Source organism: Aotus nancymaae, unplaced genomic scaffold (genome assembly GCF_030222135.1).
Source record: "Aotus nancymaae isolate 86718 unplaced genomic scaffold, 86718_ANA_hifiasm-v0.15.2.pri h1tg000003l, whole genome shotgun sequence".
NCBI lineage: Eukaryota > Metazoa > Chordata > Mammalia > Primates > Aotidae > Aotus > Aotus nancymaae.
The window spans coordinates 27,619,100-27,691,188 of NW_026988414.1; the positions used below are offsets into that span (position 1 = coordinate 27,619,100).

General features: G+C 36.2%; 1 protein-coding gene across 1 annotated transcript; it reads right to left on the reverse strand.

The window, feature by feature from the left end:
- Positions 1–10,470: 10,470 nt before the first annotated feature.
- SMC2 (structural maintenance of chromosomes 2) lies at positions 10,471–55,146 on the reverse strand. The gene is made up of 25 exons (XM_012439148.2): positions 54,983–55,146; positions 53,926–54,154; positions 53,158–53,307; positions 51,202–51,324; positions 50,073–50,111; positions 49,550–49,660; positions 49,318–49,362; positions 47,546–47,779; positions 47,176–47,325; positions 39,158–39,391; positions 37,509–37,668; positions 36,930–37,047; positions 36,153–36,291; positions 34,733–34,852; positions 32,683–32,887; positions 30,898–31,033; positions 27,849–27,973; positions 26,269–26,462; positions 24,605–24,748; positions 23,926–24,120; positions 21,903–22,103; positions 19,592–19,708; positions 17,223–17,383; positions 13,661–13,808; positions 10,471–12,718 (listed from the first exon to the last, which is right to left on the reverse strand). Exons 2-25 carry the CDS (start codon positions 54,091–54,093, stop codon positions 12,542–12,544), a joined length of 3,594 nt encoding a protein of 1,197 aa, XP_012294571.1. The 5' UTR covers positions 54,094–54,154; positions 54,983–55,146; the 3' UTR covers positions 10,471–12,541.
- Positions 55,147–72,089: the final 16,943 nt, after the last annotated feature.

Consider the following 72,089-nt stretch of genomic DNA (forward strand, 5'->3'; position numbering starts at 1 on the left):
GAAAAGTGGTGGGAAAAATGAGTCATTACATGGTTCATAATATATGTTATCTGCTCGGTAGCAGACAGTATCTTAGTCTCACTCTATGCAGCAACTTTATTTCCCCTTTATCTGCATAATTAGATGTTGAGCTAAATTTTGTTTTCAGGGTTGTTTGTAGTTATTGTGTATTTTTTTTGCTATTTTAGTTTAAAAGAATGGAAGGCAAAAGAGTTCATTTCAAAGTTCATGATCCTATATATTTAAGTAAATCTGTGTAGGAAGTTTTTGTTTCCTTTAAATAGTTTTTACATTATTAAATGGCATTTTAGAAATACATGTTGAAAAATCATGAACCTTGGAATTGAAGAGACATATTCAAATTCTGATTCTGCTATACCTCAGTTGAGGGGAGGTAAATTAACTTCTCTGAGCCTGTTTTCTTATCTATGAGAGTAATAATGACAACTTTGCTGAGTCATTAAAAGGAGATAATAGATGAAACTGTGTGCAGTCAATGTATCCTTGCTTTCTTTCTTTTCCCTCTTTACCCTGAACCCGCATTTTTCAATCTCAATTGTTCAGTGGCAAGGCACCGGGATAGCATGGGCCACGGAATAGCAGCACAGTGCATTTTTGCTTCATTTAGTCCTAATAGAAATTATGTGAGAGAGGCCGTGGAAGACGTGGCTTAAAACATTGGAATTATTTATAAAAGTTAATTACTCATGTTCTTACTGGTCCCACAGGGCAGAGGTAATCAGGATATGTTTAATACCTGCTTGCTTATGCTGAGCTAGAAGCAACCTCAAGATAAAAATCTTTTTCTCCTCCATTAGATTTCTTTTTCCTTTTCTTCAAATTAACATCTGCCTGGAATTTTCAATTCTAAGTAATTAGCAATATAGTAGATTTCTATAACTAAATTGCTAAAGGATTTAAAAATTTGTCTTTGATTAAAGGTAGAAGATGTGAAAATAAAAACCTTTCAACCTTGAAATACAATAGCTCAGGCAAGTTATGTACTTTTCCCACATACAAAAATAGAATAGGAAGTAATAGGTGCAATGCTGATACTGCTGATTTTTTTTTTTTTTTTTTTTTTTTTTTTTTTGATGCAGAGTCTTACCCTGTTGCTCAGGCTGGAGTGCAGTGGCATGATCTCAGCTCACTGCAAACTCTGCCCCCTGGGTTCAAGTGTTTCTCCTGCCTCAGCCTCCCAAGTAGCTGGGACTACAGGTGCCTATCACCATGTCCAGCTATTTTTTTTTTTTTTTTAGTAGAGATGATGTTTCACTATGTTGGCCAGGCTGGTCTCAAACTCTTGACCCCAGGTGATCCACCTGCCTCGTCTCCCAAAGTACTAGGATTACAGGCATGAGCCACTGCACCCAGCCACTACTGATTTAAAAAAAAAAAATCTTTAGAGAAAAAAATGTTTCCAGCATAAAATCATTGCTTACAATATTTTACTGTGAGACTTCACTACAAGCATAGTTGTATGGCAGAAATCCTAATAGTAGCTTTTTGGAGCATGAATATGGATAAAACAATCTCATACTAGTCAATCTGCTAATTCATATAGTGTGGCACATGAGCTAAATGATTACTGTGGATTATTCCATCTCTAACTTGATTTATTATACTGATTAATTAAACAAATAATCTTTGAGATTAAGGCATCAAACAGGCAATGTGGGTGCTAACAAGATGCACAGAGTTTACAAACTATTAGAAGAATTAAGTAAGACCTGTTCAGTTACCACTGTCATTAAGTCATTTCTGCTAAATACCTGATGGAAGGAAATGGGAAGAGAAAGATCCACAGAAGTGGTGATGTTTGAGCAGAACCTTGCAGGATGAGTACATTGCTGACAGAAATGGCATAGAGTGATGATTCTACATTGAGGGAAGAGCAGGAACAAAGACAGAGACAAAGAAATGAACTGTTTGGGAGGGGCAACTGTTGAGACGGGGTGGAATATAGAGTTCATAAAGTCAATTAATTTGAGACAGAGGGGAACTCTGGAAAGTAGGTAATTAGTTTAAATTTCAAACTGTTTAAATAGGGTAGTAGTGTGCTCTAGAACTACTATGTAGCATGGAAAAAGAATGATCCTCGAGGTTTGAAAGAATTTTAGAAGATTCTTTGTGCCTGTCAAGTAATATAGCCTATGCTAGAAACCACATAAGAAAAGTTGTCTTGTAAAGGATAACATGTGAGTTGCCAAGGAATATAAGAAAACTTAGGTTTTTGAGAGAGATCCAAGATGGCTGATCACTAGCAGCTCGGGCTCCTAGCTCCCAGTGAAAGCGCAGAGAACGAGAGGACGCCACACTTTCAGACGAATATTTGTTGCTCATGGACCAGGAGATTCCCAGCAGAGGAGCCCCACGTGTAGCCAGGGCGACTCTTGTGGCTGGCTACAAAACATACATTACCACCTCACACCTATTCCATAAGTGACTACATAATTGGAAGTAAATCACTCTTCAGTAATCACATAGCATTTCATAGGTTTAAATGAAATTTTGGTTGGCTGCTCGTTTGTTATTTTCTTCCCTTATTCCTTCCTGTTTACATCAAGTATAATTATTGGTATAAAAGAGGTTTTCAATACCCATTTACTAAACTGCATTCTAGCCTGGGCAAGAAAGCAATACTCCCATTCTCTCTCTCTCTTTCTCTTCCTTTTTCCTCCTCTTCTTTATTCTTTTTCTTACTTTCTTTCAAAAAAAAAAAAGAAAGAAAGAAAACTTAGGTTTTTAACTGGTAGCAAGAGAAGGGACAGTTTATGCCTACCATTCTGTCATATATTTAGGCATTAGTAGCCACATTATCTCACTAGACTGGAATAAAATGATCCAGTAACATGAGTCTCAGGACCAAACCAAAATCTTTTTCTACCATAGATTTAAATCTCTCTCTCCTCACTCCCACTCATGCATGACAAGAAACAAGAGAATATTGTATGTATGTATGTATTTGAGACAGAGTTTTGCTCTTGTCACCCAGGCTAGAGTGCAGTGGCGTGATCTCAGCTCACTGCAACCTCCGCCTCCTGCGTTCAAGCGATTCTCCTGCCTCAGCCTCACAAGCAACTGGGATTACAGGCACCTACCACCATGTCTGGCTAATTTTTTGTATTTTTAGTAGAGACAGGATTTTATCATGTTGGCCAGGCTAGTCTTGAACTCCTGACCTCAGGTGATCCACCTGCCTCAGCCTCCCAAAGTGCAGAGATTACAGGCGTAAGCCACCATACCTGGCCAGAATATTGTATTTCTATGCAAGGGGTAACCAAATGTTATCTCAGCTCCAGACATAAATTTAGTAGTATTCCCATTCATTATAGTGGTATAATAAGAGTATGGGCTTATCAACTAGACAGTCTGAATTCAAATGTTGGCTTTTCTCCTTTCTAGCTGTATAACTTTAGGCAAACTGAGTAACTCAACTAGAATTGAGAACAAAGAGGTAGTTGGGAAAGGGAGAAACATTTCTAAGAGTCTTTTCAAATAACATGAATATTTTTCCTTAATACTAATGATGTGACAATAGCTTCTTAAAATTTAGTTGCAATGTGGAATCTGAAACCATATCAATAAAGTTTTTGTACTCTGCAATATTAAAACCATTGATCATTCCTGTACACTGAATATTTACCCACATAATGATTTTGCAGTATCACACATTGGCCACTGAAAAATGCTATTCACTGAATTATGCATATTTCCAAATTTGTTAACACATTTCATCATACAGTATCAACAAAACTTCATTTATTAATATTTCCACCAGTTGTATTAGGAAAGTATTGACATAGTAAGATATGTCAAGCTAATAATGATGAATATAAGTTTGCCAAAATTCTAATTTTCATTTGAAAGCTACAATTTTATTATTGGCAACAAATATGTCAGGTTTATATGACAGGCTCACTTTGTTCAATTCTGAGAAATGGCCAGCGAATACCATAAACTAAATAACCATAGTTTGTCTGTAAGACATCTGTTCAAGTAAAAATGGTATTCCTTGAAAAAAAGCATTTATATCAGACTTCAAATAAAACAACTGCATTTCTGTAACATAACTATGTTTTGCTATGCAGTAGAAGTGCTTTATATATAATTGTCATTTCATCATACAGATTATTCAAGACGTGTAATCAGGAAGTTAAGATATTAAAAATTAGTAATCATTGGCCAGGTGCAGTGGCTCATGCCTGTAATCCCAGCATTTTGCGAGGCCGAGGTGGGTGGGTCACGAGGTCAGGAGGTAGAGACCATCCTGGCCAACACGGTGAAACCCTCTGTCTGCTAAAATGCAAAAAATCTTAGCCAGGTGTGGTGGCATGTGCCTGTATTCCCAGCTACTCAGGAGGCTGGGGCAGGGGAATCGCTTGAACCTGGGAGACAGAGGTTGCTGTGAGCCGAGATCACACCACTACACTCCAGCCTGGCAATGGAGCAAGACTCCATCTCAGAAAAAAATAAATAAAAAATAAAAAAATTGATTATTATAGCTGTATTACAGACAGAAAGTGCCATTAAAAAATTCAAATGTGTGGCAGTGAGAAATACAATCATTACAAGCCCAGTGCGTTGCACTATCTTGCATGCTAAGTTTTCAGCAGTTTTATGTCTACCACTCAGTTGACCGTTCATGCAAATGTCAACAAGTGGTTTGCAAGGAAGGGTTTTTTATACATTTTGGATACAATTCTAAGTGTATACATTGTAAATAATTTCTCATATTCTGTAGCTTGTGTTTTCATTTTGTTAAGGGTCTTTTGAAGAGATTTTTTTCAACTTAATTTTGATGAAGTTCAATTGGTCCATTTTTTTCTTGTGTCTTCTTTGTCCTAAGAAATCTTTGCATGACGTAGGGTCACTATGTTTTCTTCTGAAAGTGTTAGAACTTACTTCCGGGCCTATGACCCATTTTTATTTTTGTACATGTTGTTAAGGGTCAATGTTGACATTTTTTCATGTAAATATCAAGCTGTCAGCACCATCTGTTAAGAAAAAAACTTTGTAATGGCTAATCTTTTATAATGTCATTAGATTTAATTTGATGATAGTTTAAGAATTTTGTTCCTCTATTCATGAGGATTGCTGTCCTTTTTTGTTTTGTAATGTCTTTGTCAGGTTTTACTATTAGAAGAATACTAGTCTAGTTACAAAAAAGCTGGAAAGTGTTTGCTCCCCTTCTGTTTTCTGAAAGATTTTGCATAAGATTGGTGTTATTTCTTCCTTAAGTGGTAAAATTTATGAGGGAAACTAGAGTATTCCTTGTAGGATTGGAGTTTTCTTTGTGGAAATAATTTCAGGTTCATTAGTAGATGTGATGCTATTCAGATTTTGTCTATTCTTATGTCAATTTTGGTTTTATTTTTCAAAGAATTTTTCTATTTTGCCTGTTGTCAAATTTATTGGCATAAAAATGATCATAATTTTGTATCTTTTTAATTCCAGGTAAGCTTTTTAATCCACAGTGGCTGTTCTACTTTCATTCCTGATAGTGATTTATAATTTCTCTGGTTTACCTGATTGATAGGGATATAGAGATTTTGTTGACAGTTTGAGAACTTGATGTGGGTTTCATTGTCTCCATTGTTTTATATATTATGGATTCATATCCTTTATTATTTCCATCTTTTTACTTGGGTGGACTTTGTTCTTATCTAGAATACAGGTTAGAGTAGAACCTTAGACCATTATATTTGTGGCTTTTTGTTTTATAATAAGAGCATATGTCTATCAGTTTCTCTCTAAATTTTTAAAATTGAAATGATACCAAGTATGATCCCTGACCAAATGAGAATTAAATATTATTCTAGTTTAAGTTAAATAGAATTCAAGAAGAAAAATATACTTGGAAAATCTTAAGCAAGTTAAAAAATACACTCCTCCAAAAAACCATGAGTTTAAGAAGAAATGTTCAGGAAAGTAAATTAGAAAACATTTTGAACTTAAAGAAAATGAAAATGGAACATGACAAAATCTGTGAGATGACCCTGAAAGATTACTTAATAGGGATGTTTGTAGCATTCCATGCTTATCAGAAAATTAGTTCTCAAATTAATAATGTAAGCTTCCTCATGAGAAACTAGAAAAGGAATATCAAAGTAAGTCCAAAGCAAGCAGAAAAAAGAAAGTAACTAAGCTAAGAGCAGAAATCAATGAATTGAAATAGAAAATGGGAAGAGAAAGTTAATGAAACAAAACACTGGTTCTTTGAAAAGGTTAATAACACAGACAATAGACAGACAAACTTTTATGTACCAAGACTGACAAAAGTTAAAAAAAAAGACACAAATTATCATATTGGAAATGAAACAAGGGATAACTAGAGAACCTGAATACATCAAAAGAATAATAAGGAAATACCATGGTTAACTCCACACACAAATTTGACAGTTGAGATGCAAGACAGTAATTCCTCAAAAAGAAGAAACTAAATTGCAATTCATCCTGTATAAAACAGAAAAAAGATATAAAGTAGTCCTATAACTACTAAGGACATTTTTACTAATAATTTTACCACCCACTGCCACCCTCCAATCTCCAGGCCTAGATTATTTCACAAAATTCTCCCAAATATTTAAATAAGAATTAACACTCATTCTACATAATCTTCCAGAAAATATCGGGAACATTTCTCAATTCAATTTCATGAAGCTAATATTATCCTGAAGCAAAGCAGAAAAAAAGAATACCACGCCAATGCCTCTCATGAATATAGACATTAATATCATGACCAATGCTGGGCGCAGTGGCTCATGCCTGTAATCCCAGCACTGTGGGAGGCCGAGGCTGGCAGATCACGAGGTCAGGAGTTCAAGACCACCCTGGCCAATATGGTGAAACCCCATCTTACTGAAAAAAAAAAAAAAAAAAAAAAAACAAAAAGTAGCTGGGCATGGTGGCATGTTGCCTGTAGTCCCAGCTACTTGGGAGGCTGAGGCAGGAGAATGGCTTGAACCTGGAAGGATCTCACTCATGTAAAATCTGAAAAAGTCAAACTCATAGAACCAGGGAGTATAATGTGATTGCCAAGGGCTGGGGACCAGGGAAAGTGGGGAGATGTTTATCAAAGAATACAAAGTGATAGTTATGTATGATGAATAAGTTCTGGAGATCTATTGTACAGCATGGTGACTATAGCTAACACTTTGTTATATATTTAAGATCTGCCAGAAGAATAGATCTTAGATGTTCTCACCATACACACAAAAAGGTAACTATGGGAGATGATTTGTTGATTAGCTTGATTGTAGCAGTCATTCCACAATATATACGAATATCAAAACATCACACTGTATACTATAAACATTACCATATCCTGTGGTACAACCCTTGTTCCTTGCCCCAGATATTTTAGCTTGTCATCCAGTCCAGGAAGGGAAGTCACTTCCGAATGATGACATGTCTGACAACATTGACCAACCAAATGGAAGGATCAGATGTCCCTGCACTATTAGAATGACTCTAGCACTCTGGCATCCCTTGGTTGTTTCCACCCTTGAGGGATCCCACAGTGGGGGTACCTGATGGAAGCATTGTCTCCAGATTAGAGTTGGGGGGGCCTTTTTGGGGGTACTGTGGCAGCCTGAATTGCAAACCACCCACAGGATGTGCACTCTAAAAAAAGAAAATGGCTAGGATGACTGGAATTTTGATTTCACAGGCAGAGGCAGTCATCTGGTCCACCTCCACCTCCTCCAAGCTCAGTGCTTCTCAACATGTGCTGCAATCATGTGGTTCCCTTACCCTGGAGTGCAGTTTTCAGTGTTCCTACTGCCCTATTCAAATGAGGTGGTACCACCCTACTAGTAGGCTGTCTGATGTCCTTTCTTCACTTGTGAACTGGCTTTCCATTCAACAGCTCTATTGGCTTGAGAATGACAGGGTGCATGGAAAGCCCATTGTGTTCCATGAGTGTGCCTTCTGTCATGTTCTTTGGGGCAGTAAAGCAGGTTCCTTGTCAGAGCAAAGTTTCACAGGATATCCAAAAACATAATTTAAGTTCCCCTAAAAGGTGGCTATGGTATTCTCAGCATCCACAGGTGACAGGTATTTGTCCTTTCCAGGTAGCAACCTTTTGCCATACTCTTTGTGACCACACAGATCTTTTTACACTTGGTTGTCATTTGCCTGACCAGATAGCCAGGCTGATCTTTTTGACAAGTAGTGAGAAGTGGGGGAGAAGTGGATTGGTCCAAAGTCACCTGGAGAACCATCTTGCAGGTAGTGGTTCAAATCACAATTCAATTGTATTAGGGTAAACTGCAAACTACTTGACTGTTTCACAAAGATTCTCTGACAAAGTTCTAGCCAGGCTCCTCTGAGCCCTTTCTAGGGCTAAATAAACTTTTGCCTGTAAGGATCTGAAAAAACACTAGCAGTTCAGATTGCTGGGTCAAGTGGAATTCCTATTTCTAGGTCCTTGAGGAATTGCCACACTGTCTTCCACAATGGTTGAACTAATTTACACTCCCAATAGTGTAAAAGTGTTCCTATTTCTCCACATCCTCTCCAGCATCTGCCTCCAGATTTTTTAATGATTGCCATTCTAACTGGTGTGAAATGGTATCTGTGTGGTTTTGATTTGCATTTCCCTAATGACCAGTGATGATGAGCATTTCTTCATGTTTGTTGGCCTCATATATATCTTCTTTTGAGAAGTGTCTGTTCATAGCCTTTGCCCACTTTTGAATGGGTTTGCTTTTTTATTTTTGTAAATCTGTTTTAGTTCTTTGTAGATTCTGGATATTAGCCCTTTGTCAGATGAGTAGATTGCAAAAGTTTTTTCCCATTCTGTTGGTTGCTGGTTAATTCTAATGTTTCTTTTGCTGTGCAGAAGCTCTGGAGTTTAATTAGGTCCCATTTATCTATTTTGGCTTTTGTTGTCCTTGCCTATGCCTATGTCCTGAATCATTAAGTCCTTGCCTATGCCTGTGTTCTGAATGGTTTTGCCTAGTTTTCTTCTAGGGTTTTTATGGTGTTACATCTTACGTTTAAGTCTTTAATCCATCTGGAGTTAATTTTGGTGTAAGGTGTCAGGAAGGGGTCCAGTTTCTGCTCTGCACATGGCTAGCCAGTTTTCCCAACACCATTTATTAAACAGGGAATCCTCTCCCCATTGCTTGTTTTTGTCAGGTTTATCAAAGATCAAATGTTTGTTGATGGGTGGCATTGCCTCTGAGGCCTTTGTTCTGTTCCATTGGTCTGTATCTCTGTTTTGTTACCAGTACCATGCTGTTTTGATTACTGTAGCCTTGTAGTATAGTTTGAAGTCATGTAGCGTGATGCCTCTGGCTTTATTCTTTTTGCTTAGGATTGTCTTGGCTATGTGGGCTCTCTTTTGGTTCCATATGAAGTTTAAGGTGGTTCCAGCTAGGGGAGGGACAGCAGGGGGGTGGGGAGGGATAACATGGGGACAAACGCCAGACAGGTGACAGGGGGATGGAGGCAGCAAACCATATTGCCATGTATGTACCTATGCAACAATCCTGCATTATCTGTACATGTACCCCAGAACCTAAATTAAAAAAAAAAAAAAAATTAGCAGTTCCTAACAGCTCAAGACCACATCCATAGGTTGACTTTATCCTCCTCCTGAAAGTGCTTATCTGAGAAAACTCAAGGTTGCTAATAATTTAGTTTCTTCCAACCAGCACTTGAAGGTAGAGTTCCAGTCTCTGGGAGGCTGAGTCTAGCTTGTCATTAGAGCCAATTAACAAATCCAAATGGGTTTCACATCAGCCAACTCCCTTTCCTGTTTATATCCCTTACTCTACTAAGCCCCCACTTATCCTCCTCTCTATTCCCTCATTCTCCCTTTAAGACACCCAGTCACCTCAATACAAATCAAAGTTTAGTTTAGTTCATACTGGACTCTTCTTATGGCAAGAGTATGTTACTGATGTAAATCTATCCTTACTATTTTAACTAGTATCTGGCTTTGTCTTTGATATGTTCTGTATCTTCATAGTCCAGCAGCCAATTACTTTGGCTAACTTCATCTACCTAGATTGACTTCATCTACTCAATCTGGGGACCTCTTTCTTCATGTCCTCTTGTTATCCCTTCTGATATTATTTCTCCTTCACTCTCTGGAAGCTATGGTTATCCCAGATCTCATCCTTTAGTTCTACAGACCAGAAAGATCCCAGGCTTTCCACTGCAGCCTTAGCTTTCCTACAGCTGCATGGTGACTACAGCTGGTACTTAGGTCAAAGGTCAAAAACATGAACCTTAGCTTGTGCCTGTCTCTTCCTCTAAATTTTATTTCGTATCCAAAATCTTTCTAGTTTTTCTTCAGTTTCCTGAGTTCACAGGTAGTTGTTTCTACAGTCTATATTTACAATTTGTGGGAATGTTGGCCTTTAGATTATGCCACCATAGTGGAAGAGAAAATTACATGACTTTGCTTTGCATTTGCCGTGAGCTTACTTGAAATGCCTAGACTGTCACCACAACGAATCTTCTCTTCATGTGGTTGAGGTTCTTAAGATAACATTAATGTTGTACATATTGCTCATACAAGTATTTTTCTTAAATTTATTTTGTACAAGAAATACAAATGTTAAAGCTGTCAGTGACGTGGTATATCTTAGGTTCTGGAGACAGACAAGATCTGTACATGGGCCCTGGCACTCACTCACTGTATTATCACCCTGAGCAAGTTTCCTAACTTTTCTGCTCAACTCAATTCCTCAATTACACAGTGCTAACAACAGTATTATCTACCTGACTAGGTTACTTTGAGGATTAAATATGAAAATATATACAAATGATAACAGCAACTAATGCACAGAAAAAGCTTGGTAAATACTAGTTAATTCATGTTACTGCAGATGTGTGAAACAAATGTCCCCAATCCCCTAATGTTGTCCCTCTAATGAAAAAAAACATTATTCACAAACATTTAATACATGTTTGAGGATTTTCAAAGATCAAGGTTATACAAGACAAAAATTAGAATGCATACACGCAGAAAACTTGTAGCAGAGAAAAGGAAATTAGTACATCAGTCAAAATAGTCAATCTCCTAAATTATTTTTAAAACATTGGCTAAAACAGCAATGGAGTACCACTTAATAACTATTAAATCAAAAATATTAAAATTAACAGCAAAGTAATGACTAATTTGTATACTGTGGTATACTTTAATGTTGACAGTGTGAATTGATACAATTGTTTGGCACAGTTTGCAATACATTTGAAAGGAAACAAAAAAACTGTTTATTATATGTGACACTGGACTTTTGTCAACATTTACAGCATTATTTCCCATCCCCGCTACAGTGGACAGAACTAATTCCAGATTCAGTTCTTTCCAATGTGTCCTGTGATATCAATTACTGCATGTTTTCTGATATACATATGGAGAGTGAAAGATGAGAAATGTCAAGCCCAGGGCCAGGAAGTACAACCATGTATCAGGGAAAGCATGATAATAACACTAAGGAAATAAGACTCAAAAATCAAGAAAAGATGTGAGGCCAAAATCACACACAGAAGATCAGATTACATCACATCAGACTGGCTTTTATGATTCAATTTGGAGTCAATGTTCTAGTGATATACCTAGAGATACTAAGAACTATAGATAGTATTCTCATGATGTTTGCTGGTGTCATCTTTTAAGTACTAAAGGAATTTCATCCCTTTGAACTGGAAAGCAGAAGACACAAATAATTATCCAACTTTTGAATTATTCTGGTGAAAGAGATAGATTGATTTATTTATATTTATCAGGCTCAGGAAACAAATTTCGTTTAGTCTACTGGCTCCTACATTCTCATTTACCAATAGGTTGTTAATGATTGGATTATGAAAAGGCTGACAAAAATCTTAGAAAATATTAATAGACTTCAGATAAACATACAGGAGACAGCACCATGCCACACACCTCCTCCTCAGCTTTGATTTAAAAATACTTACAATGCTTAAAAAAACAATATTAAAGTTGTAGACCAATTATTAAGCATATAGGAACATGATACTCATATACCATTAAAATAAATCTTTCAAGACCTGTTTTCCATCTCAGTCTAAATCAGGGGTCTGGAGTTGTGTCCTTAAAGAACTAACCTCAAAGAGCTACGTGCATGCATAATTAACTTTCTATGTGTTCCCCTTAATTCTTCCTTACCTGAACGACTTCATTACAATAGAAAACACATTAATATTGTCTTAGGAATTAAATGAATTAAACACTGATAATCAGCTACATTTATCATGTAATTTAATTTGCTTCTTTGTATATTAGCTTTTACATACAGAATCAGGTATCTCAGGATCCCTAATATATAAAAGACCTGCATAAGAAAAAAACATTTGATGATACGCATAAAATCACAGCTACAATAACTAGACCATAATTAGACAAGAGATGAGGGAATATACGCTCATTTATAAATGATTATATAAAGAGAAAACATGGGTTAAGTAACATAATATTATTTTTATATAAACAAATTAGTTATCCCAAGTCCTTAAAAGTTTAAGTTTAAAAAAACAGGTCAAGGTGAAGAAATACATTTGTAGTTTAAATGTCCACATGTGCTCCTTTGGGTGCTTTTGCCTTGGATTTTGCTTCCTTTGAAATCTTTCCATTTTGACATTGAGTAAATCTGGCTACCGTAGAAACACCATCCACAAATTTGGTTTTGAAAAGAACGTTTGCATTGTTGAACATACCTTCTTTTAGTGACACCACAATGAACTTAAGGAAAAAAGAAAAAAAGCATAAAAAACTTTTTGTGATATATTTGACGTTTACTCCTTTATACTGGGGACAAGAATTGTTTGGAGATCATTTTGATTTTCTTATTTCTTTAAATAGTTATATTAGGCACCTAAATGAATGCTAGCTTTCCATATTGTTTTAGAAATCTCTTAATTTTACTTTGAATCCTTTGTTACCCAATTTTACTACTTCCTGGTGGTTGACTGCTTGTTGCTATCTTTTGTGGCTGGCATTCAGTTTTGCAGCTAACTACAGCTGCTCCAGTGAAATATTTTTTCTTGTGTATTTTAATAATGTCAAAGGTTTCAAGTTCCTATAGCACACCACTAGCCCAAATGGAACTTTTGAATACTTAGGCACCCCCTGCCACCCAGTTCAATGTTATTTGCCAAAACACTGCTATAAAAAATACTCAATCCACGGTAACTATGAGTGAAGTCCCAAGAGTTGTACACTGCATAATTTATGCAAAAATATTTGGCAGCCTCAGCTCCTAAAGCAATAGTGCAATAAAAACAAACTATTCTTAGCTTCAAGAGGCTTTCTTCTACTTTTTGGTCATGAGAAATTAAATTCTCCCATCAAGTGTCATGTGATTTTCTGATACCTGAGTTAAATATTCCTGAGACAGTTTTGATTGTACAACTTTATGGCAGCTAACTAGAAAATCAATAATATTAACTCTAAATCAATTCTGTATTATGACTAAATTGGAATCTCCCTCATGCTACAACATTTTTAATGCCTAGCTCTTTCTTTAAAAGGGATAGTGAACCTTTTTTCCTTCTATGCCTCTTTAAATAAGAGTGTATTTAAACAGATATACAATGCTTTAGTATTTATCAACCCTAAATATCTTACTAACATTGACTACTACTAAAGAATGGTTTTTAGGAGACATTCTTTTCTGGTTCTTACCTGAGAATGTGTGAAATGAGTACGCAGCATCTGTCCAATATTTTGGGTATGAGAAAGATCCAAGGCTGCATCTACCTCATCAAGGATATAAATTGGAGCAGGTTTGAAGAGGAGCATGGACAGTATTAATGACAAGGCCACCAAAGACCTAAGAAAAGGTCAGTGGAAGAAAAGCCATAAAAATTTGATTTTATCATTTATCGAAAACACTGAAGCAAATACGTGATCCTATTATTGTGAATACAGCAGATTTATCTGAAAGGTATTCATTTAAAAAAAGAATCTTGAGTTTCAAACTTTAACACTTTTGTTGTATTAAAATATTTGATTTTAGCTTTCCATTTTTCCTCTTTTCAGAAGCATGCTATTTTCATAAGACAGTTTTAATACTGTCATATTACATTTGATACCTATTCTTAAGATCATCTTAGTTTTAAAAGTGCTTTTTCTTTTCCTTCCCCATTTCGCTTATTAGAGCATAGGTAGCAGATGACTAAGGTCTATGTAATTATTTAAGACAACAGCTATTGTCTTGGTAACAGTAACTGGGTTAGATATCATTTTTCAAACTTTCATAATGTACACTTATGTAAGCATGAATATACAGACAAACACAGACACACACTCTCTATATACTTTTGGCACCACTGCAAATAAGTTGTACAGATGATGGCCCATTACTCTAAGTACATCATTGTCAAAAGAAGTTCAAACGAACTTACATAAAATTTATAGTTACACAGCATATTTTCAGTTCTCTTCTAGCTCACTGCAGTTCATTCTAATCTGGTATGAAGAATCATACTTCTATTTTTTTCTTAAAAATATATAATTCATAAAAAGTCTTAATACAAAATATTTATAAATACTTCATATTAGACTAAAAATTAGAGTAACATTTGTAATATTCTGTAACTAACTTCAAGTATCTCCTGGCATATATAGTATGAGAATAGGCAAAAAACTTGCTGCATTGTTTTCTTTTTGAGACAGAATCTTGCTCTGTCACCCAGGCTGGAGTGCAGTGGCATGATCTCGGCTCACTGCAACCTCCACTTCCTAGGTTCAAGTGATTATCTCACCTCAGCCTCCTGAATAGCTGGGATTACAAGTGCCTGCCACCACACCTGGCTAATTTTTGTAGTTATAGTAGAGACGGGGTTTTACCATGTTGGCCAGGCTGATCTTGAACTCCTGACCTCAAGTGATCCATCTACCTCAGCCTCTCAAAGTGCTGGGATTACAGGGGTGAGCCACTGTGCCCAGCCCAAGGCTTGCTGCATTGTAATAAAGGTATTTATTTAAAAATATGTAAGTAGGGAAAAAAATGTGTGCACAAATGGAGAAAAAAAGAATCCTAGCCAAAAAAAAAAAAAAAAGAATAAAACAGTATAATCAAAACCAATCACATTGAGACTGTTAATCACCTCTATAAAAGGGAGCTAAGGTCATTTAGCCAACCTAAAATTATGTTTCATTGTCTTTCTCTGTGATGAGTGTCTTAAGTATTGAATTTTAAACTTAAAATCTGCTACACTGGAGGGTTTAACTGCCATGCTGTATAGCAGTATAGCTAAAAATAACTTTATAGCATCTTAATTATGGAAGTAATTTATAGGTCCCAATAAGAAGAGAAGCATACATTTTTCATTTTCTTCAAAACATTTTCTAGGGATTGGCAAATACAGCTAAAGATATTAGGATCTAAACTATGAAATTCAATTTCGATTAACAGGCAGCAGGAGCTGTCTTTCCGATTCCTAAATTATTTACAAACCTTATCTATCGTAAAAATATAAGTAAAATATATATCTACTAATAAAAATGATAAAAGGGGTAATAAGAAAAATTAACAGGTGTCAATATTTTCTATGTACATAAAAAAGGGTTACATGATGGTATTACAGGACATGAACAATTCAAGGTTTATGGATTATATATCCTGCAGGAGCAAAAACATTACTAAATTAGATACATTTCAATTATGTGAATATTCATAACCTTCTTTCAGGAGGTTTTAATTATTTGGCTATCTGTAGGTAAGGAGTGAGGACATATGACCTTTTGGGTTTCTATCACTATGCTGATTTTCTGAATCATTGTGTAAGGCTTGGTGAAAAGTTCCCAGAACTCCAAATCCATACTATTTTCCAACACTCTTCCTTTATACAAATCCAAGGTTCCATCTGGTATCACTTTCCTTTTGCCCAAGAACTTCCTTTAACCTGTAGTAGTATGGTTCTGCTAAATTAAATCCTTTCAGCTTTTGTTTTTGTCTGAAAAGTATTCATATTGTCTTCAATCTGAAGAATATTTCTGTTAGATATGCAATTTTAAGTTGATAGGTTTTACTTTCAACACTTTACAGATGTTCCAGACTTCTGGCTTGCATAGTGTTTAACGAGAAGTCTCAAGTCATTTTTATTTTTGTTCACTGGTGTATAATAGGTCTCTTTTTCTCTAGCTACTTTTAGGATATTCCTCCTAATCACTGGTTTTCAACACTTTTGTATGTTTCTGTTTATCCTTGAGCTTAATAGAACTCAAGTGTGTGGGTTTACAGAATTCATCAAATCTGGAGCTATAATTTCTTCAAGTATTTTTCCATCCTCCCTACTCCTCTCCTTTGGAACTCCAATTACTTGTACATTAGACAGCTTCCCATAGGACACTGAAGCTGTTTTATTTTTTCCTGTTTTTTATTTCTCAATGTAGCTTGAATGGATTGTTTTATTGCTGTGTCTTGAAATTTACTCATCTTTCTTTTACAGCTGTTAATCTCATGCAATGAACCTTTCTTTTTTTAATCTCTAGAAGGTCCACTTAATTTGTTTTAGTAGCTTCTATTTCCCTCAGTATGCTCATGTTTTATTGTAATTCTTGAAAATGATTAACGTTAACTCTAACTTCCTTGTTTCCTACTTTGATCATCTGTCATTTCATAGTCTGTTTCTACTCACTGATTTTTTAATTTAATTTTTCATTACATGTTGGACATTGTGGTATGTTGTTTAGTATCTCAATTTGTTTTTTTTAAACCTTCGTGAAAGAACATTGGCCTTTATTCTGATAAATAAGTAACATGTAGATCAGTTTCTTAGGGTGTGTCTAGATTAGTCTTCAGTTCAGAGACAGTAGAGACCTAATACCAAGGTGTAGCACTCTGGGGCACTGAAAAATTCTAATCTGTCTTTTTAACTTAGACCACTGACCTCTGTTTGGGTTCCCATTCTGCATCTGAAGTCCAAAAACATAGGTGAACATAGGGCTCAGCATTTCTGTTTCATCTTGTCCTGGACTATTCATTTTCTAATATTTGAAAATAGATTTTTTTTAAAAACATATTTTGTCTAATTTTCTATGTACTTCTTATTTCTCCTTTGTTACCTGCTATTTTAATCAAATGTTACCAAAATGTTTAGTCTTATATATTAGGCTCCTTAAATTCCACATGCAAAGGTAGTTAAGCAAATTAAAACAGAAATACAATTGTGAGGTAATGAGATGAATTATAATAAAGTAAGAGAAATTAAAGTTCTAATATTGCAAAGTGATTCCTCACCTCTGACCACCACTAAGTTCAGTTAGGTTTTCTTTCCAGGTATTTCCTAAGGCAACCTTGAACTCTAGGCCATCCAAAACAGTTTGACCCTCTGGTGGTGCAAGCATAGCATTAGCACCAGGCAAAAGAGTAGAAAATATAGAGCCAAAGTCCTTGTTCACCTAGATTAAAAAAATTAAAACATCAGCATGCTTTCCAAGAAGAATCAATTGTTGATATATATACATGAAACAAAGCAGGTCTATTTTGTTGTCTGCTACTCTAACCGAGGGGCTGACAAACTATGGCCCATGTGACAAATCTGGATATGCTCACAAGCAAAAAATATTTAGTATCTGGCCCTCTGCAAAAATGAATTCCTGAAACCTGCTGTAATTTCCAGGGAAACTAGAATGTACACCTCTAACTCTACTCCAAAGTTTTGATACTTTGGTAGAACATACTGCAGGAATCATCAAGATACACACAACTGTATCCCATGAGAATAAAAGACAAAATAGAGAAGCAAACAAAAACAAAAGTCTTTTTGGAATAAAGTCTTCTCTTATAAAACTTTTCTTTTTCCTCTTGACTGATAGAAGAATAAGATGGGTCTATGGTTACTAAAGGCCTAAGCAGATTAGGGTGAGACTTAGGGTGAGACCCAGGAGAAAAAGGGGCATGAAATCAAAGGACCACATCTGTTCAAGGTGTAAAGGTTTCTTTTCTATATGCCTCATCTCCTAGATGAAGAGGTTAAGCTGGTGAGGGCCAGAAATAGGATTAGATCCCAAGAGAAAAGATAGCTGTTTGGCCTGCCCCTGTCTTGCCGCAGAAGGAGACAGAGATTTAGGACCAAAAACCTAGCTTCTAATAGGGTTAACTTATGTTCACATGTACTTGATTGATGATTTGGGAATTTGGCCATCTGTCTTCAAAGACATGACTAATATTCTTAGTTCAGCAGTCAAACTTGAAAGTGTAACACATACACAAGGACTTGACAGCCAAATTCTCTAGAGAAATCTCCAAATTCAAATGCAGGTATGCAAAATTCAAATGTAAATACACTTTTTAATGAATACTTATGGTAACAAGAAAATCTCAGACTCAAGCAGTACTACTAAATATAGATTTACTAAGGAACACACATTTTAAGAGCAATCCCACACCTGCTGAATAATATCGTACAAAGTGGAAGCAGGTTCTAAGCCAAGTTGGGAAGCAGCAGCTCAGGACCAAGAGACAGGAATGCTCCTAAACCTGAACATAACCGTGGACTCAGTGTGAAACTTCCTCTAAAAGAGAATGGACAGAGAATAATAGAGACCTATGCTATAAAGAAAATAAGTAATATTCATAGATTGGTATAAAGACGAAATAAAATAGAATTCTGCAAGTCCAACGAGGCTATGAAGGAAACAAAGAAGAAACAACAAAAAAAGCCTAGAATACTCTGGCTTTGTCACTTTGTCAATCAAGTCTGCCTGAAGCCAGAAGGAAGACTATAACGTTGATGATAACCGTACCTACTTCACTAGGTTACTGTGAAGATTAGATGAGAAAATTAATTTGAGAATAGTGACTAGAATATAATAAGCACTGAATAAATGTTACTTGCTTTGGAAGAACTGTGGATACTGGGGAAGAGCAGGTTATGCTTAGACAATAGATTCTGATTTGTACTAAGTCCAGGAACCCTGGCGGGGAAAAAAAAAAAACCTCTCAGATCTAGTGTTAAATCGACATGCTGCACAACAATAACAGGGTCAGCCTTTTGCTTCCATTTTTAAAGGAGACAAATACTACAGGGAATGGAGCACTGAAAATAAGGCTTAGAGAAGAAAAAAAACAAGGTGACTAAAAGAGATAATTGTGCTGCATTAAAGTTCCTACAGAATTACAAAGAGAAAAAGAGGCGATGCGCCCAATTAAAACCCAGAAGGCACAAGAGTCTTTTACTATGGTAAAAATGGATAAACTTCTGCATGAGAGGCTAAGGAATTATCCTATAGGAGACAGATATATGAAGTCAGGGAAAAGGAAGTAAAGAAGCCTGAGATCTGCCCAAGTTGTCATAATACAAAAATGGAATTGGGATTTTATTGAGATTTTGTTGAGTAAGCACCTTGTAAAAGAGAATACTAAACTTGCCTTGTTTATTTTCCAATTTTTAGAGGTACAAAAACGTCAGCATCGGGTAGCAGTCAAGTCGAAAAAAGAAAAAATGCATTTAAAAAGTCTGAGGTTTTAATTAAGGTGTGAACATGTGCCTCACTCAAACAAAGATCAGCCATTTCAAATTTCTCACTGAGTATAAATGCCCTGATAATATAATTTCATCCTTGCCACCTCAAATAAAACAAAACAATATTCTGGGGTTCACATACCTTTTGCCATGCAATATTTAGGGCTTGGTTTTTCTTCTGGTCAAGGTCTTCTATAGTTGTAAGAATTTTGGATTTATCATTTTCCACAATTCTCTTCTTCTTCATCAAGTCATTATACTGTGAGAAAGAAAACATAATTAACTGAAAATATAAAATCTCTATTCTGGAATTCAGTCAGAAATAAACAGGATTCATTATTTTTATATTATGATATATACATTCCTATTACCAAAAAGATATAATGCACTAAGAGTTATACATACTCTTGTAATATAAATATATACTATATATATGCTATATGATGTGTGTGTATATATACACACTCTTAAAAAATTAGGAGTAAAATCATCCATATATATATATATACACACACACACACACACACATATAACAAAATTAAATTGCTAGAACTAAGAATTTATAAGACAAGTTCTTAAAATATTTTGACTCCACTAATACTTCCTTATCTCCTTAGCAGCCAAGGTGGCAAAAAAAAAAAAAAAAAAAGTGTTATGTATGAAGTTAAGTAGCCCTGAAAGCTTTCGTCTTAACATCAGTCTTGGCAGTGACATGAACAAAATTTTGATCCTTCACCATGATGGTCCTACATAAATAGGACCTTATTATTTTTTTTATTTTAGGTTCTGGAATACATGTGCAGAATGTGCAGACTTGTTACATAGGAATACATGTGCCATGATGGTTTGCTGCACCCATCAACCAATCATCTAGGTTTTAAGCCCTGAATGCATAAGGATAAAAGGTATTGGACTTTATTTATCCCTCGACTGTATGGCATTAAACTCCTCCCCAGGTTCTGGCCATCTGGTCCTTGATAGGTCCTTTGAACATAATAAACTCACTATTGTCTTATGTCCCCTGCACTGTTCTCCCTTCCTGAATGCTCTTTCTCTATATCTGACTTAACGGTTCCCTGAAATTTCAGCTCAAATATCACCACTTTAGAGTAGTCTTCCTTTGAGCAAGGCTGTAGAGGGATAATCATACCACCAACAGCAGTGGGACTTCCTAACACATTTCTCGTCAAAGCCCTACATTTCAAGGAAGGCTTCATATTCACCTTCAACATCTCTAGCCTGCCCTGCTGTCTTCCTTGCTGTCCCTCTCCTTTATGGCCACAATCCCCAAGCCTCCTCTCAACATTTTTACCTTATTTTTGCGTGAAAATCAATGTAATTGCTTATGTAGATGGATACAAAACACAAGAAAAAATAAAAGCCCATCTGCTGATCAACAATACAGGCTTCCCCTCTGCTAAAGAGATGGGAGTTGATAAATTCTTTTGAAAAAATTACTAGACTTAGGTCTCATTAATAGAAGTAAACAAGTAAAAGCGAACAAGTTTCATCTTGCTATGCAGGTCAAATTCAGACCAAAGTTTTCCTTCCACAAATATGCCACATATTGCAAAGCTTTAATGTAGAAGTGAAAACCAGCAGGAGCATTTTATAGAGAGATCACAACACCTGCATGATTCATCTGTTTGGTATCTAACATAATCTAGACTCTTTATGCATATTCATGCCAGTAACAGTTAAAAAAATGTTACGATAAAATTCTTAAAAGTAATTGTGCTTTTATCAGTGTTGCAGATGAATTTTACTCTATGATTTGCAAATTCAAAGAGAATTTTTCAAAATTAAGGAAGGTAAGGAACATTAATATAAAATTACTAAGAGAGCTATTTCTTATGGCTATCTTAAGAGTAAGGAATGCTTCCTCTGCTGGGTCTTTCTAGTGATAGGTCCTCCCAAGTTCATCACTAGATGACAGTTAAATTCTCTTCCCAGACTCATACTTTTGTCAGGTTAGGGGAGATGAATAACATTATCAAGTAAATGAGAGCATTAAAACTGAGAAAAGGCTGCAGGATTTACAGATTAGTGAAACAGTATTTATGTATATAATGGATTTAGTCGTTAGTTATATAATAGTTTCAGTAGACAGTAGAGTCAAGAGAAAGCAGTTTTGGAATGACTGGTGACTAGGCAAACAGCAGCGGACCCTATTCAAGGCTTTTCAATGCAAGTGAAAGAAATGATAGAAAGATGAGGAATTAACAAGATTCAAAAATGTATGACAAAGAACAAAAGCCAGCGGAAAAGTCATTCCAGGTGTAACAGAATGTAAAAACAACTAATGACACAAAAGAGTAACAAGAAAAAAATGACAAAAAGAGAAAAGCAGAAAGAAAAGTATCAAGGACATCTGCAAAAGGTTAACTCTAATAATTGCTATCAATGCTAGTCATGTGCTAATGTGGCCAGATATTCATAGGAAATCGACTCACCCGCTCTTCAGCTTCTGTCAGTACATTCATAGCTCTCATATTGACATTTCTTCCTAGTTTCTCCTTCATTTCTTGCAACTTCTGAAGTCTTTGACCAGCTTCTTTAGGGTTGTTAGTTTTGAAATCATAGGCACTATTGGATTGGCCAAAGAGGTGTCTCTCTGTATTAATCCAGTCATAATCTTTCAACATTTTGGATACCTAGCCACATATAAAAATAGATGGAGATCAGATCTATGAAAGTTTACAAGGCAATATATATAAACCAGTTTCTTTAATACTTTTGAATCAAATACTGGAGAGAGAGAATCCTCAATGACTCATTTTAAAAAATGAGTTTCATTACTGACAAGAATAAAGATGAATATTTTTACCTGGAGCACAGATTACAGAAACAAGAGATTGTATAGCAAAAGATCTTCCTATTACTTTGCATTAGAAGAGCCAACTCACAGAGAAATTTTTACAAAGTATACGCAAAGCATCTCCATTAGAGTGAAACATAAGTCAGACAGAACTCCTTTAGAACTTACCAGATTCCATCTATTGCTTCAAAAACACTTGTGAGAAGTTAAAATTCTTTTAATACTTAAGTCATAGATTTGGTAAAATTAAGGAAACTAACGCTGACTGAGACCTAATAATTTTTGTCTCAGAACGATATTCTAAGAAATTGCCCTAAACATGGACTCTGTCCCTGCTCCCACCCTTCCGAAAAAGGCACAGTATAATACTTTTTCATGTAATACAACTGATTATACAGTTCAAATTATAGTGCTTTAAAGAATATTCTACTAGAATTATGATTCATTCTCACTGGCAGAATCCAATCTTTGTTAATTTGTTAACCTGCATTAATTCCATGGATATGGTCTCACCTGTAGGCCCCAAAATAAAATTATCATTTCTAATGTATTTTCCCCTTTTGACCTGTAAGCTCTCTGAAAGCATTCTGTGTAGTTGCTCATCCTTATACTGTCAGTGCCTGGCACAGTATCTGATACTAGTAGGTATGCAATAAATCTTTGATTAATTATGTTTTTCAAAGAATCATTGACTTCTTAGCAGCCCCACTTGCAAGTCCCTCCTTTTACTCTTTCAACTGTAAATAAAATCTCCTAGCAATCACCAGTACTAGCATTTTCAATTACCAAAAAACTATTAGCAGTAATATTGGCATTGGTAATATTTCAGTCAGTCCACTATCACTAAGCTAATGGGTAATCAATAGTAATAAAGTAGGAGATTATAATGTAGCCATAAAAAATGTTTTTTAAACCAAGTTCCACGGTTCTTTCAGAAAAGGGAGAGATTGTTTTGTATGGCTCTTGATCTTTCTGAAGTTAAAGTTCGTGTATTTTTTAGGATGCTAAAAAAATCCTGGACATAAGAAAACATGCTGGATGAATTATTAATACCATGTGAATGTAGCTTCTCAACGAAGCAATGAATTTCTACAAAAGCATGTGTTCTCTTTAAAGCACTAAAGTAAACGCGCTGTGATACATCAAAGAAAGCAAGCATGGGATAACCTCGAAAACATAACTGCTTGGCTAAACATCAGATTTTTTTTATAAAGTTGCAAATACTGACAGCAGTGACACTCAAAGACATCTGGAAGCCAATTCAGTCCTTTTTTAGGTTATCTGTATATACAACTCTGTGAGTTCTTTAAATTCAATTTGAAACAAGGTATAGAATCGTTACTAGCTCATTGGTAATTAGTTCTATCAACATTTGGTGGTGAAAAGTTATTTCCATGGGAGACCACCAAACATTTGGTAAATACACCTTGTAGATGGGAACAAATAATTAAAATGAAATCTAAAAATAAAACATTTGTGCCATTTGTTGAAATTTAGTGTTGTTGAAAAGCAGTTAAGAGCTGCAAGCTCAAATTTATGTCAGGCTGTAATTCTGCCATTTATATTTATAGAGTCCTCCATTAAACAGTTTTCTAAAATTTTTCAAGAGCTCAGAAATAAAAATTTGATTAAGTATAAAAAAATGAACACAAACGTACCTTTGCAGCACCATCCTCAGCCTCCCGTTTATGTTTGCTGATGTTGTGGTCTAATTCCTTAATTTTAAGCTGAGAATCATTGTTTTGCTCCTTGTGCTTTGCCACTTCCTCATATTTAGCTTTAATTACAGTGTCTTGGGCTGTTATCACCTCTTTTTGCTTGGTCACCTCTTCTTGAGCTTTATTTACTAACTCCTGAAACAAAAAGTTAAAATATGTGGTGAGGTAACATGTAAATATTTTTAATTTACTAAAACATTATCTAGCAGATCCCTAGGCAAGATGGCAATGTGATTACAGGTAGAGAGATGATCAGCTAATCCTCTATTCCTCTATGTATCACCATTAAAAGGACTAATGAATTAACAAAGAAGAAAACTTAGATTACCCCTGGAAAAAGGGGTTGGGGTACACAGTGTTTATGCTGGAAATTAGAGCATTTCTGCCAGATGTAATGTAGATAGAATTAACTGGGTGAGGAATAAGAGGGACTGCTAGAAGCTGACTGACCTATGCGACTCCAAAAGTGGCAATTCTGGATGAGTAAAAGCCAAATGTGCCTCATTCTCTCATCATGATGAGCGAAAAGATTGAGAACACTAAAGTCAAACATCTTAAGCTAACGTTTCATAAAAAGATTAGCATTTTCAAATTCTCCAATTTGATAAATAAATCCTACCTTATTTTTAGCGACCTCAGCTGCCATTACTTCAATCTGACTTTCATAGAATTTGATAGCTTCATTTACAGCTTCAAGCTGTTGCTTGTAGGAGGTATGTTCTCTCTTGAGCTCTTCCAGTTCCAGAGTGATAGCTTCAACTTCCTATAAAAAACAGTTATTTGGGTATTCACACGGGTTATTAACTACTAAAAAGCAAATATGTACAGGAAAGTTAAATTAGTAATAATCTTAAGTAAGACCCACAGCTTTGTTACTACTCTGCTACCAAAAGTACAGGTTAAGCTGCTTCCCCAGGAAGAGGAAGTTTATTTTCCTATATTGAAAAGACAAAAAGTATGTTTAATTTTTATAGGTTCAAAGAACTCTGCATAAATTATTTCCTTTATCCTTTATTCCTATAGGGAAAACAATGTAAAATTCTATGTAACAGATGAATTAGTGGAAGTAAAGCTTCTTTAAAAACAAAATTGTTCAATGTGTAAAAAGTTTTTCAATATTCTTCTTTCCCACTATAGCCTTCAGTTCATTACAACAGCAGTCCCCAACCTTTTTGGCACCAGGGACCAGATTTGTGGAAGATGATTCTTCCATATGGCAGGAGCAGGGAGAGAGTATGGTTTTGTGATAAAACCTCCCCATCTCCGATCATCAGGCATTAGATTCTCATAAGGAATGAGCAACCTAGATCCCTTGCATGCACAGTTCTCAAAAGGGTCTACACTCCTATGAGAATCTAATGTCGCTGATCTGACAGGAGGTGGAGCTCAGGTGGTAATCCTCATTCACCACACATCTCACCTGTTACTGGTCTGTGGCCTGGTGGCTGGGGACCCCTGCATTAGAAAATACTTTGTGCAGCTATTTAATGACAGGAATCTTAGAGTGGGCTAAAAAACATGAGGAAAATATATTTAGGTGAAATTGCATAAAACAGTGATTACGAGTAGCGTTTGGAGACAAAAACCTACGTTCAAATTCCAGCTTTGGCATTATCTAAAAGATATAATAAAGTATCATCAGTATACAATTGAACAACACTTTGTAAATATAACATGCTTTGTCTTACATCATGCTCTCACAGTGCACATTCACTTAGGTGCTTACCAAATAAAAATGTCAACTTGCTGAATCTCTGATATGACATCTATAACATCAAATAATCCACTCCTAAAGAAAGGCCATCCACTCTTGAAGGAAGCATTTACTAACTGTCAACTTTGCCCTTTCCTTAAAATTAGCATTCCCTACTCACAACTATGAAACACTCAACTGCAGGGTTTTCAGAGAAAAATACGGATTAAATGTCCCTTATTCAAAATGCATAGGACCGGAAGTGTTTCAGACTTCAGAGTTTTTATTTTGGAATATTTGCATTATACTGACTAGTTGAGTATTCCAAATCCAATCTGCTCCAATGAGCATTTCCTTTGAGCCTCAGGGTCAACATTCAAAAAGTTTCTAACTGCTGTATTTAGGATTTGAGATGCTCATCCTGTATATTCCTTTGACTTGTAAGAAGCATAATTTGTTTCCAAAGAACACGGCTTCCTTTTAGATTTTGAAATTAATTCTGAGGAATAAGGTCAACCAATGATGCTCTACCACCGTCAGCTCTATGTTGACTTTAAAAGGTTGGTTCAATTTCAAAAAGAAGTTATTACCTGCTGTTTTTCTTTCATTTTCTTGCTAGATGCATCTGCCTTTGTTTTGGCACAATCCAGTTTCTTCTGAGCATCCTTCAGTTCTTGCTCTCTCTCAGCTTCTGCATTTTTCATTTTATTCTCCAGTACTTCATATTTTTCTTCTGCTTTTTTTTGGATTTCTTTAGTGTTTTTCAAAGTCTCCTCACTTTCCTCTGCATCAAAAAGTAGGCAAATGTGGCTAAATTAACATTTATAGGTGAAGGTTTACAAATTCAACTTTTAATAGCAGAAAAGGTTTGGAAAATTACAGGCTAGAATTTAAGAAAATTAATGATCCCAATGATATTCTAGAAATGGTATAATGAAACACAGATCCTACCTAAAAGCCATACTTGCATATTCTAAAGATGTGTAACAGAATAATTTTGCTTTGAAATTAAACTTCACCTACAACTTTCCTTTTACAAAGGTATTGGAGCAACTTATTTAAAAAAGAAAAAAAATTACAGATCCTATTTTTAACGCATGTGTATGTTTCCTAAACCAGAACAGTCTAGCTATGGTGTTTTTCCTATAGTTACCAAGAAGAGTATAATTTCATAAACAAGCTTACTTTGTGTTTTACTTTGTGTTCTTTGCCTATTTTATTCAGGGAACTTCTCATTACAGTTGACAAATAATGTAACAGTATGTCTAGGATACAGCAAAGGAAGAATATCCACAAATTTGTGAAAGAAAAAAATAAAAGCAATACTGAAAGAACACGTTGCTGTAACAACTGATGTATATTGTGAGTGTTAGGACCCAGGTGCAAATATAACCTTGGAAGTCGTTACTGAGCAATTTCTTACACTACTTTTCGTTGCAGAAAATATTATTAAAATATTAATGGAGAAGCAGGTGTGTGGATATTGCCTTAATGAATGACAAAAATTAAAACTACTATATACAATTAAATACTAAGGAAAACATAAAAGCTGTCTTAAAATGAACAATGAACATTAAAAATTCTTGTGTAACAAAAATACTATGAACACAAACACAACTAAAAGACCAGTACATAAGTCAAAAAAGATATTAGTAGGATATTAACCTACAAGAACTAGGACTCCTAAGAATGAGAATGGGAAAAAAAATCTTGAACAACCCATGAGCAAAAGAAATAAATAGAAAGTTCACAGAAGTAGAAACCCAAAGGTCCAATGAACATACAAAAAAGATCTCAAATTTCATCAGCCATTAGAGAAATGTAAATTAAATGCTAATGCATGCTATCTTTTCACAACCAGCAGATTTGGAAAATTTTAAAAGTCTGTAGAGAAAAGAACTTGGAGAAATGAAAACTTTCATATGCCACTAATGGAAATGAGTATTGGTTAAAAAAAAATGAATACTGGTAAAAATGAACAGACCTTTGACAATATATAATAAAGATGAAAATGACTATACCTGAAGACCTAGAAATCCCATAATTGGATCTCCCCTAAAGAAACTTTATCATATGTGTCTTAAACATAACACAGTTATAGATGATACCTAAAGTAAGGTAAAAGATAGGAATAAAACCAGAGATTAAGCATCGGCTGTTTTCATCTTACCAATGGTTTTTTTAAGGGCATCTAATTCTTCTTGTTGCTTGTGATACGAGCTTTGCTGGAGCTTGGTTTGTAATAAATCTGCCTCTTCAGTTTTCATCTCCCACTGTTGTTTTAGTTGACGATACCTTACAAAAACAGAAACATGTAAGATATGACTGTAATGTTTCTGGTAATTGAGAAATACATTCAAACTTCAGACTCTTACCTAAAATAAACTCACATACATTATAAACAATATAAGATGCTACTGGTTACAGGAATAATTTTGATGACTTTCAAGTTTCTGAGGCACCAATTCAAATTTAGATATGGTCACTGAAGGTAAACAACTCTAACTGACCAAAATCCATAATAACTATTCATAGAAAACACTAAAAATTTTTAATAGCTAGGTTTCCTTAAAAATAATCCCTCTTGTTAACTAAAAAAACAAAACAAAACACATCAACTACTCGCCATGAAAAATGGATGAATTACAACAGATAAAATTTCAAAAAATTTAGTTATCTATTTATTAACCTCATTTTCTAACGTTAAAAATGACAATAATATTCCCTACTTTTAATGTAAGAAAAATAGTTTGGAACTTAGTTGTTTAAAACACACTCTCTTGAAAACTTTGTAATTCTATCCCAGTTCTGGCTGCTTAGTCACTTCTTTGAAAGGTATTTAGCAAATTCAGTTGCAGTGAAATTTCAAGTTAATATAAATTCACAAAGTACCTTGTCACTGGAAATTCATGTCTGGGGGAAAAAAGGACAAAACTTATAAAATATAAATACTACCTTGAATTTTCTTGCCTGAAGCTGTACTTGACAGTACTTAATAATTTTAACTTCAAGTTGATTTAAAAATGTGGAGTGTAGAAATATTTTTTTAAAAAGGTATTACTTTCCTGACATGATGTGAAACAATGGCTTTAGCTGATCCTTCCACCATTCTCATATTTTTCAAAATCTATTTTCCTTCCTTGACCTCAGAGTCACAATTAGCAAAGAAGCCAATTCTGCGGAATAAATGATCCAATACTACTGAACAAAATTAACAGTTCTAAGCCGAAATGTTGACTACAAACTCATCACCTTGCTAGAACTTAGTCATATAACAGAAAAATTCTGTTGTACTCTTCTCACAGTAAAATGCATTTACTCTATGGTTAATTTATATTCATGAAGGTAAAATGTGGGCCTTTACATGCATGTGATATCTAAGTAAACAGGGTGGATCACTTGAGGCCAGGAGTTTGAGACCAGCCTCGCCAACATGGCGAAACTGTCTCTACTAAAAATACAAAAATTAGCTGGGTATGGTGGCACATGCCTGCAATCCCAGCTACTTGAGTGGCTGAGGCAGGAGAATCCTTGAACCTAAGGGGCAGAGGTAGCAGTGAGCTGAGATTGGGCTACTGTACTCCAGCCTGGGTGACAGAGCGAGACTCTGTCTCAAAAAAAAAAAAAAAAAGAAAAATTCTGATTCGATTTATATCTTTGAATGGCCATCCTGACTATGAAAATCTCGTCCATAGTGTCCCCAAAAGTCTTAGTGCCATTTTAAGCTTTCATAACTACAGAAATTCAGTGCTAAAAATGTACCCAAAAATAATCATTTCAAAATTTATTTAGATTTAAATTTTATTTAGGATTGCGAATTCTGAATAAAATCTTTTTAATCAGTTCCTATTTGTCATCTTCAAAGAGACTGAAAAATAATTACAATTTTTTTTTTTTTTGAGACCGGGTCTCACTCTGTCCCCAAAGATGGAGTGCAGTGGCACAATTTCAGGTCACTGCAACCTCGAACTGCAGGGCTCCAGCAATCCATCCACCTCAGCCTCCTGAAAAGCTGAGACCACAAGCACATGCCACCACACCTGGTTAACTTTTTAATATTTTTTACAGAGACATGGTTTCTCCATGTTGCCCAGGCTGGTCTTGAACTACTGAAGCTCAAGTGATCCACCCACCTCAGCCTCCCAAAGTGCTGGGATTACAGGTATGCACCACCAGGCCTAGCGAAACTTTCAAACAATGCACTTTGTTAAGTTTGTAGCTTTTATAACTCATGAAGCTTTTAATTCAAGTGTGGACTATACTCCGAGATAACCACAGAGCCAGTCACTCACTCTTTCGTAATGTTTACTCAACAATTATGTCCTCCGTGAGGCTTTTCTTGGCCACCCAATATAAAATTTCAACATGAAATTTTGCCCTAGATAGTTCTATCTCCTTTCCTGATTTACATTTTTCTTAGAACTAGCTAACAGGTTTTACAAATTTATCTTTTTTTATTGTCTGTTTCTCCAACAATAAAAAACTAGATGAAGGCAGAGATATTTATCTGATCCCCAGCCCCTAGAAGAGTATGTGGCACACAGGAGGAACTCAATAAATGTTTACTGAGTGACGCAAAAGGGTTACATTAGCATGATCCCAATAATGAAAAAACAAAAATACGCCTATACCTCTATTATACAAAAATAGAAGTGATGTTGAAAAGTATATACATATATCTTATCCATACCTACACAGAAGAAATACTGAAAGGAAACACTAAAGTTTTAGTGCTGATATTCAACATGAACTTGTTTACCTGCTCACTAGACAACCTAGCAGATCCTTAATACACGTAGAACAGCCACAATGCTATTAAACTTACTGTGGGCACCTGATCAATACTATACTGTATCATATTAATGTCAAATCAAGAAATCAAGTATTCACTGGTATCAGACCCCAGAGTATCTAAGGGTTTCTCCACCAACCCTAGCCAAATGCTAGTATATTTCTCAGCATTTGGAATGGAATGGAATATTTCATTGATTTTTTTTTTAATTTCGCTTAAATAGATCTTGTTAATTTCATAACAAAGACATCTCTCTTAGAAAAAATAGATGAATAACTAGTAAATTATCAACTCAAAATTTAATCAAATATTTTGAAAACCAAAAATATGAGAAAAGTCAGAAGCTGTATTTCTTGAAATAAATTTCCTGTCATCATCTACTATGCAAATCTTTAACAACAACAACAAAATTATATACAGTTCTTACTTCTCAGCAGTGTTTTTAAGACCTGCTAATTCCTCCTCTAGAGCCTGCAGCTCATTCTCTTTGATTCTCAGTTCATCCTGAACATCTTTGAGTTCTTGAAACTTGGTTAAAATAGAAGCTGCCTGGGATCGAGCACCTGATAGAGGCAAATTGAAACATGTCCTGCACATTAAGTTACCAGGTATACACTAAACAATAAAAAGTCTTCTAAGAGAATTATACTCAAAATGATTCAACAGTAAATATTTCAGTGAGCTTATGAAGCCATGGAATTCATTCCATCACCTGAACCTTAGAACACAGAGAACTGATAATAGATCCAAGAAGTTGTAGTAGATATTATTTATTCAAGATAACCACTTGTCTACTGGGCCAATCCTCCACCCTACTGACAATGGAGTTGGCTATGTGATTTGCTCTGGCCAATGAAATGAGGAAATGTGTCTCTTCTGAAAGTAAGCTTTGGGAGGCAGTACATAATTCACCATTTACTTTCCGTTAGCCATGAGAGAAGTATGTTCAAGACAGGGACTACTTTTTCTTCAGACTGAGTCCCAGAATGAGAACAGCACTGAGCAGAAAGGCAACTGATCTACAGTAGATGCAGCATAAACATGGAATAACTTTGTTGTAAGCTAAGATTTGGGGGCTGTTTTTTACCATGTAATAACCTGATCTAAGTTCTGATACAGTGGAGCAAGCAAAATAAACTGACTTCACATTACGCAACTATAATTATCTGGCAGTGACAGGTGAGGTATCATGTTGACAAACGCCGCAGGTTTGATGGAAGAATGCTAAGGTCAATTAGAAATGATGTTTAAACACTCTGTAATTAAAATACGGGGTTACTTATTTCCTATCCTCTCAGTAAAAACTTCAAAAGCATCTGGAATCAACAAAATCTAAAAAGTTTCTTCTCTTGTAGATACTGAAAAACAATTAGTCTCTTTTTATCTTCCATTTGCAGATACTAGTCATTTGACTGTGTACTGGAGAACCTGATACCTGATCTTGGAATTCATTGAATTGGCTCGTTTTCTTGGCCTAAAAAAACATTTAGTCACTTGATACCTCAAGTGGCTTTATACTGTCTACTGGGTTAAAAACACAAACTCTGAAATCAGACTGCTGGGATTCAAATTCTGAGCTCTGCCATCCAGTAGTGAGTTATTGAACCACTCTGTATCTTCGTTTCTGCAACTGTATATTGGGGATGATAATATGCCTACCTCATTGTTGTTACTAAGAATTAAATTAATTCTTCTTTAAAGCCCAAAGAATAGGGCTTTATAGAATAATAGACATGTTCTATATCTACATTGTCTAATTACCCATTAACCATGTGTGGTTATGGGCTCTTGAAATGTGACTAATACAACCAAGGAAATTTATTTAACTTGATTAAATGTAAACAGTGACTAGTGGCTAGTGATTACTGTATTAGCACAACTGTAGAATACTGTTTGGTATACAGTTAAATATTATTCAGTGTTTCTTATTCTATTGTCTTGACAAAGATCTGCAAACTCAGTGTGGCAAATATTAGAAGAAGAATACGATCACTGTCTAAGAATTCCTTTAGGGCATTAAGGTATCACTTAATGGGCAGATTTAATTTTTTGTTTTTCTTTTGAGAGGAGCAATAGCAGCACTGGCAAACACACAAATGAGAAGTTAATGTGTTTCCTGAAGAAGTGGGTAGTTAGGCTAAATATGTACTTTTAAAAAGCCTCTTCCTGTTTACCACATAGAATTGTGAGGACAAAAGGATATAAAACTTACCTCCACTCAATGTCCCATGAGGATCAAACACATCACCTCCAAGAGTTACAGTTCTAGTCATTATCCTTTTATCAAAGGCCACTTTTTTGGCATTATCCATATTGTCACAAACAAATGTTGTTCCAAAGACAAACTCCATTGCTTTCTGAAGTTCTGGTTTATATTCAACCAGGGAAAGAGCCACATGAACGTTGTCAGGGCCAACCTGTGGGACAGCAACAGATATGCCACAGTACATACTACTTCTTTTCCTTTCAAATATTATCTTATAAACCAGTAAGAACTGCTGTAACAGAAACTTAATACTTACCTAGCATTAAAATTATTTCTGAACTTTCTAAAAAGCTATGTAACACTCAAAAGTTTCAGGAAAAATGCAGGTTTACATACTGAAAGATCTATTGCTAAGTAAAATATTTATTAATAGCTAGTACCAGACATTATGAAAGTTTCTGTCAGTAAGGAGCCATTACCATGTGTCTAAATCCAAAATTGACTGGACAGAACTTCCTTAATTAAAGTATAGTACAGGTTGAGTATCCTTTATCCTAAATGCTTAGAACCAGAAGTGTTTCAGTTTTCAGATTTTGGTCTATTTATATTACACTGGTTGAGCATTCTAAATCCAAAATCCAAAATGCTCCAATGAGCATTTTTTGGGTGTCATAGTTTTGAATTTTAGAAAATTTCAGAGTTCAGATTTTTGGACTTGGGGTGCTTAACCTGTAATTCCCAGATCAACACAACCATATGAAAATGTTGTTTCAATAATCAGTAATTTGGTTTCACAACAAATATATTTTCATACAAATGAAACATGCTAAAGCAGTGGTCTGCCAGTTATAGAAATAAAAACACAACTAATAATTGAGAGAGTAAAAGTAATTTAAAAAATCCCTCAACCCTCTATTTCGATCACAATGCTTCTTCTTAGCCTTTGTCTATAGAGGCTACCTCTGCCCATCATTTTAGAAAAACTAAGCATCTCTTTTAGAGCTTAGTATCAGCAGTGGCAATCACAATGAAAGCAGCTCTATGTAACACATGTTCCATATTGTTCTTTGATGTGGCAGCTACCATTAAATAGATCTGGCTCAGGGATCTGAGGCAAAGTATTTTTGCTGTTACTTGAAATCCCAATTTTCCTCTAACGCTGGGACTTGACGTATGGCTGAATTAACTTCCTGAGCCTTCTTGACTTACTTAATGGTGATTTTTCAAGTAAAGGAAATGCCAACCAAAAACACCACCTTTCAATTACAGCGCTCATCCTCCCTCTCCCGATAGTATATATATCAACACAACTGTATTTTGAAATCATTTTCATTGAAATCTTCTGAATGTCACTAAGGATATGATATTCAGTTAGTTACAAGTGTATTTCTAAGTTTCATAGAAATGTCTTCAACTCATGTACTTGGAATATCTACTCAATAAAAAATTCTCATTACAGTTGAATGTTATGACTGACTTCATGTTTTTACAATATTACACAACTACAATAACTTTCAAATGTATTTCCTTGTACTAATCTATTTTCTTACTAGCAAGCATGTCACTTCAGATCAACGTCAGCAGTTGAATGGGATCCTGGTCATGTGCTATGTACTTACACAGGCTGAACAGAAATCTAGAAGAACTCTAATAAAGAAGCATCATTGCAATACTAATGAAGGCCTTCCAAAATGGCTGTCACTGTGGGCAGTTTAAGTGTGCCTGACATCATAAAAAGAAACAAAATCCAAAAACTTAGATATTTATCTAGAAGCTCAATTCTAACTATTTAAGAAACAGAAGTGTAATTTTCACCATCACCTGATAGTCATGTGACTTAAGATTTAAAAAGGACATTCTAATATCACACTTTGAAGTATCAAAGGAAGTTCAAGTCTTTCAACATTTCTATTCTCTCGTTACCTAATTGCACAAGCCAACCCATTTTTTTTTTAATTTTGTGGTTCTTCATATGATTATGTCCCTCAAAATTAATGCCTTCTAACTTAAATAAAAAAAAAAAGATTAAACATAAACTAGACAAAATAAGACTTACAAGATTCTGAGCAACTCTCAGAGTTTCTGGTGCAATACATCTGGCTGAAATTTTATTGAGTGGAATTATAGTGTATCGGCGTTTCAGTTCCCCTCTTTCTAGTAGCTTTTTACCAGTAACCTAAGACACACATTTGAAGTTTAAAAAATACATGTTAAAGATGACAGAAAAGTAAAAGAATAAAAGTTTAGTAGTCTATAATAAATAAATGTTTAGTGCCATTTATCCCAAACCATCAAAGTTAAGATTACATATGCAATGGAATATCATTTGGCCTTGAGAAAGGAGATACTGCCATTTGTGACAACATGAATAAACCCAGAGGACATGATGCCAAGTGACATAATCAGACAAAGAAAAAAAGTACTGTATGACCTCATTTATACATGGAATCTTTAAAAAAAAAAAAAAGTCAAACAAATAAGAGTAGAATAGTGGTTATTAGGGATGGAGAAGGAAAGAAAATGGGTAGAAGTAGGTCATAGATCAAAGGGTACCTATTTGCAGTTAAGATAAATAAATCTGCCTATTTAGAGATGTAATGTATAGCATGAAGACTAATTAATAATACTGTATACTGAAAATTTGCTAAGAGTAAACTTTAGGTGCTCTCACAAAGGTGAATGGCTATGTTAATATGCTGGACTAGAGTAATCATTTTACTATGTATATGTATCAAAACATCTTGTACTTTTTTTTTTTTTTTGAGACACAGTCTTGCTCTGTTGCCCAGGCTGGAATGCAGGTCTCAGCTTACCACAACCTCCACCTCCCAGGTTCAATCAATTCTTGTGCCTCAGCCTCCAGAGCTGCTGGGTCTAAAGGTGCATGTCACCGTGCCTGGCTAACTTTTGTTATTTTCAGTAGAGATGGGGTTTTGCCATGTTGCCCAGGCTGGTCTGAAACTCCTGGGCTCAAATGATCTATCCAGTTCAGCCTCCCAAAGTGCTGGGATTACAGGTGTGACCTACCGTACCCAGGCTTGTTATACATTTTAAACATACAGAATATAAATTTTTTAAAAAGTAAATTTGGCAATGACTATATAGCACTGACAGGAAAGAGTAACAGCATTTTAAAGAAGGATAAAAAGTCAGAATTGAAATGTAGAATGTTACCTTGATGGGAAGATTGACATTAAAAAGAGGTCATTTATTCCCAGATTATTTTATAAATATATTCAACTTATACAGCAAAGAGACCCCAAAAGTCTAAGACTGTAATATGCATTCTGAGTTCCTGAGTAAGCATGAGACTTCCTATGGAATAGTTATCAAAAGGTTATGAACCAAACAGTTTTACCCTAAAAATGTGTCACCTTAGGGGAGGCCTTAAAACATCAATAGAGTAATTCTTTTAGCAGCACATGACTTTTCAAGCTAACCAAATTTTAAATGTTTAAAAATTAAAATCAACTTACTTCTGTGTCTACAACAACATTGTAGAGTCGTTCCCCAGCCACTAATTCTAAAGCTGTGGTTGCAGAAGTATCTTTCACACTAATCAGAGAAGCCACAAGTCCTTTCACACAATTTCTATTCCAATTCTTCTCTGGATCCCTGATATAGAAAAGTTGATAAAAATTAATCTTAGATAAGAAAGTAGAAAAAGTTATACTTTATTCATCAAAAGCTCTTTTGGACAATATATTAAACTGAAATGAAAGCAGAATCAGCACATGGTTTTAACAACCAAAAATTTTAAAATATCCCAAATGACTAACCAGCTGTTGTTTTTAAATCAATCAATAGATATTTCATTATGTTTCAATGTACTAAGAACAACTCTGATGTTCTAATACCTGTAATATGTGATTACTGTAAATATTCCATACAAAACCCACATACCAAAACAAATTCTAAGATGAAAACGTGGATATTTAACATTAATGACAGAATAACTTTAAAGACATTCTGAACTAAGATTCAGTTCCCCTCATTTTGATTTTACGTTTGGTGGCATCATTAGCCATTAAATTTCACAAGAATTTGTTTCAACAAATGTTTAAAGGAAAAATACCAATGACAGAAAAGCAGTTTACAACAAGTTTCATAAAAAAATCTTGGTGTCGACATTTTCAGACTGCTTCCAGCTTAACTAAAAATGTCTTGATTACAGAGTGAGACACTGTCTCAAAAAAAAAAAAAAAGAAGTCTTGATTATTACTATATTAAAATTCAAGGCTTTAATCTCTTACTTGTATGCAAATCGAAGATTGGGAAATCTGGCTAATAGAGCTTCATATGTTTCTTTCAATCTACTAATATCACGAGATAGCTGCCTGCGCTTTTCCAAAAGGCTTTCTTCTTTATTTTCTGAAAGATAAATTATAATAAATTAAAACCAAGTTTTAAAAATTCACAGTATACTGTTTTAAGGAAAATATCATCACTATTTCCAAAGCATGCAAAAAATACAAATTTCTGGTAAGTATTAAGCATGCTGAACCTTCCAATTTCTATCCAGTGTCAAAAAGACATTTTTTCCAACAGCAAATAACACAATTTTCATTCCAAAAACTAGCGTACAAATTGAATGCCTACTAATGTAGAAATACACAAAAGACATTTTTGAGCTTTCAAATGATTGAAGCAGGAAATTCTCAATACTGAGTTCTCAAAAATTCAGGAGTTGTTTTACAATTAGATTTTTTTTTACTATATTTACAAACACTTCTTATACTAATGCTCATTAATAGGGTAACAATGTTTCCTACTTGCTTGTGTTCTTTATTTAAATTAGCTTTTTATAAAAAAATATGTTTTTAAAGGCAAACCTTCATAATTTAGCTTTTTCATTTCGGCTTCCAGTTTTTCTTTAAGTCTTTTTACAGCTTCTAAAGCTTCTTGATCCTTTCTGTAGCCACTATCCATCTTCTTAACTTCAGCTTGTTTATTCTTTAATTCCTGCTGAGCATGCTTCAACTTCATCTGAGCCTGTGACAGAAAAATGGAACAGACTATAGGATGTATGACGCAGACACTGCTAGTAATTAAATAGCCAAAGATTCAGATTGGTTTACTAAGAGAACTTAGCCTTAAAAATTTAATTGTTTGGTCTCCTGGATTAGTATTTCAAAAGATTAGTCATTTCCCAGTATTTTCTCCTCAAAAACTACTCAAAGTATAAACTAATGTATGATTAATATGTTGTTAAAAAATGTGAAATTTAAGTCCATATTTTTAATATTTATAAGAAATGACATTAAAATTGAAAGATTCTATCAAATAACTGTCAGTAGCTGGTTAAATTAATAGAAAGCTAGAAATCACAACTCTAGTTCCTTTCCCTTCCACTTAGTTGTTCATATTTGTATTTGTATATATTTGTGAGTGTTGTTTAATAACAGTAAGAAAAATGAATTGGGTAATAAGATATGATTGTAGAGAAATGGAAGTTAAATTGACAGAGAAATTTAAATCCTGACAGTCTGATAATTAAATGCTACAACCCTTGATATTTAAATGCTAGAACTATTTAAATGTGTCAGACCTTCAAAAACTTATACAACTGAGCACTGCTTCTTAAAACTATGAACTAGTATTCTAAACCCTAGATGGGGGTGTCCTCCAAAACTGTATGATACATTTTTCCCAGTTCCCTTATAAAATAATAGACAGACTGAGAGTATTTTAAAGATTTTCTACCGTTGGAGTTCTTATAAATTTGTGACCACCATCTCTGTCATGTCTGAATGAAAAACTTGCAAATATATAGAGAAAAACCAGTGGATTAATGCATAATCACACACATCTGTGTGTCTATATTTTAAAATCCGTGTATTCCATTAAAAAGAAAACAATGATGTGCCTGTGTACGTGTATTTTTTTCTGTTAGCAAAATTCTTGTGTTCATAGGACTTTAAGTTGCACTACTATGTAAAATCTGAGAAACATAACAGACTGACAAGACTTTTAAGATTATAAAATCAGAGTAGGAAGATCAAAGACTAGAATGTGGATAAATGTGAGGTAGAGATACTTCCTAGAAAAATGTAAAGTTTCAGAAGCAAGGTTTTAAGAACTAGGTATGATAGGCAAAGCAATGGGAAGGACAATCCTATTTTCCTGTTAAAGCTTAAGACTTCAACATTATGATATCAATAAAAAATAAAAATAGCCAAAAAAAGACAAGAATAAATGATTAATCTCTAAAATTCCACACAGTGCTGCAAACAGAACAAAGCACTTACATACTGAATTAAGGTAATTTATGTTGTTCAGCATCTTAACAAATTAACGTCACCAATATTTAGCAATCACCATATTTGAATTTTGCTGTCTTAGGCAATAGAGTTGCAGATTAAAGTAAACAAGTTCCTTGACATTATTTTCAACATTATGTAACAACTGCCAAAGCATAATGTGAAAAGAAACTTCTTGGGGGAAAAAAAGCAATCACATAGTGCTTAATGTCTATATTTACCTGTTTGGCTTCTGTCTGAGCTTTACTTATATCATTTTTACAGGCCATCATTTGACCAGCAAGAGTTGCTTCTGCTCCATCTTCATTACTGGACAGGCCAGCGGAAACAGCATTGAAGTGCTGCTGTGCAGCAGCCAAAGCTTCAGCATCTTTATTACTTGCCTCTTGAAGGGCATGCAGTCCATCTGTTATCTTTTTAACCTCTTTTTCCTTTGCTGCTAAAGTTTTAGAGTCCTTCAGGAAGAGTTTCAAATTGAAAAACATTATATTTCACTTCCTTATACGCATATACCCTTATGTAATCAAATTCCATAGCAATTTGGAATAAGCATAATTTAACCATCATAACTTTATAAATACTGAATTATCATTTTGAAATTCACTTTGTTTTTAGAATAAATGAAACTCTTATACTACCTGAAATATTTTCATTCCATGTTACATATTAAATCCATGAGACACTGGGCTAAAAAATAATTGCAGATTTAAACAAATCACTTGAAAGAACTAAAAATGAAATTTCTAAAGCTGTAAAACAAATAACAGACATCCTACACTAAGCTCAAAAGTAGAGATTTTAGGATTAAGAGCATGTATATGAAAATATTAACTGTCAAGAGCCATAAAATTTGAGCATTAGTTTTACAAAAAGTATTACTATCATGTAACATCTTTTAAGTAATATTAACCAGATATCTGATGCTGCAAGATACCAGCACTCAAAAAAGAAAATTTAGCAATCTTATTTACAATTAAAGTGACAAGAAATCCTGGCCCACTTGATTAGTTCATGATTCATCAAATATTTATTAGGCACTTATATATAGCATGCCCTGTTCTAAGACATTAAAGACACAGACTGAGTCGCTGTCCTAAGGGAGCAGATATTCAAGAAAGACATAGTAAACAAATAAATAAAGCAAGGTAGGGGAATACAGTGATAGGAACTATTACCTTAAGAAGAATAAGAGAAGGCCTTGGAGATGCCATTTGAGCAGAAGACTGGATGAAGTGAGAGAAGTGACTGTGCAAATACATGTGGGGCAGTACACCTGACAAGTCCTGAGGAATGTGTTTGAGGAACTGGGCTAGGAGCACAGTGAGTAAATGGTTAAGGAGCCAAGAGTCGTATCATGAAGCACCTTGCAGGCCATGGTAAAGACTTTGATTTAATTATATAGTTGATTCTTAAACAACATGGGAGTTGGAATACAAACCTCCCATGCAGTCGAAAATCACATATACTTTTGATTTTCCCAAAAACTTAAGAATAGCCCACTGTTAACCAAAGCCTTACCAATAACACAATTAACCCATATTTTGTATGCTACAATAAATACTGTATTCTTACAATAAAGTAAGCTAGAGAAAAGAAACTGTTAAGAAAAGCATAAGGAAGATACAGTACTGTAGAGTATTTATTGACGTCGTCAGTTTACATCATCTGTTTACAAGATAAATCATCTGTCTGAAAAGGCAGGCAACCATAGCTGCAGACCTCAATCTATGGTACATTATCAAGCAACTCAACTTTTTCTTGTAGCATCCTGACTTCTCTCTGCTTTTTGGGAGCATTTTCAGTATCACTAGTGGCACTTCATATGGATCTCATGTTATTCAGGTTTATGGCATTTTTCATCCATGATGAAAAATACGTGAGAACCACAAGAGATCACTTTCCACTGAGCTCTGCAACTTACTGGAAACATGAACCATTAAGAAGTAAATGATTAATGTCATACTGAGCTTACTTGAGCTCACACAACAGCAATAGGAGGTAGCTACAAAATTATTACAGTAGTGCGGTATGTTCTATTAGTTTTATGCAGTTATCATTTAATACTGCATCTTGGCCAGGTGTGGTGGCTCACGCCTGTAATCCCAGCACTTTGGTAGGCTGAGGCGGGCAGATCACAAGGTCAGGAGATAAAAACCATCCTGGCTAACATGGTGAAACCCCATCTCTACTAAAAGTACAAAAAAATTAGCCAGGCGTGGTGGCATGCACCTGTAATCTCAGTTACTTGGGAGGCTTAGGCAGGAGAATCACTTGAACCCAGGAGGTGGACGTTGCAGTGAGCCAAGATTGCAACACTGCACTCCGGCCTAGGCAACAGAACGAGACTATCTCAAAAAACAAACAAACAAACAAAAAAACCCTGCATTCTTACATTTGTTTACATTTCTCTCAACTGCAAATAGTGCCAAATATGGGGTTTGTGTAAGTTTTGATAAATTTTAACTTTTAGTAACAGATTTTTGCATATTTTATGGTAGTAAATGATAAAATAAGACTAGTGCCTAAATATATTTTGTGTATTTATGACATACTTTTTATTTTTTTGATATTTCTAGGCAATGTGATATTTGTCTGCAAGTTTTTTTCAAATTGCTGCAGACCTCCAAATAATTTTCCAAAATATTTGAGAAAAATCTGCCAATAAGTCGATCCATGCAGTTCAAACCCATATTATCCAAGCATCATACAGTGTACATGTAATTCTGAAACCACCAAAGGATTTTAAGCACAGGAGTGATGTGATTCAACTTATATTTTAGCTACTGTAAAAAACAGACTATAGAGTGGCAAGAAGAAAACAGTAGGGCAACTTAGAGTAACATTATTATAGCTACCCTCATGATAAGTGATGGCATGAATGAGGTTGGCAGTAATGGAGGTAACAAAAAGTAGCAGTATGCTGATTATACTTTTAAAGTCAACAGAATTTGTTGATGGAGTGGATCTAAATATTTAGAGAAAGGCAAGAATCCAGAAGGACTCTAGGACTCTGGCCTAAATTAGGTCAGAATTTACCTAATTTACAATTAGGTAAATAGTGGTAACATTTACCGACATGAGGAAAATTCTATAACTCAGGTGGGTTTAGATAGGTGAGGAAAATTCCTAAATCTATTCTGGATATGTTAAGTTTTACACTTTTTAAAAGTCAGCCAGGTAAAAATGTTAACTGAGTAGCTGGACAAAGAAATCTAGATTTTGTTAGACAATTACTTGGGTGTCCTTAGACTAACTTTGTTTTCCCTTTCTCAGTTGTAGTTCTCAAAAACAACTGTAGAATGCGCTAGAAAATGCAACACTCTGATAGAGGGAATGGCCTGTATAATCCATATTCTATTTCAGTTCCCTCCTAGAAACATGCATGTCCTTTCATGCTTTAGCTCAGGAACTCATGTCAACCAGTCAATGATGTCTGGGTTTACAGCCAGGGGTATAAACACAGGGCAAGCTGCTTTCTGGGATCCCTCAGCTGTATGGGGAACATACAGATGAAACTCCATCCAACCCTTGTGGGTTGGCCTACCATGAAACCTAAGCTCCTACTGTCTATTACTGCCGATCTGTAAGAAGTAAATCTGCCAATATATAACTTGTGCTGTACGAATGAGTTCTATTAATACCAACAAGTTGGTAACTAGTGCATAGTGAAATTGTTTCACATCATCAGTGCAGTTAGTAGGATCTGTTCTGACAGAATCATGGCTTATTGATGAAGCTGGAATGGCTTCATGCTTTCCCTTCCCTGCATGTCACCCTGAAGGGTTGAGGGGTTTGGATATGCAGCTGGAAGTTTTATGGAGGAGGCAGCATAATAAATGGAATACAGATGACCCCCTCAATGAATGAGCTAGCTGCACGGATTGAGGCAGAGAAAAAAAAGAGAAATGGGGAAGCTCAGCACATGATTCCTGGTTACTGGACACATGTAATTGCTCATTCCCAGGGCCAGAGAGCTCAGGAAGTGGGTAGTCACATGGATCCTAAGAGAACAGACAGTCCCTGAGGCATTTGAGAGAACCAACACATACAATGCAGGCCTTCATAGAAAAGGAGGCTCACTAGCTAGAGGACAGGTATACAGAAAGGTCAGGGAAGGCTCTTCCAGCCTGGTTGAAGTGTTTCTTTTATAAAGGGACTCTGTGGATCCAAATGGCTAAGTGGCATAGTTTAGAGCGGGACCAAGGTCTCCAGGTCCCCACCAGAGATGGCCCTATACTCCTATCAAGATGAGAAAAAGAAATGAAATTATGCTTTTCTGGAGTTCTTGGATATTGGAGCCTACAGGACATATTTCGTTTTCCTAGGGAAAAATTAAGCTGATGACCATGGGAGGGCTTCAGGCAAATGTAATGACTCACTATGCTTATCTGCTTGTGAGCAGGATAATCTGTGTCACTTTGGTGACCACAGTTCCCACCAATGAGTATGGATAGGGATAGTCTGGTTGCCTGTAATGCAGAACATCATCACCACCTGAGGAGGTATGCTCCTCGCAGCTAAGAATTTGAGCTATACCAGTGGCGCATATCCACATCGGCCTGCCACCTGTTACTCAAGACCTCATATGTTACTCAATAAAAGCAGTACTGCATACCAAGTGGAGAATAAGACATTACTTTTTTAATTAAAACCCACTATAGATAAGAATGTCACAATGGCCTAGTCTGGCTGGTCAGAAAGGCCTGTGGGGCATGAAGACTAAAACTGGAAGGTCACAGGCTGAATGCCAAGGTCACATGGACACTACGCCAAAGAAGTATCCCAGATATAGTCAAACAAAAACTGTTGGTGCTGGTGGCACTCAATAATAAAAATGAAGCCCCACAACTAGTAGGTCTCTTGGGTACTAAACACAGCATGTTACCCAAGTGGGTGTCTTTTTTTGGCCCCCTTTAATCCAGGTGCCCAACAAAGCCGCCAACTTTGAACAGGGCACTTTGCAGTAGCAGGCCGTGGAAGATAATTTAAAGTGGTGGCCTTGATGCTGCTTTTGAAACATTTATACCCTGTTAGCCTGATGCAATGATACATGTCCACAATCTCTATGCATGCTGACTGAAGTCTATGGCAACAGAAAATTGTCACTGGGGAAACCTAGCCTCTCAGAAGCTGAACTTCTAAGTTGCTTGAGGCAGCCACCTGATATAACCCTTTGGAATGATAACTTCTTGCTTGCTATTGTGCACTGGTGGAGACTGTGTGTCTTAAGGCCTGAGCACTACATGCGACTCTGTGACTTAAACTGCCCATTCTTAATTGGGTGCTTATAAACCCTATCAATGAATTGGGGCAGGCTCAAAAGAGCTCGATTATCAAACGGAAATGGTACATTTGAAATCAAGCCAAGTTGGAACGACAGGGTACCAGTAGGCTTCAGGAAAAAATGGCTAGCTTATTAGAAAGGTCCAAACAACCAACAGGGGATGCTTTGGCTTCTCCTCTGGCTCCCTGGGTCCTAAGATTCTGAGATGTGCCTACCAATGGCATGGCACGGTTTACTCCAAGTTCCATCAAAACCGGGGGATCCTCTTGACTGTAACCAGCATCAGGTCAATAAATGGTCATCTTTTGACTGAGACTGAACATGGACATTATGCACAATGGGCCAAACTATATGCAGTGGTGATGTCCATTCGGGCCATCCCATCACCGTATCTTGCTACATTTTACCAACTCACAGACTACTGCAAAAAGCCTAGCCATCTGGTCAGGAGAAGGGCAAATGAGTGACTGGAATGTTAAAAAAAAATCCCCTTTGTGAAGACTCAGTATCATGAAAATGGCCATACACTATCCAAAGTAATTAATAGATTCAACGCTATCCCCATCAAGCTACCACTCACTTTCTTCATATAACTGGAAAAAAACCACCTTAAACTTCTTATGAAACCAAAAAAGAGCCCACATAGCCAAGACAATCCTAAGCAAAAAAAAACAAAGCTGGAGGCATCATGCTACCTGACTTCAAACTATACTATAAGGCTACAGTAATCAAAACAGCATGGTATTGGTACCAAAACAGAGATATAGACCAATGGAACAGAACAGAGGCCTCAGAAGTAATGCCACACATCTACAACCATCTAATCTTTGACAAACCTGATAAAAACAAGCAATGGGGAAAGGATTCCTTATTTAATAAATGGTGTCGGTATAACTAGCTAGCCTTGTGCAGAGCAGAAACTGGACCCCTTCCTTACACTTTATACAAAAATTAACTCCAGATGGATTAAAGATTTAAACATAACACCATAAAAATCCTATTAGAAAACCTAGGCAATACCATTCAGGACATAGGCATGGTCAAAGACTTCATGACTAAAACACCAAAAGCAATGACAACAAAAGCCAAAATAGACCAATGGAATCTAATTTAAACTAAGAGCTTTGCACAGCAAAAAAAAAAAAAAAAAAAAACTATCATTAGAGTGACCCGGCAACCAACAGAATGGGAAAAAACTTTTGCAATCTACCCATCTGACAAAAGGCTAATATCCAGAATCTACAAAGAACCTAAACAAATTTACAAGAAAAAAAAAAAAAACGCATCAGAAAGTGGGCAAAGGATATGAACAGACAATTTCTCAAAAGAAGACATTTATGCAGCCAGCAAACATGAAAAAAAGCTCATCATCACTGGTCATTAGAGAAATGCAAATCAAACCACATTGAGATACCATTTCATGCCAGTTAGAATGGCAATCATTAAAAAATCAGGAGACAACAGATGCTGCAGAGGATGTGGAGAAATAGGAATACAGAAACAGAATATAGAAAAGGATGAAAAAGGAGCAAGCAGCATCAGTGTGTGAAGCTTAAGGACATGACAAGACTAAGGAAAAATGAACCCAAACCAAGGCAGGTCCATATGTTTAGAGCTTGACAAACCTCACTTAAAAAAAAAGTAATGGATGAACTGGTTTCAAGTGTTGGACGCCACAACACAGACTGCTACATCATTCATACTGCTTCAAAATTTGTCTAAATTTTCCTCCAGTTTCTTAATTCAACAACTGTATTTCTCTGCAAAAATATCTAAGACAGCAAATAAAGAAATTATTTTGACAAAGTTAATTTTTTTCCAGTGAAAACGCAAATGTGTATCTTCACTGGAAGAACAGAATCACCCTCAAAAGAAGTACCATAAGCTCCAAAAACATACCTACTCATCTACGTACATGTGAGACTATATACTCAACTCTTCTGTTACTATGGATAACCTATTTCTAGTTCTTGCAAATGCGACCTCCTCTAATTATACACTAGTTCCTATCCTATTTTCGGCTACTAAGGGGCCCTATTTTAACAACTCTCCCATCACTCTCTTATGAATCATAAATGATGCCTTTTCTACTGGATCTTTTCTGCCAATGAAGAATTTATTTATCCCATGTAAAATCAAGTCAAAAAACTCTTCTGTATTACCCTCCAGTTAGCTCCCTATTTATCCTTCTTTCAGAAAACTTCTCAAAAACTTATCTATATTCACTTTTAATTTTTTCTGCCCTCATTCTGTGGGAGTATAAACACAATCCAATCAGGCACTCATGGCCACTTCTCCTTGAAACATCTTTTTTACCTGAACTCCAGAACAACTTACTGGCCTAATTTTCCTCACACTACTCAATCTCTTTTGAATGTTAAGATATTCCAACAATAACAGTGAAAATATCCCAGGGCTCCAAACCTCCTATATAAACTTACAGTCTTGATAATTTTATCTAGTCTCATGGATTTAAGTAACACCTGTACATTGATGATCCCTCCAAATCTGTATGTTTGCTGAGATTCAATATTCATATATTTAAGTACCTAATCAACATCACTTCTCAAGATGTCTAACAGGCTCCTCAAGCCTATTACATTCATACTATATTTCTTAAGCTTATGAAACCTGTTCTTCCTATTCTCCACCTTACTTCAATGGCTACCCAATTTAAAATCCCAAATTGTACCCTTTTCCCCCTACACTCTTAATCCCCTGCCCTGCTTTACTTTTTCTCCGCATTAGTTATCACTATATAACATGTTATATGTTTTATTTATTTTCTTTATTATTATTTCCCTCAATGGAATGAAGACCCACAAGGCAAGGACTTTTGACCATTGATCAAGTTGTAACCCTAGCCCAGAAAACTATACTTACCTCCAAGTAGACACTCACTAAATATTCATGGACTAGATAAATGTACACTAGAGGCATATTAAGCTCACTTACCTCAACCATATTTTTTTCCAGCTCTTTGTGTTTGCTTTCTTCACATGCCAGATTTTTCTTCTTGAGATCAAATGCACTTTGAGATTTAGTATTAACTCGCTGAGCCTCCGCAAGAGCATCTTCTAAAGATCGAAGTATACCTCCTATTTCCTGTAATAAAATGCAGCCAATTCAATCACTTATGTAAAATTTGTTCATGTTGTCATTTTCTTGTATGAGTTCTGTATCAAATAAACACTTTTTTATAAGTTATTTCACTATCTTATGGCAAGATTAACAAATCAATATGGAAGACAATGCCCAGTGAATCCTAAATAGTTACTATACTTTTTTCAGAGCATATTATCCATTCTAACACATATGTCCAGACCTTATCTTTTCTTTTTTCCAATTCTTCTATTTCATGATTAAGTGCTTTTATTTTTTTATCACTCTCACACAATTCTTCCTGAAGCTTTATAACTTTATCTTGCATTTCTTTTAACTCCTCAGCTGAGCGTGCTTTGGTATCTTCAGCCAGTAAAAACTGATAAGCAATATACAAACGACTCAAATGTTCTATTTCTCTCATTACTTTTTGGTACTCCAAGTAGGAAGATCTTTCCTGAAAAGGAAGTCACGAAAAAAGAATAACTCAAAATTGTATTAAAAAAAAAAAAAATCAATTATGCAACATGTATCAAATTTCTCATTACATAACAGATTTCATCCTGTATGAAACAATTATAGCATTTTAAAATGGAGAAAACTTTACATAATATTAGAAGTCAGGATTTTTAGATAGCATTATACCATCTCTAGTGAATCTTACTTGACTATTTCTTTTAACATGTAATTGGACAGTTGAACTTAACAAAGAAATGTGGACATAAGGTTCGTAAGCTAGTGTTAATTAGTCGATTAAAGACAACTTACACACCCACCAATGATACATTATTGAATAAATTCTGTAGTATTAGATGCCTACCCATTCTTTTAAGCACTAACTACTACAAGCATTTGCTCACATTATTACTAAACTTGATTCCCATAAGGACCTATTGGGTCAAGACAAAGTCACAACTAAAATCCTAATTTACACATAAAAAACAAATTTAGAATGATTAAATGATCTGTCCACATTGTTAGATTTAGATAGAAATTGCGCCAAATCAAGTCTAGGACCTAAGTTTAAATTCCTGATGTAGTGTTTCTACTAAATCATGCACACAAAAAGAGTACCTTCAAGATTACACTTTTTCCAGTAAAATCTACACTACTATATGGATTCACAAGACAGCTTTGAGTAGTACCAAATTTCAGTAAGCATTTAATAAATTCCTAAATGGATATCTTTAAAAACAACATTGTTTGGATGGGCACAGTGGCTCACTCCTATAATCCCAGCACTTTGAGAGGCCGAGGTGGGTGGATCACTTGAGCCCAGGAGTTCAAGACCAGCCTAAGCAACAAGGAGAAACCTGTCTCTACAAAAAAAATATAAAATTAGCAGGCAGTGGTGGCATGCATCTATAGTCCCAGCTACTCGGGAGGCTAAGGTGAGAGGATCCCTTGAGCCTGGGAGGTGGAGGCTGCAGTGAACTGTGATCATGTCACTGAACTCCAGCCTGGGCAACAGAGTGAGACTTATCTCAAGAAAAAAAAAAAATGCAGTTTATAAATGCATTCTTTCACAAAATAGCGCCATAGTTTTTGATGTTAGGAGCTGCAAAGATTACAAAGCAAACTCAATTCTCTGTTTTTATACCTTCCACTTACAAAATACCTTGACAGCAATAATTATACTGACAGTCCCTCTTACCCTGGAAATTTCCACTCTATCAATGAGGGTTTCTAAGAGTGCCATTATCTTTAACAACTGTTGTTCCAGTCAATCCTAATTAATACTTCTATGAAGTATTAAAATTTGACATACCATTTTCTGAAACTATAAAAATTACTCTCCAATATCTTATGACTTAGTAGATAAGTACGTATCTTCTGCAAGCAAAAGGCTGAGCCTATAGAGTGCCAACTCTAATTATTTAACTCATTGCAGAAAAAAATCCCTGAGAAATAGTATCACTATGTGTATAACTTTGGATACATCACTGACTTTCGAAAGACATTCTAATTGATTATCCTCACATATACAGAATATACCTCTTTTAATTTTTGAATGGTTGGAGTGATCTCTTCTTCAAGTATCTGGAAAATAAAGGAAAATCAGTATTTTCAGTATATAAAGTACCATTAAAATTTATTTGGAAGAGAAGTAGCATGGATGACTATGGAAAACTGAACCAAGAAAAAAAAATTCTTCCCTCTTTACAGCAAAAACTCTTAACCCAAATTTACATTCTTCTCCAAAAATGTTTTATATGAATTCAATTACCGTCTTAATTTCTTTCAGCTTTGCCTCCTTTTTTTCTATAGTTTTCTGTGCAGCTATTTTTTTGTATTCATACATCCTGGTTCCAGCTGCTTCTTCTATCATGGATAAAATCTGGAATGACAATTTTATTAATGTTTAGTATCCAAGAGAGTGTCCCACTGGAATTTACATTAAGTATATCATTTTTGCCCTGACCTCACTAAACATCTTAGCAAAATTTGGCCCAAAGGAATCATAAAAATACAGTAATTTCACACAAATCTTATCCTGTAGGCTTTTTCTGTAGGAATGAATTCTGACAAACACCAGTTGAGTAAGACTCCTTTATACAATCAAAATCGATTTTAATATTTGGGCATAGTGCCAAATATTACACAAACATACAACTGTCTTTACTAATCATTCCTAAATAAACAATGTTTCCAAAAATGTTAATAGAAAATATATTTTTAAATGGACTCTCTGGAAGATTAAAATAACATCTATACCTACTATTTTTAATGTCCATAAATAGTACTCTTACCTCTGGAGGTTTCATATTCAATACTTTCGTAATTCGGCCCTGAAAATAAAATGGCAAACTTGCTAAGATAACAAATTACAGAAAATGTTTATCTGTACTGGCATTCATGTTTATCTAGATTGTACTGGCATTCATGTTTATCTAGATTGAAACTACTGTGTCTCAATATACCAATCTTTGGGGGTCTTTCTTCTACAATTCTAGAATTTTGGAACTTTGCTATTCACTTTCTCACTCAACAGTGATACAAATTAGGCAAGTTAGGAAATGATACTAATAAAATAATCCATTAAATGATACAAAGTTAACAAGGACCATGTTTCTGAAACAGTTAACATTAATAGGTAGAAATATTCAATTTTAAAACACATAAATATAAGAAGAAATTTTAGCATAATTGATAAACTTTTAAAATTTGTTTGAATGATAACCCTCCAGGATAATTTCACAAAACAGATAACATACTTCTAGGTCTCAAATAGAATAAAATTTTTCCTATCAATGCCAGAAAACCATTAAATTCATTCATTATCAAAAACAAGTAAAACACCTGCACACTTAAGTCTCAGAGAATCTATTACTAGAATGTAGATTCACTTAAAGTAAATTTTCAGCTTTGAAGCTCTGATGTAGTAGAAATATTTTTATTTTGGTCCCACTGACATGCTCCCATTGACTTTACTGTAATTCTCTCAAAGGATAGCTGGATGAGTCAAATGAAATAATGTAAATGTAAGATAAAATCAGCCTTTACCCCTCATTTGTGTAAGTCTCTAAATAAGAAAATTATGCAAACTTTTATACTTGTAATATTAAGAGGCATTAATCCAATAATTTAAAATGATATATTATGACAATTTTTGTACAGTTAACATGTATTGTTCTTTGAGTGACAAAATAAAAAGTCAAGGAAATCTAATTCTAAAGATTCTAGAGAATTCAAAGGCCCATAATATAGAATATATCAGTGCAAGTAAGTAAACCACATTTCTTAACAGATGGCCAGACACAGCACAATAGTAAATAGAAAGTATAAAATCCAAAAATAAGGTCCTTCTATTGTAATTACTTTAAAGTAAAAAATGTCAAAACTATTATGAAAGAGATATAAAGACCTCAAACAGAATACCTGCATGATGAGAAAGTGAGGGTTGTTAACATTAAGGCCAACAGAACAGAAGAGATCCTGTACTCTGGTGTTGTTGGCATTTACTCCATTGATTAAATATTTATTTCTACCACCAATAACCACCTAAAAAAGAAAGCAATATTTTAAGTATTAGTGTACATGCACACCTTGGGCTGTGATAAATTACTAAGTATATTAGCTTACATTTATTTGTTCTGTCCGACTAGCAGTAAACAAAACAATTCTTCATAGTCCAACAAGTATGACATGGCCAAAATCACTGAGTCAGGACAACTAGTGTCTAATGCAAGTACTTCTGCTAACTAGTTATGTAATTACACACAAGCCTTTTACTCTGCCATGCACCGGACTCGGTCTCTCAGGTAACTTCTAGCTTTATGTTTCCAAGCATATGTAAAACATACTTTCCTTTCCTAGTTACCTTCTTTGTTATTTTTCTACAGAGGATAACTTTCTCTACTTTATAGTGGGAATAGAAGTCAGACAAAGTAGCTTGACATTAACTCGTGACAAGATTCAAAAAGCTATTAATAAAGAGATGATTTGTGACTGCTTAAAAGAAAGGGTAATCATGGAGCTTCAGTATGGTTTCATTAAGTCGTGCCAGACACCATATTCTGCTATCACACTTAAATTGTCGTTGATTGGGTACGACCATCTCATCTACCAGATTGAGGTCCTTAAAGACAAGCTCTGTTTCTCATTCTTCTAACTGTGCATCCCAGTACATTCAAGAACACCCAATGTACATCAAGCACTTAATTAATATTGAATAAATGTTAGTTCATTTCTTTTCCTGACAGGATTACTATGTTGGTAGTTAATATTTTAACGTATTTGAAGAGACCTCTCTGACAAGAACTTTAAGGCAAAACTTTGGTGAAGATACAGGTTTATGGCCTGAATGAGGACAGGAACAATTGGGTGGATTAGTATGAGACTTAGTGACAATTCCTAGAGGGTAAATATTTGATGGATGCCTAATGGCATAGATCATTTCTGTCCCAACCTAGTTGGCCTTTTTTTTTTTCTTAACCAGAAGCGTTCATTAAAATAGAGGAGAAAATCTGTAAGTGACATAATGCAAAGATGGACAGTTTATGGGAGCTGACAACATTTAAAACCTTGACAAGCTGAAAACACTGCCTGACTATATTAATAACACACCTAAAAAAAATTTAGTGGTTTCAAGTAAATCTAATATGAATCCACAATGTATTATCAACACTCCAGTGCTCTATGGGAAAAATAAAAGTAGAATATCTAAAATGAAATAATAACTCTAAATAGACCAATCCCAATACACTCAATCTAAGGTGCCATTAAAAGAAATAGAAAGATAGACAGATAAATGGAGGGCAAGGAAGTAAACTGGAGCATACTTGGTATAATTAGGCAAGTGAAGGAACTAGAAAAAGACCTGGCAAGATTTCACTTAGAACTGAAATTCGTATACTTGCAGATCACTTAAACACTGAAACAGGGAATAAGTTAGATTTGCTCTTGGTGCTCTCAAAAGGGCAAGAATCAATGTATAAAATTTTAAGACAGCAGACTATGACAAAATTTATAGGAATAACTTTCTAATAAGACCTATCCAAAACCAAAATGGGTTATCTCAGAAGACTTCAAGATCTCAGGTACGCAGGTGTTCAAGAACAGCCAGAGAAGATTCAAGTATGGTTTAAGATTTCAGCATAGTTGAGTGCTTATATTGGATGAATAACTTTTCAGCTCTCTTTCAATCCTCTTAGTGATAGAATGTCCATGATCAAAATTTTAATATAAGGAAAATATTCTTAAGGAATCCAGCCAGAATTTAATGCACCAATTTTGCACATCAACTTCCTCTAGCACTTTATGCAAAGGCATAGGCCAAAAAACACACCAGACATAAAACTTCTTAAGATACCCAAATGTTTAATCGCCACTCACCTGCCTTGTTACTGTGATTTCATCATGAACCTCAAATCCTAAAGGACTTTGCTTTTTATCAGAATTATCAAAAGTAATTGACACCGAGGCTTTGGTAATACCAGCCTGCCCATTTTTGTAAACTAAATCTTGTAAATTAGAAGCCCGAACCTAAAATAAAGGATGAAAAGTTTATCAATTACAAAATTCCCTATATACAAAGCAGCACTAAAAACGGATCCCTTGCTTTTGGAAAACCCACCAATATTGTGTCCATTAAGTAGACAAGGATAGGCAGCTGCATCCTCTGGCAGGAAAAACAAGGAAAAGAGGCAACAACCTGCAGTGGACATTTTTCTCTACAGAACCCTTTCAATTCTGAATTGTTTCCTATTCGTTTTTTGACAAAAAGTTACTTTGCAAGATACAAAGACAGTGCCCATGATTTTCACTAGTCATCCAATCCATGAATAGGATTTGGAAAGGCATCATTCATTACACAGGGATGAAAATACTCTGGAACGAGACCACTTTAAAGTCAGAATGCCTGAGTTTTGAGACACTGTTACTTCTAAACATCTTAAAAGGATGAACCTTAGGCAACCTCTCTAAGTGTCTATTTTCTCATCTAAAGGAGTAATATTACTTTCCTTAAAAGGTTGCAGTGAGGTGTAATTTACAAAATGTATAAAAACACAAATGAAGAGAATATTGGTAAATCTCCAAAGTCCAGTAAGGATTCTCCTGCCAAACTTAAAATTCACACAAATGAGAAAGTTTACACTTTACCTGAGACAGGTTGGAAATGCCCAGCAAAAAGCAGATGGAGTCCAATATGTTGGATTTCCCACTGCCATTTAAACCAGTGATAGCATTGAAGAGGGGGTCAAAACCATTGACTTCAGTCCTCTGAGCATAGGACTTGAATCCCTCTAGTACAATTGACTTAATATGCATTTTCGATACTGTCTTGCGTCAGCAAACCTCTGACAGGAATCAAACAGGCCACAAACCAGTTCTGTGCGAAACAGAAATAACACCATCTAAGTGGAATGTAAACCTACAATCATAATGAACACGAGAGGCAAAAACAGGAATAAGAGGGCGATAGAAATAAAACAACCACTTGACAAGCTATCTCGTCTGATGTAGACATCTTTCATTTACTCAAAAATATACCAGAGTTAGCCACTGTCCGGAAATTAAACCATTCAACTGGGAAGTCTTAGCTATTTCTCTTACCCGTTTTTCCAGGTTTGCCTTCTACTTTTACCATACTCTAGCTAGCAAAGACTACGGATTATTTCATATCCCATTCTCTTTGCCCATAACGTGCTTTTCTCTGATACTGGCACAGCTTACTCTCTACTGCACTCACGTCTTTGCTCAAAATGTCACCTTACTGGAGTCCTCCCGGACATCCCTCTGTCACTTCTCCACATTCCTTCACTCGGCTTTTCCTTCATGGTACTTAAAGCTGGTATTAGACGGTCATTATCTGTCTATAATTCCTGTAGGATCTTCACCTACGTCCATCATGGCATCCCCGAATTGTGCTTGACCGCGGGAGGAGGGGAAGGCATTTAAGTATTTACTAGAGAGATGAGATGTATCTCATATTCTCCAACTTCTAGCTTTTACTCAGGCTGTGACCTAGCTTCTCCAGGCCTGTCTACAGCTCTCTGCCCTACTCAAAGGCCGAATAGTAACTAGCCTTTATTCCTACGGTCACCTGAGGTCCCTCTTTGCCACTAGCCGTCCTCCCCGCAGCCCCGCCTCCCGCCTCCCGCCTCTCGCCAGGAAGCCTGGCCGGGCCCAACCGGCCGCGCTCAGGTAGATGCCTCACCGCTGCCTCAGGCCAGGGTTTGACGCACTCCAAAAGCTCCTCCGGTTCACAAAGGAGGGGAGCAGGCCAAGTCTCTAGCCGCGGGTGCTACAAAGCGAACTTCACCATAGCGTCTACAATCGCCGCCACACCGTTCTCAACACCCGCGCCGGAACTATTTATTCCTTTGAATTTCGGCGCGAGCAAAGGACCCCACCCCATTGCTTATTTCCTGTGCTGGTGCCTAGGAGCTGCCTGTCTTTAGGGTACTATTTTTCTCCTTCACTCGAAGGATTAAAGCCGTAGGGCAATAGGCAAGAGAGTCTCGATAATGGCAGCTCCGGGAACCCTGCGGCGCGGGCCTGGACACTACAGGAGCAGGTGGTATATGTTCACACCGGCGTCCGGCACGCTATGGTCAGCCCCAAACCTCGGCCCGGGGTCCTCGCGCTTCGCCAGCCCCGCCCCACCCCGGGCCCTCCGGTAGGCCCGCGGCGCCCTGTAGACTCCGCCTTCTCGAGGGCTCGGCGTTGCTCGCTGCGGCGAACTTCTTTCCCCTCAAAGCGACAGAGACAGGAGGTGGAAAGGCTTCCTCTGAGTGTTCTCGTCGGTTCTGTTTTGGAAGCCTCAGAATCTTCTGGGGTTTACTCAGATTGCTGCAAAGTAAAAGCTGTACTTCATTGGGCCCTGAGAGGCAGCGGCCTTCAGAGGACTCTGGCTCGCTTCCGGGCTCCGCCCGGTGCTGGCTGCGGACCTGGCGGAAGAGCCTTTTTACCTAAGTGTCCATGACGAGAAGGGACAGTCTACCGAGAGCTGTTCTGCCCAGAGTAGAAATTGTGTGGTGCTAAATTGTGTGCAGCTGTTCAGCTCCTTTACACTGGAAAGCAGTGTAATGATTAACCGACCTAACCTGTCGAGAATATTTCTGGAAACCTTTTAAGAGAGGTCACGTTTACTGATTTCTGAGTATTAGGCTATGTTCCAAGGGCTTTTTAAAATCCTCGTAGCAACCCTATGAAATCGGAAATTGCCCTTGTTTTGCAAATGAGTAAAATGAGTCCAAATAAAGGCTAAGCTGCCTGTCTAGTAAGCTGGGATTTGTTCCCAGGCGGTCTGGCTCCAGATTACATGCTTTTGAATACCTATAGGCTTCATGCATAGAATCTAGTACTATTAATAACGGATCCTGTTAATTGGTACGTATCGTTCTTTCCTTTAGGAAGAAAAAAGGTGTCAGGATTACTCAGCTTCCAAGCACGTTGATACTAAAGAGGAAGGGCTTAACTGGAATGGGTGGGGTAAGGTAACAAAAAGATGGAGCAGGCAATAGTGCTGTTTTGGGATGGCTTGATCCTTTAGGGCTTCCATAACAAAATATCATAGACCGGGCAGCTTATGAACCATACAAATTTATTCTTCACATTTCTGGAGGCTGGAAAGTCCAAAAGCAAGGTGTGTCTAGGGAGGGGTGCTTTCTGTTCAGTGGATAGCACCTTCTGCCTCTGTCCTAACATGATGGAGAGGGCACAGGGGCTCCCTTGGGCCTGTTCTATAAGGACCTTAATCCCCTTCCTCACTTCCCAAGAGGCCATCTGCTAAAACCATCAGTTTGGGGGGTCAGGATTTCAAAATGTGAATTTTGAGGGACACATCTGGACCACAGCATCTGGCATGTTTTTAAAGTTGCTTTCTTGGCCCTGGAATGGCAATGCAGTCATCTCAACTGGTATTAACCTACCAGGAATGTGCCTATATTTTGAAAATATTTCTCTTTAAGGGAGTAAAATAAGTTTTATGTGTTTTTTTTGTTTAAGAAAGGGTTCATTTATTTGATATGCTTACCCACTTCTGTGATGCCAACCATGGTCAATTCGTGCTAACATGAATTAAGCAGATATCTTTATCTACCTTGATTCCTGCATCTCCTAGGTTCCACAGCTATTCACTTGTACTAATTCTGTTAACTCTTACACATTTACTTTCAGCTGTGTCTCCTTCCTTTTATCATTTTGCGAGTAAAGAATTTTAATTTGCCAGCCAGGCATGGTGGCTCAGTCCTGTAATCCCAGCACTTTGGAGGCCAAGGCCGGCAGATCACCTGAGGTCGGGAGTTTGAAACCAGCCTAGCCAACATGGAGAAACCCTGTCTCTACTAAAAATACAAAATTAGCTGGGCATGGTGACACATGCCTGTAATCGCAGCTACCCAGAAGGCTGTGGCAGGAGAATCAGTTGAACCTGGGAGTTGGAAGTTGCAGTGAGCCAAGATCGCACCACTGCACTCCAGCCTGGGCAACAAGAAGGAAACTCCGTCTCAAAAAAAAAAAAAAAGAATTTTAATTTTCCAACAAATCCTAATGCGGACTTTGTCAAGTTGTGAAATAAAGTGGTTTTTGGTATGAAAATGTGTGTTAAGACAAACTGTTAGTCTGGGCACTTTAACAACTAGCTGATACACTTATGTCAAATGGATGAAAATATATATACAAATGCACTTTTGTTGGATAAGGACTTCGAGGTGGTTATAAGAATGTGCAGATCTACTCCCATTAAGACTATCGATTAAAATGAAAAATGTTTATAAAGGCAGAGATCTCTATCAGTTTTAGATCTCTATCAGTTTAGGACTTGAGGAAATCACTGATGACTAAATTGCAACCCTGCCTCCTGAGATCACCACTGGTGAGTGGAAACGACTAAGGCACAAAGCCAATAAAGCCCCCTGATTTGGAGATGTGAGGTAGAGAAAGAGTATAGGGTAGATGTGGTATAAATAAAACACTGTTCTCGCTTCATCACCGTGGATTTAAATTGTTTAAAAGCTTCAACACTAGCAGGCAGTGTTTCAAGCAGAAATCTGGCAGCTAGGGGAGTTGAGTCCTTGTATGGAAGGCATCTGTACCAGCAAGGACACATACAGCCATAAAGCAGGACCTAGGAGAGAGATTTGGTCCTCTACTCTCCTAGGGAATTGGGAGGAAACTGCTCTCTCTTGGGTATACTTTTCTAATTTTAGAGTGCTAAAGAAGCTCTTCTCACAGGGACCCAAGTGAATCCTTTCTCCTTGGGATAAAGGACAGAAGAAAAAAAAGAAAGGACTTATCACAGAAATAAGAAAGGTTCATTTTGTTGAGAGATTATTTTTAGGTTCAAGGGAATGAATTGATAATGACAGTAAGTTTATATTTTTACATTGTATGGACTAGCAGCACTTTTTTTTTAGAGACGGAGTCTCAGTGTGTCTCAGGTTGGAGGGCAGTGGCCTAGCAGCACTTTTTAAAGACAGTCATGCACCACATAACATTTCAGCGTCCAACTATGTTACATGACTGTGGTCCCCTAAGACTATAATGGAGCTGAAAAATCCCTATTGCTTAGTGATGTTGTAACATCATAGTGCAACATACTTCCTTTTCTATGTTTAGATACGTTTAGAAACACAAACACAACATTGTATTACAGTTACCTACAGTATTCAGTACAGTAACATCCTATAAAAGTTTGTAGTCTAGGATCATAAGGCTATGCTATCTAGGTTTGTGTAAGTATATTTTATGATGTTTGAACAACAATGAAATTGCCTAATGAGGCATTTCTCAGAACGTATCTCGTCGTTAGGCAACGCATGGCTGTATTGTATTTCTAACGCCATATTATTTGAACTGTGGTTCACCAAATATAACCTGTTTAACAAACCTGGGAAGAAACACAGCTAAGCGTCATTTTAAATGAGGAGGAGAAAAGGAGGTTATTCATTCACTAGTAGGATCTGGTTAGACTCATTCATTTTAATTTCAATGACAATATTGTTTTCAAAACTACATGTTCTATTCAGTTCTTTGTGAAATCTGCCTATTCTTTCATTATGATTTCTATTATTTTGCCCTTTTAATTAAGTTATATTTCTTTATTTTATCTTCTTTTCTGGTAGTTCTGTTACTTTTAGCTTTTGAGTTTCTAACTCTTGTTTACAACCTCCACTGACTCTTATTCAGTGATTTATTTCCTCACGTGGTGCTCTTCTTCAGTGGGGTTGTTTTGCTTATGGGACTCTCTTATGCCCTTAATTGCAAGAGTCCCTTTAGAGCAATTATGCATTTGCTTCTGCCAGCATACTGTAGCTTTTAAAGATCCTGAAGCATTTTCAAATGATAATTTCTCAGTTTGTGGCTCCTGAATTATGCAAATATTGTAAATTTAGATCTGTTGCAGGGCTGCAGTTTTGGTTTCTCGTAAGTACCTTATTTTTTTTGTCCCTATCCGAAGCTCCAAAGAACAAATTCTTCATTGCTTCCTCAGACTAGTAGATTGCCTTTTTCCAGTTCCAGTGACTGGCAATTCCTAAGGCTCCAGGTGTTACCTAGAGACTTGGTTCCACCTCACCTGCCTTATCAAAGCTCAGCCTTGTGATTTGACATTAAAACCCAACTACCAGCTCCTGAGGCATATAGCCAAATGTAAAATTTTGGAGGGCTACCACAGTATCAGTTCTGCTTTCTGCTCTTCAATTTTTAAAATTTATTTTGGACACTGAGAATTTTGTTTTTTGTTTTCAAGGTTGTATATGGTTTCTATAACAATAATAATATTTTATCCATTATTTCTATAAGTTTATAAAGGAAAGCTCAGTTGACCATGCTGGAGGAGATCTTCCCTTTTACTTTTCATGAACAACATCAGCGATCTTTGTTTTGCTCCTCCTGAGCCTTGCTTCCAGAGCTCACATTCTATATTCAGTCACTTTTCCTAAAAACCAGTAATCACTTCTCTAAAGAAGTCTGGTATTAGCTCTCAAGAAAGTATTTTCATGTACTACTCATAAAATGAGTTATATTCTTGTTTCATATTTGTTTATTTCTGTTTTTCCAACTATTGTTGGCTTTTATCACTTGCATGCTGGTTTATAGCTAGAGCTACTTATCTCACCTCTCTTCTGCTTTGTCATCATACCCCTTCTTTTATGGGGATAATTATTTGCTTCTCTTCCTCTTATTCTCATTTCATAGTTCTCCTTGTCATGGTGGTCTCGTGTTACTTTTTATTTCAGATCCACACACATCTGCCTGATCCTCCTCCAACTGGTTCCTTTTTATTACCAAACTCAATTCTTTCTAGATCCAAAGACTCTTCACTTTAAGATTTTTTGTTTTACAAGATCTGCTTCTGCAGTTAATGTCTCCTCTACCTCTACACCACTCTGCAGTCCTCTACAGTCAACCAATATATTCTAACTTAATTTCCTACTTCAGCAAGACTCTGCCTACTCTATAAAGTTTTACAAAATATATGTGTTTCTATATAAAAATAATACTTCTTCCCTCTCTATAAACCTTTGGTGAAAGTTATACACAAAGTTAATTCTGACCTCTTTAAGGTGGTATGTCTGACCTTTCATTGTCTGTTCCCAACCTACTTTCTCAAATTCATCTGCTGTTTTCTTCCTTCCTTAGAAGAAAGATTAGATTAGATTAAGGTAATAAGGTAAAAAATTAGATTAGATTAAGATTAGATTAGATTAAGGTAATCCTTAGATTACAATGTCTTTTTTTTTTTTTTAACTGTTGTAAACTTATGCACCAATCAATAACAAAGAAAGTGCTCACTGACTTTGTTGGTGGATGGATGAATCAATGGATTCAATAAGCATTTATAGGATGGCTACATTGTGCCAACAATTGTGTTATGTGCTGGGATACAAAGATGAATAAGATGTGTACCTGTCTCTAAGGAATCCATAGTTGAATGGAGAAGACTTGTGTAAAGACATTAACCAGGAGAAATGAAGAGTGAAAGGCAACCATCTAAATAGAGTAGATTGCACAGGCAATGGCACAGAAGATAAACATAATGCATGAATCAAGAAGTAGCAAGATTTAATGTAAGAGATCCACAGAAGGCAGGTTATGGAGCATTTTATGCACCATCTTAACTTTAACTTTGCATCATTCCTGAAGCATTCGTGTTCTCCCTTTGCACATGCCCAACTTGAAATGGTCCTTCAGCTCTTCGCTTCTCCCCCTTATGTATTTCTACATGATTTTTCATCCCAAATCTGATCCATTTCTGGAGTTACTTACAACGTCTTCTGTAAACCCTTAACCCTTTAGCCACACTTTTCTTCTGACCTCTATTCCCAATGTGATATACCTTCATAATACATCTTGGTGCCTGTCACGTAGTCGATTCTTAATAAATACTGGTTGAATATGAACAAGTTCAGGAGGTTCACTTGCTGCTCCCTCATTAAGGTTAAAGAAGATAATAGTTTAAAAAAAACTTTAAAATATACACTATATTTCACAAAATAGTATTTTATGGTTCAGTGAGTTCATTGTAGTGATCATTTCTCAGTGATCTAATATTGAAAACTTAAAAAATAACCTATTAGCAACATGTTCTATTTGTGTAATATCATCAGTGACCACTGTGATAATAGGGTGAGGAATGCAACTTGAAATGTTTATTGCAGCTATATGCTTCAGAGGGCTCTCGGCACCATATTCTTTTCCTCTGATTTCACATTTTTTTTTTTTTTTTTTTTTTTTGCCTATAAGTAAAAACATGCTTCTATGCTTTATGAACAGCTGCAGTTTCAGGTTGAAAGAATCTAATTAAAAAAAAAAAAAAGAAAGAATCTAATTCAGATACCACTTTCTTTGTTGCTGTCAAGATATAATTACCAACCCTCCTTTGTATTGTCTTATTAATTACACAGACTCCTGTTACATGTATTTATTTATATGTTTATCTCTCACTGTGAACACCTTGATGTCAGTGGACTTGCCTTGTAACTATCTGTAAACCCAGCATCCAGTGTAAATCTGGACACAGTTGTGCTCCATAAGTGGTAAATGAAGGGATGAGCAACTACATGAACATACAAAGATTATAAAGATGGTCATTCTCTCCAAATCAGAAACTGTTTTCCAGATTTTTCAGATGAAAGTTTGTTGCTGTGGCTTTGTTATTTTTTACCCATAATTAAAACCCTAGGTAATTACCTACATACTCCATCAAATATTAGTGTGCATAGAAACTCAGGAATTACTTGATCTCTCTCTCTCTTCCCTTTCACATGCTGGTTTTATCTCAAAACATTGACTTCCACTCCCACCTCTATCTCATTATAGGTAGGTGGGAAATGGGGAAGAATTCAGACTTCTGTGCATTCTATTTTGGTCTCCCCACTCCCTATAGCCCATTCTCCCCAAACTCCATCTCCACCCATAAGAGTGTAGTTTTGTGCTTCGGTTCCTGAGGGTCTTCAGGCCGTGATGATAATGTATGGCATCAATACATTTCTGAGAATTAAGAGGATATGTTTTTAAATAACAGTATTTGTAGGAAATTCACAGTGGAGTTCAGGTGAGACTTCAGCAATCCGAATCATGTTCTCTTTATGTCCCTTGTTAATAGATAATGAAGATTTTGTCTCTGCATCTTTTCTGCCATTGCCAGGTATCCTCGCCCAGTCTCCTACGGGCAACTTGTTTGGAAACAAACAAACACTCATGCAATTTCACAAGGCAAGTAATAATGAAAGGCATGGAATGGTCTAGGTACATATGTATTAAAAACATCTTTCTGTCCTTATGCTAAGAAAAGAAAGATGTTTTTAAAATAAACCTAACTGCCTACATTAATGTCAATATGTTAAAATATAAAGTAAAGTAGTTCATTTCTTTGCTGCTACATGTCTAAAATATTTCTGTTGTAACAGGGAACCACTGTTCTACATTTCTGTAAATGAGTATCCATTCAGAGGACTTTACAAAAACAAAAGATTTTGTGGCTGAAAGTTTAATCCTTCACATTTTAAGAGAAGGAAAATGCTTGAAATTTTAAAACAACAGTTTTTCCCATTGTTCCCTTTCAAGGATTTAAATAATCTTTTATTTCCGACTTGGCATGAATTGTTTATAATGATTATTAGAAAGTAATTTTATTGCTTAAAATATTGATTTATACTTGTGCTACACTTAGTTCCAAACACATTCCCTAAGTTACTTCATGTAATATATGTAATTTCCTTTTCATAGACAGAAAAGCTGGATCTTGGAACTAGGCTTTGATCACAGAGCAGAGCTGAGATGAAAGTCCATCCATTCATTCAACAAACAATTGAATGCTTACAATGTCAGTGAACACTTCCATAAAAATTTCTACTGTATGGAGCTTATATTGTAGTGAATATCAATTCTTATTTTATTGATTATAAAGCATAACTTTCTGCAATAATTTTACACTACCTTAGGAGTACTTATCAGTCTTAATGCCTCAAGTAATTGTCCTTTTCATGTGACTACTGAAGCCCTCAAATCTTTGAAACCTCAGATGACCCATTTCACCAGATGCTTGGACATTCCCCATCAAGTTTGGATTTATAGTGGTTACTCAGATTTAGGTCAAGAACATAAAATCTGAACCACTTTAGGCACTGCTCATAAGGAGTAAATTCCTAGTGAAAAAGCAATGTCTCTTAGGAATGATTGCTATAGCAAGCTAAAAGGTAGATTTATACATGTTTATAAAAAGCAGGTTGGATTTAGCAGAGGTAGCAGTGATGAACAGGAGCAATAGAAGGAAATGTTCTTAATAGTGCTGTTTGGTGGCGTCTTCTTTTTATACAAAGAAGTCTTGCCAGCAATTCTACTTGGATGACTAATTTGGAGTAATTTTTATTTTGTGTATTCTTGTTAGTTAATAGGATCTAGGATATAATGACCTGGTGAGAATTTCTCTGTGAAATGCTATCAAATTTGTCTTATTCATGAAACTCATAAATAAGCAATAATTCAGCATTTTATAACTAGGAAAAATAAAACTGGGGTCCTGCTGTTTAAGAGACTAGGGGAATTTAACAGAACACTGGGGGATTTATAGTAGATTGATGATGAAGAGACACTCTAACCGGAAGCTTAATTGTGATTTAAATTACAGGTCAAGCTGTGCAATGTGTTTTCTTTTTAGGGGGAAATCTTTAGGGAGATAGAGAGTGCTTGTTTAAAGAGGAAACAGAACAAATGAGGAAACAGATTGCATTTTCTGTTTTTCTTTTAAAATTTCAAGCTGTGTTAAGTCAAACTGCCCCTGAGTTCCTGATGACGGCTGTGGTGAAATTGCCTTGTTTTACCTTCTTGCCTTCTTTTCCAGAGCAGTTATTTTACCTGAAAATAACAAAAAGCTATGGGCAGCATATCAGCCAGCAAAGTAATATGGAAACCAGAGATAAAGTGCACTCAACCTTTCTGGAATTGTGACATCCTATAATTTTAGGCTGAGTTATATAAAATTGGTAAGTAATATGGATGAAAGGACGCTTGAAAAATTATTGCAAATAGGAATATTGAGGCTTCTAGAGATATTCTTAAAATTTTTATCTCATGTAACTTAAGGTCTCATGAGGAAATGAAATTTGTTTACAAATAATTTTAATTGAAAGTATAAAAAAATGGCTTCCCTGAAAAATGAAACTTAGATAACAAAAGGTTGATTCTGTAGGGAGGATCTGTATTGGGAAAAGGACAGTTAGACCTCACAGCCCAGAGACCTACTCTCTAACATTTCCCTACCTCTTGGCAAAATCTTTCAATAACTAACAGCAGGACCACCACACAGACTTAAGCCATGGATGTGTCAGAGGCATTTGAACCAGAGCAACTCCATGTTGAGCAGGGGCTGGGTAAAGTGAGGCTGAGACCCACTGAGCTGCATTCCCAGGACGTTAGGCATTCTTAGTTACATTCTTAGAGATAGGAGGTTGGCACAAGATGCAAGTCACAAAGACCTTGCTGATAAAATAATGTACAGAAGCCGGTCAAAACCCACCAAAATCAAGATGGGGATTGTCCTCACTGCTCATTATGTGCTGATTATAATTCATTCTAAAAGACACTCCTACCAGTACCATGACAGTTTACAAATGTCATAACAATGTTAGGAAGTTATCCTCTATGGTCTAAAAAGGGGAGGAACTCTCAGTTCTAGGAATTGCCCACCTCTTTCCTGGAAAGCTCATGAATAATCCACCCCTTGTTTAGCATATAATCAAGAAATAACTATAAGTGTAATAAGTCAAGCAGCCCATGCCACTGCTCTGTCTATGGATGAGCCACTCTTTTATTCCTTTACTTTCCTAATAAACTTACTTTCACTTTATGGACTCACCCTGAATTATTTCTTGCATGAGGTCCAGGAACCCTCTTTTAAAGTCTCCATCAGGACCTCTTTCTGGTAACATCTTCCTGGTGACCACGAAGATATTAAACTAAAGAGACTCCCTATCCAAAGGAAATAGACTAGAGTACCAATTGGATGACTCTGGGACAAATGGTAGAACATTTTACCTGGGTAAAGGATGGGATTGGGCTAAAGGCCCAACTTAGGAGAGTTAGAGTCTCTCCAAAGACAGAGAGCTTAAAGGCCCTTCTTAATAAAAGGCAAGGCAGTTTGATGGAACTTAGGTTCAAGGCCCAAATTAGGAAGGTTAGAGTCCTTCCTAACAATAGGGGGGTTAGAAGCTCCTTTCAATAAGTCCTTCTTGGTTAAAAATGGATTTGACATTATGGGATATTATCCATTATTCTCTTTGGATTAATCTGCCTCACACTCTTTGCTGATGGCTGTGGGTGACAGGATTAGGTGTGTTTAGGATCACTGGATATGGGGATCATTTTTTCCCTAAAGGGGAAAACTTGAGAGCTGATAAGACTGCTGGAAAAGATCCCTTCACCACTGACAAGTGGCCACGTGAACTTGAGATTCAGTGTCGCTGCAATGGGTAGGTCTTTCTCTGGCCTCCCTGAGCTCCTCGTTTTCCCCACCCTGCTGTAGGCAATACTTTTCTCCCTTTCTCTCCTTTCTCTTTTCCATCTTTTCTGTTACTTGGGGCAACCTTCTGCTCTTTCAGTTTGCCCAAAGAACATATGCTGAAACTCCTGGTCGAAAGATCATTCTAACTACTTTGAGTGGATCAAAGATGACAAGGCCCAATCAGGGGCATGTTTGAGCCTTGCCAGTTTGATATTGGGTGCTAAGCAGAGTGGCTAATGTCTCTGTTTTGTCACTTGTATTTTGCTTTGACTGGTTTAGAAAATGTTAATTTGGTTACCCCATGCATTCTGTTGGGTGACATCTTGCAAAACTGAGAGGCTTTTGCCTATGGTTTCATGAAATGGAAAAAGGTGATTTTTCCTTTGTGTTGCGGTTTGGCCCCTAGGGCTATGGTGCTGCAAGCCAGGTCACTAGGGCTGCTCAGGGAAAGGGAATCCAGAAGCTTGGCATGGCAGCAAAAGGGTAAGAATTTCTTACCATTCAGATTTCTGGCCTGTCTGTGCAAACAAGCTATAGGAACAGTAAACATCACTGTTTTTTCCTGTGTACAGTTTTGATTAATGGGAATAAGAATTTTCCCATTAATCTAGTCTTAAGCTGTAGCGAATTTAGTGTACTTTGTGCTACAAAGTTGTCTTTCCATATCATTCTGTCAGAAGGAGGGGTACTTTAGGATAGAACACAGGCTTAAACCCCCATGTGATGGTTAATACTGAATGTCAAATTGATGGATTGAAAGATGAAAAGTATTGTTCCCGCATGTGTCTGTGAGGGTGCTGCCAAAGGAGACTAACATTTGAGTTGGTGGCCTGGGAGAGGCAGACCCACCCTCAATCTGGACAGGCACCATCTAGTCAGCTGCCAGCGTGGCTAGGATAAAAGCAGGCAGAGGAATGTGGAAAGACTAAACTAGCTGAGTCTTCTGGCCTCCATGTTTCTCCCATGCTGGATGCTTCCCGGCCTTGAACATCAGACTCCAAGTTCTTTAGCTTTTGGACTCTTGGCCTTACACCAGTGATTTGCCAGGGGCTCTCAGGTCTTCAGCCACAGACTGAAGGCTGAACTATTGGCTCCACTACTTTTCAAGTTTTGGGACTGGGACTGGCTTCCTGGCCCATCAGCTTGCAGACGGCCTATTATGGGACTTCACCTTGTGATTGTGTGAGACAATTCTCCTAATAAATTCCCCTTCATATATTCATCTATCCTATTAGTTCTGTCCCTTTAGAGAACCCTGACTAATACATCTAATAACCCTGACTAAGACTGTTGTTCAAGACAGCCCGTCAAACTAGTCACTTACAAACTTTGCTTCAGGTCCCTGAAAAAAAAGAAAACAAAACAAAAACAAAACTGGATCAAGTTTCCCTCTTGTCTTGTTTTATGCTCTTGGGAGCTTGACCTTATAACCGTGTGGCAGTACTTCCTCTTTGTCTCTGCCATCCAGAGGACAGGAATTTTGGGGTTCATGTCATAGTTAGCCCTAAAAATTATCTTGAGCAGTTAAAAGCCTCTGCAAGCTCAAAATTGACTGCTCCAGACTCCTAGGATGAGCAATGGAGACTGCCCAGTGCTGTAGAACAATTTCTGACTTCCTTTCTTGAAGTTTCCTTCTTATGAGTACCTGGGAAGTTACCTTTGGTAAAGTTCAAAAGTCAGAAGTATTTGCTGTTTAGCCTGGCTAGAGTCTGGTAATGAGATATAAAAGGCTTTTGGTTTGTTTTATTTTTAGAGTGCTATGGTTAAAAGTCGGCTTAATTAAAAGTGGATATTCAAGTTCTAACAGCCTGGGACTCCATGGGAAAAACAGGAGGCACTACAGACCCCACTTGGGGAAAAACCTCTGTTTTCTTCATGAAAACCCGAAATTGAAATCAGATAGATCCCCCTCAAAATCTAAGACTCTCTTCTGTTTTGCATTGTGTTGTCTGACATTTTTGACTTTTGGGGGTATCAGAAATTACTTTGCATTATAAGAGAGTTTTGGTGTGTAATAACTAGGTAGGAAATATACTTTTGGGGATGGCTAATAGAGATACTTGGCTCTTTGCAAGTTTGGATTAGAGAATCATGCACTCAGCCACCTAGAAAGTATGAAAATGTCCCCATTCCCCACTGAGAGATAAGACTCCCATGGGGGAGGGGTTGATTCCCTCTTTTTTAAAATTTTACTTTATTTTAAGTTTTGGGACATATGTACAGGTTTGTTACATAGGTAAACATGTGCCATGGTGGTTTGCTGCACCTATGAACCCAATACCTAGGTATTAAGCCCCACATGCATTAGCTATTTATCCTGATGCTTTCCCTAACAGGCCCCAGTGTGTGTTGTTCCCTTCCTTGTGTCCATGTGTTCTCATTGGTCAGTTCCCACTTATAAGTGAGAACATGTGGTGTTTGGTTTTCTGTTCCTGTGTTAGTTTGCTGAGGATAATGGCTTCTAGCTTCATCCATGTTCCTGAAAATGACATTATCTCATTCCTGATTCCCTCTTTTTTTGGCGATCTAGGATCTAACATAAAAATGAGACCCTTGATTTTGGGGATCTGTTTTGGCTTCCAGCTGTGCCTGCTTATTAGGTCCTGGAGACTGCATGCTTTCCCAGTCTTATTTCTCCAAGGGCTCCACCCTATAGCCAGCAATCCAGTTAAGAAACTTGCAAATGGAAAATCTTACAAGTACTGGATTTTCTGTCTGTCTACATATTTATACGTGGTGTGTGTGTGTGTGTGTGTGTGTGTGTGTCTGTGATGTTTATATAAGAGCTCTGATTAATTGGCTTAAAAATAATAGGCAATTAAATCAACTGTTGTCAGAAAAATAAAAAAGAATACCTTTTAGTTTATGTGACTGTAGTAATCTTTAGGAATTAAACACAGTTTTAGATTATTGATAAAACAAAGACATTTGGTCTAAATTATCCAGGTCAGATTTAGGTTTGCCAAGTAATTTGATGTCATAAATTGCTTCTTTAACTTGATAATTGTTCGGCTTACCTGGTTTGGAGCCATTAGATTCTAGGTAAGTCCCAGGAACATGTGGAATTATCCATGCCCCCTGGCTATGCTGAAAAGAGTCAGACCTTATCTTTACTTCTGACTAGTGTCTTAGGCTTCACACCTGATACATAATTAAAATCCTTACCAGGTTTTTCACCAAAAATAAAAGTTACTCAGTTAACACTGTAACATGTAATTGAGTCTACTGAATAAACAGTTTTACATGAAAGGTGTATAAAGACAGTGACATATGTTTTTGGTAAAAGTTTATAAGAAGGCATGGGAATGTGGATTTTTTGGCCTACTTTAGAGGGTTAAAGGATTTTTTCCAGTTAGATAGGAAAAAGCTGAAGGTTTGAACAAGTTGTGGAAGGTATGTAAACCACCTTATAAAAGAAATTCTGGGTGTGAACTTATTCGCTAAAGTTAACTGGGATATTATTGTTTTTTTCATAAATTGAAGCTTGGAATAAAAGTACAACAGAGTTTTCTTAGAGCACTGATCTAGTCTTTAATAAAAAATTGTAAAGGGTTATAAAAGGTTTATGAGAACCTTACCTTATGATCTAACTGATTAAGATAGGATAGATTTGTCTTAAGAATTGGGTTTGGCATCAATACTTCACTAATGCAAAGGTGGAATCTGGCTTTCTCTCTTGAGCAAGATTTTTATGTTATATTAAAAAATGTTAAAACATTTTTGTTTGCCTTTTAAATAAACTGTAGGAAAAAGAAGGGAAAGGAAAGAGTCAGATTGTTTAGAAAGCTAAGTCTTCCCTCTATTAAGGAGTAAAAGATTTATTTGTATAAATATGTTCTACGTATGTGTTCCAAAATTATGGGAAACTCCTATAATTCTGATATAATTTAGTGCATGTTATTACTAGTTATAATTGTTATGTAAAATTGTTATATGCCACAGAAGTAACTAAAATTTCCTTGTCAATTGTGGCTTTAATAGTGGCTGTCCTAAGACTTTTGTCATCCACAGACAATTGTTGTCTTATTTTGATCCTCTTCAAAAGGTGGTTTATAATCAGCTGTAAGACTTTGACAAGTGCTCTTGAATACAGGTTTCTGATAACTTTGGAGATTGTGACATTAGAATAGAGGAAAAATTTCCAGAACTCACATGGAGGCCTGAAATGTTCATGAATATCGAGCAGAACAGGAGTTAATTGCATGGACTGAACTAATAGAAAACTAAGGTAATCTTTTTTGGCTTTTGCTTAAAACATTGCTGATACATTGTTTTGTTCCTCAGAGCCAAGAAATCTTTTCTTTTGAGCTATTTACAGCTTTTAACAATTGAGTAAAGTATTGTTATGGTTTGGTTGTATCCCCACTCAAATCTCATCTTCAATTATAGCTCCCATTATCTTCATGTATCATGGGAGGGACATGTTGGGAGGTAATTAAATCACGGAGGTGGGGTTTTTTCCCTCGCTGTCCTTGTGATAGTGAGTAAGTCTTATGAGATCTGATGGTTTTATAAAGAGCAGTTCCCCTGTTCACACTCTCTTGCCTGCCACCATGTAAGACATGACTTTGCTCCTCCTTCACCTTCTGCCATGATAGTGAGGCCTCTCCAGCCATGTGGGAAGGGGACTGTGAGTCCATTAAACCTCTTTTTCTTTATAAATTACCCATTATCAGGTTATTTCTTCATAGCATTGTGAAAATGGACTATTACAAGTATACTCCTGTGAACAAAATTTGGAGCATATTTGTTTCTTGCTACCTGATTTCTCCAGAATTTGGAAACCATTTGTGAGTATTCTTCACTTATGATAATATATTTGCATATGCAATAAGAATCTGTTTTCTTTTGTAACAGGACACAGTTGGAGAAACTGAATTTCACTAAGGCTTTGACTAGAATGGCATGGTTTCCTTTAAGGAATCAAACTTGTAGAGCCAGTAAAACCCCCTTGGGAAAACCGGCCTCATAGCTTGTCTACACAGTCTCTATACAGGGTTCTTGACCTGTGGTATGTAAAGAATGTAATATTCTGACAGACCCAGAAGCCCCAACTTATCTTGAGACCTCAAGAGGAGCCAACTCACATAGGTATTTGACAGTAAAAAACCATGTCTGGGCTCAGCTTTACAAAAGTCTTATTTAGATTCTTCCTATGGAAAAAGTTGTATTAAAACCAATGTAAAAAGCCTATGTAAAAAAATAATCATTCTTGCTGTACTTTATAATAATCAGAGCAAGTATAATAAAGCAAGTTGGTCTTACTATGATTTGTCTTTAGGAAAAATGGGAGCCTGAAGAGAGAAAAAATATGCTTCTGAAACTATGATGCACCCTATTAGATTCTAGTCTCATCAGTTGTTTTTGAGGGTTTTTTTTTTTTTCAATTTTGACTTACCCTACTTATTCCTGTAAACCAACCAGTGGTCTCCGGCTGCAGCGCAGATGAAACAAGAGGGATGGGTAATGTAAAAATCCAGATGAGTATTCTAATTCTGGGTGCATTTTGGAATCAGCTAGCAACCCCATATCAGCTTGGTTCCAACAGTGGCCCAGTTCATGGAAAGCCTTCTTATTTACTTTATTGGGGATAACTTTCCTTATTTTGCTTTACTGTTTTGGAATTTATTACTGTTGTACTCTTTTTTTTTTTTTTTTGAGACAGAGTCTTGCTCTGTCACCAGGCTGGAGTGCAGTGGCGCAATCTTGGCTCACTGCAACCTCTGCCTCCTGGGTTCAAGCGATTCTTCTGCCTCAGCCTCCCGAGTAGCTGGTACCACAGGCATGTGCCACCATGCCTGGCTATTTTTTGTATTTTTACAAAATACAAAAAATTTCACCATGTTGGCCAGGATGGTCTCGATCTCTTGACCTCGTGATCCGCCAACCTCGGCCTCCCAATACTGTTGTACTCTTTATATAGGAATGCAGGATAAGCTTACTGAATGTTTTCTTGATTGAATACTTATTCATCTTTCAGTTATCACATTTTGTTGGAACTCAGAGTTATGAGAGGGCCCTCATCATACTTATGCTTTCTGACTGAGTTCCTCTCTACCCTGAATACAAGAGACCCTAATAGTTAAGCAGGCATATCATCGCCCCTCTTTAGCCTGAAGAAGTTACAGAGGATGGATATTCGTCCCTTTACAACCCTTAAGATTAAGGGTTCCCTTGTAAAAGGGAGAGGGAAAATATGTCAGAGATGTTTGAACCAGAGCAACTTTATCCTGAATAAGGGCTGGGTAAAGTGAGACTGAGACCTACTGGGCTGCATTCCCAGGAGGTGAGGCATTCTTAGTTATAGGATGAAATA

Bases quoted from the DNA above. Each gene is read 5' to 3' on its own strand.
- SMC2 (XM_012439148.2), bottom strand. From the start codon at position 54,093: ATGCATATTAAGTCAATTGTACTAGAGGGATTCAAGTCCTATGCTCAG. The intron at 24,749-26,268 runs GTAATAACTTCT...TGTTTTTTATAG, and splicing joins AAATGAAAGAAAAACAGCAG to GAAGTTGAAGCTATCACTCT. The intron at 13,809-17,222 runs GTGAGGAATCAC...ACCTTTTCTTAG, and splicing joins GAACTTAGTGGTGGTCAGAG to GTCTTTGGTGGCCTTGTCAT.